This window comes from Ischnura elegans, chromosome 7 (assembly GCF_921293095.1).
Source record: "Ischnura elegans chromosome 7, ioIscEleg1.1, whole genome shotgun sequence".
In the NCBI taxonomy this organism is placed as follows: Eukaryota; Metazoa; Arthropoda; class Insecta; order Odonata; family Coenagrionidae; genus Ischnura; species Ischnura elegans.
The window spans coordinates 21627864-21699952 of NC_060252.1; the positions used below are offsets into that span (position 1 = coordinate 21627864).

At 37.7% G+C, this 72089-nt stretch overlaps 2 protein-coding genes across 3 annotated transcripts; both read right to left on the minus strand.

Annotated features, from left to right (window-relative positions):
* Positions 1 to 8573: 8573 nt before the first annotated feature.
* Positions 8574 to 40870, minus strand: LOC124161984 (protein ABHD18). Of its 2 annotated transcripts, XM_046538277.1 has the most exons (12): positions 40453 to 40870; positions 40168 to 40379; positions 39982 to 40066; positions 39584 to 39763; positions 37265 to 37377; positions 37039 to 37177; positions 35837 to 35926; positions 30185 to 30286; positions 29057 to 29179; positions 18904 to 19625; positions 11775 to 11888; positions 8574 to 8943 (listed from the first exon to the last, which is right to left on the minus strand). In XM_046538277.1, exons 2-12 carry the CDS (start codon positions 40257 to 40259, stop codon positions 8874 to 8876), a joined length of 1830 nt encoding a protein of 609 aa, XP_046394233.1. In that variant the 5' UTR covers positions 40260 to 40379; positions 40453 to 40870; the 3' UTR covers positions 8574 to 8873. The 2 variants fall into 2 exon arrangements, with proteins under 2 accessions (XP_046394233.1, XP_046394234.1); XM_046538278.1 differs by lacking the exon at positions 29057 to 29179 and having other exon boundaries at positions 40453 to 40869.
* Positions 40871 to 43585: 2715 nt separating this feature from the next.
* On the minus strand, positions 43586 to 48945 carry LOC124162135. The gene is made up of 4 exons (XM_046538554.1): positions 48792 to 48945; positions 47620 to 47874; positions 44817 to 45117; positions 43586 to 44183 (listed from the first exon to the last, which is right to left on the minus strand). Exons 1-4 carry the CDS (start codon positions 48940 to 48942, stop codon positions 44087 to 44089), a joined length of 804 nt encoding a protein of 267 aa, XP_046394510.1. The 5' UTR covers positions 48943 to 48945; the 3' UTR covers positions 43586 to 44086.
* Between the last annotated feature and the right edge of the window lie 23144 nt (positions 48946 to 72089).

Below are 72089 nucleotides of genomic sequence, written 5' to 3' on the forward strand. Positions count from 1 at the left end.
AAATAGCATAATATTATTGTCATTGCTCCTTCTGAAGCACGATCTTTCGATTTCTTAAATAAAAAAAATATGGTGAACAACCCTATTGCAATTAGGTACTGTTAGTTCACAATAGCACCGATAGAGGGAGTGATGTCATGTTTACTTTGAAGCTCCACAGATGGCTCTAATGTCGCATCGGGAAGTTTTACCCGGAAAAAGTACGAATTTTACCCGTGTTTTACCATGAAATTACCCGAATTTTACCACTTAAATTTACAGATATTTTATCCGTTACCATGCAGGTTACCCATCTTTTACCACAATTTTACCCGTGTAAAATTTGGGTAATAATGGGGTAAAATATCTTTTGTGCTGACTGGGTAGTTACCATTAATTTTGATTGATTAAATAAAAATAAATTTTACTGAGGTTATCAATGTCTGTTTTTTTATTACAACTGTTTTTTTGTTTTAGATATGTAAACCATTTCTTTGAAAAGTCTTTTTTTCAATATAATCTCATTATCTAAAATTTCGGCGTTGTCAAAATCAAAAACATGGCCATTGCTTATGCTGTTGCTAGCTAGAGCACGCAGTGTTATACCACCTTTTACTGTTGATTTATGTTGTGAAATCCTATTTTTTAAATATTGCGAAGTTTGTCCTATATAGCAAGTGTTACAATCGAGACATGAAATTTTATATATTATATTACTTTTTAGATTTTTAGGGGTTTCAGATTTTAATTTTGTGTATAGGAGCTTGTTTAGAGTATTCTGATTTTTGTGTGCAATTTCATAATTTATTTTTTTGAATACCTTCTTTATTTGTTCAGACAATTTACCAATACAGATGATGCCACGGTATGAGGATGTTGTATTTGATGAATCTTTTTTGTTTAGTGAATTTTGAGCATGTGAAAATAAAGCGTTGTTTCCATGAAGTATAGAATGTATAAGTTTTTTTGGAAAAAAAATTATTTAATATGGAATTAAAAATTGCGAAATGACATGGCAGAACTGCATAATTTAAATATTTATTCCATTTTAAGGGCAAGGAAAAAAAACAAAAAGATAATTCAGAGGTGGGTGTTTTTTAATTACCTTTATTTAAATGCTAATTTAAAAAATATTTATCCCATATTGAGGTACAATTGGAAAAATGCGAAATGATAATTCTTCGGGGAGTATTTTTTGTATTATCTTTATTTTAAAGCTGAAGTATAATTAGCGAAATGATATCGCAGAATAATGTATTTTTTGTATCTTTTCCATTATTGGGGAAAAGTAGAAAAATGCGAAATGATAAAAGAGAAGTGATTTAAAAAATATATGTATTCCATTGCCAGCCTCGGTGGCGGCGGGGTAACGTCCTCGCCTACTAAACAAGAAGTCGCGGGTTCGAGTCCCGCCTGGGTAGATTTTCCTGGTCCAGGGCATGGTTGTTCGTGTACCGTTTGGTACGTTTATTGTTACATTTGTTGAATACCCTGGTATAAAATGGCCAATAACAGCTGTATCCGGTGGTTTGAGAATAAAATAAAATTTTAAAAAAATAAAAATAAAATAAAAATGAGTGGCATTTGGAAAAAAACGAAATGATAATTCAGGTTTGAGTAATTTTAATATTTTTTTATTTTAATGCCGACGTAAAAAAATCCAAATGATATCGTAAAAATTAATATTTTTATATTTATTTCATCATGATGGTTAAGTGGAAAATAGCGAAATGATATTTCCGAGGTGATTTTTACTATTATACATTTTTCTAACGCCGAAGTAAAAAAAATGCGAAATGATATCGCAATAGTGAATACATTTTACATTTCTATCATTTAAAGGATCAAGCGGAAAAACGTGAAATGATAATTCAATGGTGAGTATTTTTATATTTCATTTATTTTAATACCGAAGTAAAAAAAGCGAGATGAAATCGCGGCAGCGAATATTTTTTATATTAATTAAATAAGTGGGAAGTTTAAAAAAGTGAAATGATAATTCTGACGATTGTATTTTTTATATTATCTTTATATTTCAATGCCGAAACAAAAAATGCGAAATGATGTCGTAGAAGTGAGTATGTTTTATATTTATTCCGTTATAAGGGACAAGTGGAAAAAAGCGAAATGATGCTTCTTAGGTTAGTAATATTTTATTTCCTCCATTTTTATGCCGAAGCAAGTGTTTTTGATATGTATTCCATTATAAGGGAAGAGTGGAAAGAAGTCAAATGATAATTCAGAGTTATTTTTGATGTACCTAATTTTAATGCCGAAATAATATATTATCTCGCATTTCTTTGCTTCTAATTAAAAATAATGATTTAATTATTAAAAATATTCACTTCTGCTAAAGGATTTCTCATTTTTTTATTTCGGCATTAAAATAAAGGTACATAGAAATACCTCTGAATTATCATTTGCCTTATTTCCACTCTTCCCATATAATGTTTTATTATAGTATTCTACCGATAAGGTAGGTTTCAATGGAGTACGCAAGAAGTGATCTGGGAGCCTCCCTTTCCTTCCAGCACTGCCTTCTTTAACTCACAGTAAGGCCTACTCTCTTTCAATCTATCTAAAAATCCTATTCTTCTCCTTCCCCTCCCTCGTTTCCCTAACATTCTAGCCTCTAGCACCATTTTCAACATCCCTTCACCACTAAGCACTAACTCCATCCATACCTTCTGTCTCCTCCGTATCTCATCTAAAAGCTGCCTCTCCTCGCCAACCATATCCAGCACTTCGTCATTCCTTTTCCTCTCCGTCCATTTCACCCTCTCCATTCTTCTCCATCTCGAATGCCTCCAATCTTCTCTCGTCTTCTTTCCTCATTGTCCACGTTTCCGCACCGTAGAGAGCTACACTCCAGATCAAACTCTTCACTAACCTTTTCTTTAAACTCTTACATAACGATCCTCTTAGAAGCTCCTTCCTGTTCATGAACGCCTCCTTCGCTAATGCAATTCTCTTCCTGATGTCCTTACTACTGTATCCATTTTCCTCTAACGTACTGCCTAAATAGTTGAATTGCTCAACCTGCTCAAGTTTTTCACCACCCACCTTCATCTTAAGTCTCACATTCCTCGCTCGTGATGCTTTACAAAACCGCATTGCCTTAGTTTTCTTGTGATTAATCCTCATCCCATACTCCTTGCAACGCTCGTATAACGCATCCACTAGAGCCTGAAGCCCCCTTGCTGACTGGCTAATCAGCGCCTGATCATCTGCGAATCTCACTGATTTGAACATCATTCCTCCCACTTTTATCCCAGCTTCTAACTCATCCCACGCTTCCCTTACCATCTCTTCAGCGTACACGTTAAAGAGCAGCGGCGATAGAGGACAGCCTTGCCTCACACCTTGGCCAATGCTTGCCCACCCAGATTCTCCGTCCGCTACCCTCACTTGCGCAGTCTGGGCCATATACAGATTACGAATCAGTCGTCTATCCCTCCAATCTACACCTATTCTCTTGAGAATATCCATTAACTTTACCCAGTTCACCCTATCAAACTCTTTTTCAAAATCCACGAAACACGCATATACGTCCTGGTCGTATTCTAGGTTCCTCTCCACAAGGGACCTCATTATTGCTATTGCATCACGAGTTGATTTCCCCTTTCTGAAACCAAATTGATCTTCGCCCAAATACTCGTTTGCCCTCGCCTCCATTCGTCTGTTCAATATCCTCAGCACCACTTTCGCCGCGTGCGATATTAAGCTGATAGTCCTATAATCTCCGCATTCCACAGCTTTCTTCTTTTTCGGAAGCGGAATTAAAACTGTCTTCAGGAAATCTTCCGGCCAGCATCCCTCCTCATAGATCCTGCGCACTAGTTCGAAAAACCTTTTCTTACCTTCCTTCGCTAGATTCTTCAGAAGCTCACACGGGATATTGTCCACGCCTACTGCTTTCCTAGCCTTCATATCACGAAGTGCTCTCTCTATTTCCGAATCTAATATCCCCGGCCCAAGATTATCCTCCTCCACTGCACTTTCCTCCTCTAGAGTCAATCTCTCTGGTCTGTTCATTCCGTCATACAGGTCCTCCACGTATTCCTTCCATCTACTCTGTACCTCTTCTCGCTCGGTTAGCATCCTCCCATCTTTAGCCTTAATTTTAGACATGGCTTGTCCTCTTTTGCCGCCCGATAGCGACTTAACTTTGGCGTACAACGCGCCTATTTCTCCATCCTTCTGGAACTTTTCCATTTCCTCACACTGTCTTTTCCACCAAGCCTCCCTTGCCCTCTTAGTTTCACGTCGTAATCGATTATTCAGTTCCCTATACATTCTTTTTCCCTGTTCTGTGTCGTTTCACGTTTTTCCACTTCCTCCTCTCCTCCATTTCCCTTATCATTTTCTCCGTTATCCACGGCTTCTTTATCCTTCTACTGTCAACGTAACCAATTGACTTCTCCGCCGCTTTGACTATTCCCGTTTTAATATTATCCCATCTTTCCTCAACAGTCTTAGTACCTTCAATCTCCCGTATACTAATGTCCACTAGTTCCTGATATTCTCTCCTCATACTCCCCTTCAGGGCTTCTATGTTCCATTTCTTCGCCTTCCTAACTTTCATAAGTCTTTTGAATCTTACGTTGCATTTCATGAGCACTAGATTGTGGTCCGAATCCGCATCCGCTGCGGGGAAGCTGGGCGAGTTTTTCACACTATTCCTAAACCTCTGTCTTACCATAATGTAGTCTATTTGATATCTCCCCACATCCCCTGGACTTTTCCACGTGTACCTTCGCCCTTTATGATGATTGAACCACGTGTTTGTGATGAATAATTTGTTTCTCCTACAAAACTCTGCTGCTTTCTGTCCCCTGTCGTTTTGCATTCCTAGACCAAAATCTCCTATTTCGTGCCCATCCCTCCCTTCCCCCACTGAGGCATTCCAGTCCCCCATCACTACCAGATTTTTCTTACCCGGTGTGTCTCTAATTATTTCCTCGAGCTGTTCATACACCTCATCTACTTCTTCTTCCCTATGATTGCTAGTGGGCATGTAAACTTGGACCACCACAAGGTTGGTGGGCCACGCCTCAATTTCTACCACCAGAATCCTATCGCTTACCTGGTCTATACCTACCACACGCTTACCCATCTTCCCGTTTAATACTAAAGCTACCCCTCGCTGACTCTCTTCCCCTCCACTATATATAACCCTATACTCATCACTCCAATAGTCCCCGCCATCCCTCCACCTCACCTCGCATAATCCTAAGATATCTATCCTCCCTTTATCCATTTCCCTTTTGATATTTTCTAACTTCCCCACCCTCATCATAGTCCTCACATTCCACGTCCCTACATTAATAGCCGACTTCTTCTTTTCCATCTTCTTGGTCTTCTTTTCTTCCTTCTTCATTGCTGCTTCAGCTGATGATGATGATGATAAGTCTCTGCAAGGATTTCGCATGTTGGCGACCCCGAGGACCTTGCCGACCTCGCTGCCGTGCCCGACACCCGCCCTTTGCGGACGGGTCCCGGGCGATGAGATTCCGAGGCTCATTTGGTTGTACTCCATGTTTACAGGGAAGAGATAGTTGGTAGGGTTTCCCACTTCCATTCCAACAGTGTTTTTCACGTGACACCATCATGTGGACTACCTTTCGTCTGGCTCCTACCCTTCGACCTATCTGGCATGGGTGGCCCTACCGGGAATAATTTAGAATTAATCCCGCCAGTGCAGCTCTTAGGGTCATAGGAACGCGCAAGCCTTTCCACCACGACAAGGTTGTAGCCCAAGGGAAAGGCCATATAATTTAAATTATGTAAAAAATATTTATTTCTGCGATAATATTTCGTTTTTTTTTTTTTTTTTTACTTCGGCATTGCAATGAAGGTAATATAAAAACTGCACACCTCTGATATATCATTTCGATTTTTTCCGCTTGTCTCTTATAATGGAATAAAAATAAAAATTATTCACTTGGGCCATAAAATTTCTGATTTTTCAGCTTTAACATTAAAATAAAGGTGTTATAAAAAACAATCACCTCTGAATTATCTTTTATCCACTTGTACTTTAAAATGGAACAAATATAAAAAAATATTCAGTTCTGGGATACCATTTCGTATTTTTATTTCGGCATTTAAATATATGGTACATAAAAAATAACTGAAATATCATTTGGCTTATTTTCAATCTTCCCTTAGAGTGGAATACACATCAAAAATACTTGCTTTGGCATAAAAATGAAGGAAATAGAAAATACCAACCTAGTAATAAGTATCATTTCACTTTTTCCTATTTGTCCCTTTTACAACGGAATAAATATAAAAAACTCACTTCTACAATATCATTTCTCATTTTGGCATTAAAATAAAGGTAATATAAAAAATACAATCCTTGGAATTATGATTTCACTTTTTTAAACTTCTCACTTATGTAATTAATATAATAAATATTCGCTTCTGCGATTTCAACATATATTTGCGAAATGAATATTTTTTATATTTATTCAATTAGACAAGATTGAAATAGCAAAATGATAATTCAGAGGTTTGCATTTTTTATATTACCTTTACTTTAATATCAAGTAGAAAAATGCAAAATGATATAATAGAGGTGAAATTAATAGGTATTCATTCTATGTTTAGGGACTAATGGAAACAATAGGGACTAATGGAAACAATAGGGACAAAATTATAATTCAGTTGTGAGTTTTTTTACTACCTTTATTTTAATGTGGTAGTAGTAAAATTTGAAATGATATCGCAGAAGAATATATTTTTGATATCTTTACCATTACAAGGTGCAAGTGTTAAAAAGTGAAATGATAAATCAGAAGTGAATATTCTTTATATATATTCCATTATGAGAAGCATTTGGAAAAAAGCGATATGATAATTCAGAGGTACTTATTATATTACCTTCATTTTAATGCCGTTGTAAAGAAATTCAAATGATAAATCAGAAATTAATATTTTTTATATTTATTGCATTATAAGGGACAAGTGGGAAGAAGGAAATTATAATTCAGAGGTAAGTATTTTTTTCATATTCGCTTTATTTTAATGACGAAGTTGAAAAAAGGAAATCACATTGCAGGAGTGAATATTCTTCATATATATTCCATTAAAAGGGACAAGTCTAAAAAAGGTAAGTGTTAATTCAAAGGTGTGTATTTTTATATTACCTTTATTTTAATGCTGAAGTAAAAAAATTCAAAATGATATCGCACAAGTGATTATTTTTTATATTTATTATTAGGGGCAATATACATATTTTTATTGCCTTCATTTTAATGCTGAATGCTTGAGACTAAATTTTGTCAATAATACATTGTGCGAAAGAAAATATATTTTTAAAGTTTGTTCAATGGTATAGCATTCCGGCTTGCGACTATATTCTTCGCCTGATTATGCAACCTGCAATGGCCACTTCCATGCAGCTACTTCCTTAAGCCTCTGATACTAATAAATCTTGCAGCAAAAGCCTACATTTCAAGTATGATTAATGCTTTCATCATTATACAATGCAATAATTTATTGATAACGGAACTATAGGACGAGGTTCCATGCTTTATTATCCCAAGACGTTAATCATAATTTATTATATCCTACTTTACAGATCAATATAGGGAATGGATTCTGCAAGGCAGCTTCACAAGGAATACATTACCGCTTTCCAAAAAGGCCATGTGACGTCTTGATACAGGACAACTTCATGAAGAAAGTGACGGAGCTGCAGCATGGTTTTGATGTCATCATTTGTTTGTTAAGAAGACTCTTTGATAACTTCTAACGCATAACATGCTCGTCAAAGAATATTGCTGAGCAATCAAAATTTGGATTCAATTTTTTTGACTTAAAATGACTTGAGCAAAATGAAGAATTATTGACTGCTTACCTCTGTCTGCTGGCCCTCCTGACTTTTTCATGTTGTGATGAAACAGAGGGTTTTTCCATTCAAAGGTGGCACAGTGTGTTATTAAATATATATATTCGAATAAAAGATATGAAAAAACACCGTTAAAATGTAAAAAACCAAAGCTTTTCAATTGGTCAGGGTTTCATGTGTTTTTATATTTGAAATGAAATACAGTGAAAAAAAAATTTTATTGATAAACTTTATCACTTTCAAGAGTGGTTAAGATTGTGAGTTAAGATCAATCAATGAAAACACTCCTCGAAATTGAAAACAATTAACTAATGGAATGAGCTTTAAAAGTGCTTACAATATTCAGGAAATAATGTGAAAGACGAAAATCAATGGAAAACTTTAAAAAATTACAAATATCGAAATTTCATTAGTTTGATTAGAGGTTTAGAATGACAGAATATCATTCAATTGAAAAATAACCTTGGAAGTCACAAAATTGGACAGTTTATCTCTTTGAAAAATTGTTTAGAAAGTAATAAAATAATTACAGATAAAAATCTTGGGCAAGTAATTTTGAGATTAGGAAAATGAATTGGTAGGCAAAATATAAACGCTAAAAATTACCTCTAGATAGAAAAAATATACACTGCATGGTAATGTCCTGTGCTTCACACTGTGTGAGGGGAGTTAAATAATCTTACAGATTCACCATTGGACGTTCTAATGATTGTTCTGTTGGAATGAAACACAGATACAATAAAACAACTCACAGAGTTTATATTAAAAGGACTTTACAATTCATTAAACGTAGGTGATCTACATTTCTGGGTGTATATGCTTATATTTAATTACTGCCAATGTATTTACACAGAAAGTGAGATACATTCATTCAATATTAGCAAAAATATATATTTTTTTATTTAAGAGCTGTACATTATTTCACCAGGGCCTGATGCTGTCATGTCATTCATTTCAAATACATCAAGAATCAATACTACCATCAATAAGGGTTCCACATTACATCTCTAGAATGATTCTGAACAGTGCTTTGACATCATGATTTCAAGTTATCAATGCTGTAGTACTTCCTGGCAGCTCTTTCAAATGCATCTTTTATTGCTTCTCTGAAATAAAACAATATAAAACCAGTTATTATGCATCCAACAATTAATATGTATTTATATGTATATTATATGCACAAAGGATGAGCCAGTTTCTAAAACACTCCTCGAAATTGAAAACAATTAACTAATGGAGTGAGCTTAAAAAGTGCTTACAATATTAAGAAAATAATGTGAAAGACGAAAATCAATGGAAAATATTTAAAAATTACAAATATCGAAATTTCATTAGTTTGATTAGAGGTTTAGAATGACAGAATATCTTTCAATTGAAAAATAATGAAAAATAACCTTGGAAGTCACAAAATTGGACAGTCCGTCAGTACAGGTCAGACAGTAATTTTACACGTTCTTGATACACGTCCCATTCTTACCCATTTCTCGCTTTCGTTCCCAGTTCTCGGTTCCAACAATGGACTTTCTATTTTCATTTCCAATAAAAGGAAGGTTACAACAAGTAACCACACGAATTCAATGACAATAATATAATTTAATAAAGTAAATAAATCAAAAACCTCAATGAACAAATCTTCTCTGTAACTTCATTAGTTTTCTTAAATTTTGCTCAAGAAAAATTAACATTTTTACCAGATCTGCAGGGTTATTCCAATAATTCTATGGTCGGGCCATACGTTGAAATTGACTTTAACTACGGTGTCGGGACATACGTATGGCTTCGAGCGATTATCCTCTGAGGGAAAGGCCATAAGTTGAGCAGTAGCTAAGACCTGAAGGACGTTATATTAGAACCTGTCTAGTAGGCGGTAATAACATAGGCCATGGAAAATAACATCGCAAGCCTAAGGAGTTGTAAAAGAAATTTACGAAGTGTTATCGACTAAATAGCGATTGTTCCATGAAAAATATGAAGCGCACAGGTGCAGGAGCACATACGGATTCAACAGTTATTGTCTAGATATATAAAAGAAAGACGTCGATTACATCTGGAAAGGAGGAGGTCAAGGGATATGCATAATTCATTTGCATATGATGATATTTTCATTTAATATTTCTGCGCATCAAAAGAAGTTTATCCTTATCTTGTAAGTAGAGATAGTCGATGGACTTAGCGTTTGCTTACAGTTGAAAAGTTATAAAATACTTTTTAAATGGATGCTCCACTGATGTGAATAATGAATGGGCTTCAATTTGCTGACTGATTTCTTACTTACTTGTTTCGACAAGCTGTAGGTAACTGAAAATATCCGCTCTGAAATGTTTTATACATTAAGGTTCTTGTTGCATTACAGTTCACGAGATGAGAGGATATCAGAGAAATGTAGGGCAAGACATTTTTTTGGCAGTAACACAATTTCAGTAATTTGATGCGTTAAGATTTATCCTTTATAAGGGTACATTTTGGTTAATGACCATTTGACATTGGTCCATAAAATTAATTTTTTATCCAGGTTGGAACAAACCATGCCCTTCATCCTTTTAAAATTTGCAAATTTAGACAAATGGTATACAGTTTTGGCTATGAAAGACAGCATAGCATCCCATCATCATTCCATTTTAGCGCCACTAAATGAAATTCAATACAAAAGTCATCTGGTGTAGGAATCAGTTGAGGGAGAATAATATAACTAATATTATATATTTATAACTATATGTAATAAAACTATACATATTTCCAGGTCTGACAAAAGCAATGAATTAAGAGAGATGTTTTTCCGAACGGACAGACATGCGAATTCCTTTTCCCCCGAACCATAAAGGACTTCAATAAAAGCCAGTCGTAAATTTTTTAGAGCAGTTCCTTTTTATGTGCAAATGGCTGGTGTGTTAACACCCCCTGCCACATGCCTTTTAGGCTGCTTGTGGGGTAGTATAGATGGAAACAGCCAACTGAGTGGAAGGTTCCAGCACAGGCGGAAGAATGCTGATTAAGAAGTCCTATTCATTTGACGCAATTCATTTTATGGGAATACTCTTGCTATTACGTACATCATCATAGACTTCAGAGATAAAGAAGCTACATCTCACCTCAGCAAAACTCACTTCTGTAAAGTAATAGAAGCTCACTTCTTGGTACATGTTAATACTTACAGTTTGAGCTTTGTGCCTGCTCTTGTAGTAAACAATTCCAGATTACAGACCCTCCTAATACCTCAAGAAAGTTGTTATCCCTCTCAAGGGATAATTATGGCAATGGTATTTTAGGACCAGCATTATAAATGCTATTCATGATGGCTCTGATTACCTAGCGATGCTTTGAGTGAATGAAAACGTAAACTTTCTCAAAGATGCAATTAATACCAAACAAGGTTAGAATTTTCATCAGACATAAAACTCTTATAGCACTGAAAATTGAGGTATTTGAGTGATAAATTAAGAACAAGAATCAAGAACTGGAACCAAGGGATGGAGTGGGACCGAAAAAAGGGGAACTGACTGATCCATTAATACCAAAATTGTTTTCTTTTCATTTCATAAAAATAAAAATCAACTGACTCATAACTCTTCCAAGGTTTTCATACCAGATCATATCCAGAACATTGGGGAAAGACTTTAAAAAAATGAATAAAATTAAGTACAAGACATAATAAAAACTCTGAAATCTTGCAAACTTCCTGGCACTCAAAATGGTCTGGCAGTGGAAGGGTGTGGGAAAACATAAGACATGACAATGAGAGAAGGTAAGATATTACTTATACTACACTGATCCCAAGATATTACTTATATATATACTGTATATTAGATCAAACAGATTCAGAATTTACTGAGTTTGTGATAAAAATCTTGTCCCCCAGGATACAAAACACTCCGAAAGAATCGAGTAGCTTAACGCTTAGCTTGGGGAAAGAGTGAGAAAAATACACACAGGTACATACCTAAAAGTGTGCTGGTATAGGACGTAGGCACTAACATGGCCAGCGTCCAAGTTCCTTACTTCAATGCCAGGCCAAATGTCTCGCAGATCGGTGACTCCTTCTTGAGGAACGTAACTACACAATGATAAAGCATACAGAGAAAAGTTTATAACAAATAATAATAAATTCATTCAGTTAATAGCAATAACACCGAACCAATCAATATGTGTCATGGCTGGATCATCATTCACAATATCACGATGATTAAGAACAATGCATATTAGTAAATGCATAAATATATTATTTTTTTGTTATAAAGTTCAAAATTGTTCAATATTAAAAAAATACTAAGCTGATTCAGCTTTACATCAACTTATTAAATTTATTGAGCAGAAACAACTATGCTCATATTCATATTTCCAGAACCAGTAAAAAGATCTAGGTTGCAAATTTTCAAAGAAATAAACTATTGGACAAAATACAGTCACACTTTTCTCACATTCCAGTAGATGGACACATACTGATTTCCAATGACCTAGTAGGTGCAACGAAAGTATTTCAACAAATGAGCTTTTGACCCAGTTCAGAAATGGAGTTTACATATTTTCTGTTATCTAGGTAGGAGGAAAATTCAAATAACACTTAAACCTCCAAAATATTGTAAAAACTGAGTCAATTAAAGGGATCAGAAAAAGATTGAAGTTTACCAACCAACTTCGCCTAAATTACGCAAATACAATTGGTTTCCTGGCTCTTACACACATCTCACATATCTTTTGTTTATAAATAAATATATTCATTTAGGATTTACCACTTAGTTTGAGAATACATGCATAGTCAAAGGTGTCGTCAACAGTTCAGTGTGCAAAGGTTTGTAGCAGTGTTGAAACTAGTCTGTTATGTTGGCAGCCTGCGCGCTGTGAGTAGTGTTATGTTGGCAGCCTGCGCGCTGTGAGTCATGTGGGCAGCCTGCGCGCTGCCGAGTCTTACGTCCGGGCAGAGTGCTGTTCGGGCGGTTGACGAGTTGAGAGAGGTCGCAGTCTTTCGTTACTCATGTCTGTGAGACCCAAAGTGAAATAAAGTCTAAAAGCCAAAGAGTAAGATTGTTCTTCTTGTAGACAGCTTCCTTCGACATAATATCTGGCGACGAGGAAAACTGGCGAACGTGTGCTATCTTTCAACAGTAATATCCATGTTAAGAGAGCGTGATTGTAATTGAGGTTTTTTAGTCATGTCGAAACCTCCTATATTTGAACCCGGAATCGAGGACTTTGATTCCTTCGTGGAAAGACTTGAGTTATTCTTTCTCATAAATGGCACCGAAGACAGACTCAAGAAAGGTCATTTCTGTGTGAATCTGATTCCGGGCGTTTATGCGGATTTAAAAATTTTATTAGCTCCAGTAGATTTCGCTAAGGCTACATATGATCAGTGTGTGCAGGCTTTGAGTACTAGGTATAAAAAGATAAGTAAGGTTATACCTGAGCGTTACAAGTTCAATTCTCGTAAGCAACAATCAGGGGAATCCTTACAAGACTACGTTTCTGAGATCAAGCGTTTATCAACGAAGTGCAACTATGGCTCGTTCCTGGATCAAGCATTGCGTGACAGGCTGGTGTCGGGTCTACGGAACACGTCTATGGTGAGTCGTCTATTATCAGAGAAGGACACAATGTCATTCGACGAGGCTTGCAGTATTATTTTCGAGATGGAAGCGGTAGAGCAGTCAACATTGGTGATGGCCGGTTCGAGTTCTGACTCTTTTATGGTTTCCTCCAAGTCTGAGGGTTCGCCTTCATTTGAACGTGTTGCCGCGAGGAAGAGTTTTCGTTCTCCCGTGAGGTCGACGTCATACCAGTCGAGGAGGGGGTCATCGCCGAGGCGAGGGTCTCCATTCCGGGGGCGTTCGCCATCACCTAGTCAACGCTCGGAAGGAGGTCAGAAGAAGAGGTGCCGGTATTGCTATTCCAGACATACTCCAGATAAGTGTCCAGCTAATAAGTGGTTGTGTTACAATTGTGAATGTCAAGGTCATACAGCTGAATTCTGTGGCAAGCAACAAGTGAATTTTGTTGTTACTGGAGTCAATGTATCTGTGAATGTGTTAAAGTCTCAGTCTGATTCATTATTTGTGAATATTGTTATTAACGGTAAATCTGTGCGGTTCCTTGTTGATACTGGGAGCTCTATTTCGATTTTGAGTTATGATGTTGCAAAGGAATTGCAGTTATTGTCGAAAATTTTGCCCTACTATGGTACTATAAAAGGTGTTGGGAATCACTTATTAGATGTGATTGGAAAGTGTGAGGTTAGTATTTGTTACGGCAAGTTGAGTACAATATTTTCCGCTGTAATTATAAGAAATGTATCATGTCCTGCTATACTGGGTCGCGATTGGCTGTCAGTATTAGCACCAAATTGGGGTATTACGTTATTACCTCATTTGTATAATGAGGGTGAGGTTGGTCTAATAAGTAGACAGGAAACTTGTATGTCTGTTCGGTCTAGCATAGAAGAGTACGTTCAGTCCTTGTCAGTGAAATTTCCTAAACTATTTTCTAAACAGAGTAATGATAAACCAATTGAAAATATTAAGGTTAATCTAAATTTGAAAGAAAATGTTCCTCCTGTTTTTCATAAAGCATATACGGTTCCTTATGCATTGAGAAATGAAGTAGGCCTTGAGTTAGATAGATTAGAGTCTAAAGGCATAATTACTAAGGTGAAAACGTCTGATTGGGCAAGCCCTTTGGTTCTTGTTCCTAAAGGTAATGGAAAGATAAGATTGTGTGCCGATTTCAAGGCAACTTTGAATAAGTTTTTGAAGGTGGATCAACACCCTATGCCTATACCTGAGGATATTTTTAATCAGTTTACTGGCTGTACGGTGTTTTGTAGGCTAGACTTAACTGAGGCTTACTTGCAATTAGAAGTGCATGAAGCTAGTAAGGATTTTCTAGTTGTTAACACAATACGAGGTTTGTACAGATTTAATCGTTTGTGTTTTGGACTGTCTCCTGCATGTGCAATTTTTCAGTCTGTTATTGACTCCATTTTAGTAGGAATTGATCATGTGGCACCATACTTAGATGATATTTTAATTGGTGGTAAAGATCTGGCTACTTGTAAGGAAGTTTTAAATAAGGTCATGATAAGATTAGAGGAATATAATGTCAAACTGAACGTACAGAAATCTGAATTTTTTGTCAACTCTCTATTGTTTTTGGGTTTTGAGCTGTCAGGTAAGGGTAAAGTTCCTTCTGCCACCAAGATTGAGAAAATTTTGTCAATGCCACCACCTGAGAATTTGACACAGTTAAAAGCCTTTGTTTCTATGTTCAATTACTACAGAAATTTTGTTCACATGTGTCCTGATATTTTGGAACCATTCCATAAACTTATGAGGAAAGATGAACCATGGGTATGGTCTTCGGAGTGTATGATTGCCTTTTCCAAATGTAAAACAGCTTTATCTGAAGCTTCTATGCTTGTTCTGTATGATCCAAGCAAAGAGTTAATTTTGTCGGTGGATTCCAGCTCCTTTAGGGTTGGTGCCATCCTAAGTCAAATTGAAAATGGTGAGGAGCGGCCTATTGCTTTTGAATCAGCTACCTTAAATCAGTCCCAGAGGAACTATTCTCAGTTAGATAAGGAAGCATTGGCGATAATTTTTGGTGTAAAAAAATTTCATAAGTATTTGTGGGGGAGGAAATTTACAATTTTCAGTGATCAATTGCCACTGAAAACAATTTTTGGGGAACAAAAAAAAATTCCAGTTATGGCTTCTTCTCGATTAATAAGATGGGCTACCACTTTATCGGCTTATAACTACTCTCTGGTACATAAAAAAGGAACTTTGATTCCTCATGCAGATGTATTGTCGCGCTTACCATCTTCAGATAGCATAAATGATAAGGAAGTGTTGTTTACATACTTGTCCACTCCCATGTTAGATTTAGATGAAGTGAGTGAGCACACTCGCAATGATAAGTTGATGAGCAGAGTCTTGGAGTATGTTTTAAAAGGTTTTCCAAATTCTTGTGCAGATGAATTGAAGGTTTATGAACGAAATAAGTGCGCCTTATCTGTAAGTAACAATTGTTTATTTTTTGGTGACCGAATTATTGTGCCTAAGAGTTTAAGACAGAAAGTATTAGAGATAATGCATTTTAATCATGCGGGTGTTGTACGATCCAAATTATTGGCACGTTCATATGTGTGGTGGCCTGGATTAGATAATGATATTTATAACAAAATAGCAACCTGTGACATTTGTCAGTCAACAAGGAATAGAACAAATAACAAGTACCGTCAATCGTGGCCATTGGCTCATTTTCCTTGGGAAAGGGTTCATGTGGATCTATTTGATTTTTGTGGAAATAAATATTTGATAGTGTGTGATGCATATTCGAAATGGATCGAATGCTTTATTTTGAGGTATAGGTGTGATTTCAATGCGGTATTGTCCAAGTTGGCTGAAGTTTTTTCAAGATTTTCCTTTCCAAAGACTATTGTAGGTGATAATGGACCACCATTCAGTTCTCATTGCATGAAGAATTTTTGCTACAATAAGGGGATTAAACTGATTTTCACTCCTCCATATTCTCCTCAATCAAATGGGCTGGCTGAGCGTAGTGTCCAGACCTTCAAAAATTTGTTATCAAAATTTCATTTACAAAAGAGACACAGAAACGAAAATGTTATCACTGAAGAACTGTTACTTGACTGTCTATTTGCTTATAGGTCTACACCGTCCTCGGTGACGGGAAAATCACCGATGTCGATGTTGTTAACATATGAGCCAAATGTTCCTTTGTCGGGTCTCAAAAAAAAAGTTACATTTAAGAGTGGTTTAATTGATGAAAAGGTCACAGAACACAGGAAATCATTCAAAATATTTGAGGTAGGCCAAGTAGTATGGGTTAACCCTAATAAAAAGCAAGAATTTGGTGTCAAATTCGAATTGGGAAAGGTTATAGAGAAGGTTAGCAATTTTGTTTATATAGTAAAATTGTCCAATGATGTTGTGGTTTAAGTACATGTAAATCAGCTCAGAGAATTTTATGATAATGCCCAGCTACGCAATTCTCTGGCGGCTAAAGTTCGCAATTTGCAAACTAGTAGTGGTGAGAGTGAGCAATGTGAGGTGAATGATTATAAGGAGACACAAAACGAATTGCGGAGGTCTGGACGAGTCATAAGGAAACCGAATAGGTATTCCGACTCGAACTTTGCTTAAATTTGTATTAGCTTGAATCTGGGATATGCCCATTATTATTGTAGTAATGTCTTTTGTTAAGTATTCGGTGTTAAGTCATTTCTTATCTAGTCAGTCTGTTAAAATATAAACCAATCTTGTCATTTGTTTTATTGTATCTTTTGTCAGGTCGACAGTTATCATGTCGATTGTCATTTTGCTATTGTTTTATTATTTGTCAACTAAGAGGGGAGAGTAGTGTTATGTTGGCAGCCTGCGCGCTGTGAGTAGTGTTATGTTGGCAGCCTGCGCGCTGTGAGTCATGTGGGCAGCCTGCGCGCTGCCGAGTCTTACGTCCGGGCAGAGTGCTGTTCGGGCGGTTGACGAGTTGAGAGAGGTCGCAGTCTTTCGTTACTCATGTCTGTGAGACCCAAAGTGAAATAAAGTCTAAAAGCCAAAGAGTAAGATTGTTCTTCTTGTAGACAGCTTCCTTCGACATAATATAGTCAAGTTGACTACTGTAAATACCTTTTAAAAATCATTTTTGACGTTTACATTGTGCTGAGGTGCAAAATTGCCCTCACATTTCATTCCTAATTATGTTTTCTATTGCTTACATTTTATTTTTGGCAACTCTTTTGCGCAAACAATAAGTAGCCCGAGTACATCACTTGCCTTTAGCCGATGCCGCTCTATCAACCTTAAAAGTAACAATTTAGGCATTCCAGTTATCAAAAACACACACTTTGCCAATTAGCCTTCACCCTTGTGCTACCTCGAAGGTCGCCATACCATCAAGAAATCCGCCTGAAATGAATTGCTGGCACAGAGAGTATGGGTTTAGTCAATTCCAATTTGTCTGATGTCAGCAAAATTCACTGAAGATGTAAAATTAATCCATGAGAGTACATTTGTTGATATGTATCTACGTATTACATTGAAAGCGAGAGGATTAATACATACGACAATATAAAGAAAAAAAATTTGTGTGCAAGGGATGTTTTTACTAACCCTAAGTACTATCGTTTTCAAAAGTATGTACACACCCACGAGCCCCACTTAACTGATACTGAACGCGATTTTCCTCAGTGCATTCTATCCACTAGGGCATTTGAGCCTGTAGTTTGACTCCTGTCTCGCTAGCCCAGTAGCCCCCGCGTCCGTCCTTGTCGGCTATTGCTGGCGTACTGGTGAGAAATGCAGGTTACCTCATGTGCCAACCTTCCAAGTTTTTACCGACCCTACCATATCAGTTAAGTGGGGCTCTTGGGTGTCTACATACTTTTGAAAACGATAGTACATATGTATATGAATAAATGAGTAACTTGATGAAGAGATTAAAGAAATAATTTCATTCTATTTAATCGTAACGCAGTCATGTAAAGGAAGTAAAAGTAATTTCCCTTGCGACTTAATGAATGTATCAGTAAATTGTTGGCCTAATCTTCCTGTACTCTCAATAAATCAATGAAAACTTACCTATGCTGATCTAACCTCCAGATGTAAACAAAAGTCACCAAATTTGTTTTGCAAAGGGTTCCTCTGGTATCTCACCGCACTTTATCCAACCAGCATCACTGATTGAATAAATTTTGAAGAACCAAATGATTTACTCTATTAGTTTCCCCTAATAATAGATTATCAATCACACAGTAATATCTACCTACCTATTTGCATTACTTCACAATTGGGTTCAGTTCCATGCTTTACAGGTTGATTATTACCTAGTTCTAATGACTATTGAATTGATTTCCCTTCCTACTAATTTTAATTCCTATGATTCTCAAAACTTCCCATTGATATATTACTTATACTACACTGCATATTAGATCAAATATATTCAGAATTTACTCTGTTTGTGATAAAAATCTTGTCCTCCAGTGTGCTAGTTGCCATCCTGCCGAGTAATGGCATGAATGAGGCTGAATAAAGTAATAAATATAGAAGACTTACCCATCGTCTTTGGCTGTGACTGCAATGATAAGATCAGGGTCCACTGGCACATCGAAATTCTTCAGATGCGTACACTCGTCCATAATTCCCCGCATGAACTGCAAAGCCTCCTTCTTTTCACTGTCATCTTTGGCTGGCGGACTTTGTGCGGCGGCCGATTTACCATTCCTCCTCAGCAAATTCGACTTGGACTCGTGGAAACCAGCCAGAATACTTTTTGTGTTGATGAGCTTGGATGGGGACAGGATGTCCAGAACGTTCCTCGTCGTGCTCTTGACTTTCTCCTCGCTCCCCTCCTGATGTGGCTCCATCTTCTCCCCCTCCATCACCGATTCCCTCTGCACGTTCTCCAATGCCACCGTGCGTCCCCCACCACCGCCAGCTGCTCGCATCAGATTCACTTCCTCTCGCACCTGCTCCTTGTCCAACACTCGATGGGAGCCCACGTCCATCCTCTGCTCCTTCAGGGCGTAGCCCTCGTCCTTCACGTCAAACGTCTCGCTCACCACGTGCGCTTGCCGTTGTTCAACAAAGGGATTCCTCCCAACTCCCATCAACATAGCCTCACTCGCCGCCCTCTCCACACTCAAACCATGACTAGTAATACCACCGCTATTATTCACAGATTTGGTCCTCAAATTCACCTCTGAACTCAGCTCCTCAATGCGGTCCATGCTCTCTGGAAAAGTTTGTGCAAAATGCTGGCCTGCTTTGAAAACTTCCTGAAAAACACAAGTTTTTTATCATTCTCTTAACCTCGTGCAACAAATGACGAGGGAATATTATTTATACTAGAGATGGGTTGACATGATTCTTTGATGCTATGGTTACGCCGAATTCCAAGTACCTATAACACCTTAGGAGATACGCACCATCTACTGATGCAAGTGCTACTACTGGGTATATGTACTCCCACACCATAACACACCTACGTGCAACCAAAGTGCTCATACATCAATGAGGCTGTCCATCAACTGCAGGGCCTCATCAGCATAACCAAATAATGGTAAATAAACAAAAAACAATATAAAATAAATAATTACGTAACATATACCAAGCAGTAAGTACCTAAACCAAATGGATAATGATGGTGATTTAACTTTAGTTGATGCCTTAGTGATTTTTATCATTGCTTAAAAAATCATTGCGCCTATAGGAAGGTAGGAGACATTAATTTGTCAGTAGGATGGACGATGAAAGTGATACTTTTGGTGAACCAATTCATGCAGCATCCATTATTACAGCACTAAAAATTAGGAATACAAAAAGTAATTTAATTTTGAAACACTATTTTCAATTATCATCAGCTGGACGTGAACATAAATGAATGCATGAAAATCAATAAAACATCACATATCTAGTAGAAACTTTTGGAAGTTCATGAACACACCAGGAAAGCATAAATGTAAAAAATAATGTGTTAAGTTTTCTATAAGGTGCTTTTAAACATAGTTATAAACAATTTTTAACCTCAAAGTGATAGGTTGATGAAATAATATTTTAACAATAAATAATACAATCATATGCTTTGCTTTGGTCCATGGTTGCATGTCGCCACAGTTGAGTTGAGTCACCACAATGCACAAATTGTGTGAATATTCGACAGAGAACAAATCATCGCCCTGATACAGGGATTCGAACCTGGATTACTTGATTGCCAGTGGAATGCTTCAGTCGATTTAGCTACAGTATAGTCCATAAATTTCCAGAGAAGCGAATTATGCCTCAGTAGCTTCGACCACAAATCTGAGGATCTGGGTTCGAATATGTACTGGTTACGGCCAATGATTTTTTTCTCTGTGGAATATTTGCATTTTTAGCTCTTATTAACTCTACTGACTAGACTCTCGTCCAAAGGCCTGGGATGGTGAGGAGCATTTTCCTTACCCCATTCAGCAAGCAAACAAATTGGATAAGTAGCAAATGTTGTCACATTCCTTCAGAGAACAATGACTTATCCATTTAATTCCTTTAATAATGGGTGAAAGGGACAATCAAAATGGATGCTTCAAACGTTTCTGTTATTCTGCATTGGAAATACACAGCCACTCCATGACTTAATGACTTGAACTCCAATTTGGAGTTAGGCTGAGTGGTGCTACTAAGGTTTTTCTTGTAATTTTCGAAGAGAAGGTTTGTTTGTGAAAACAAAATTCATTTTTCAAATGTAATTATGTATCTGTATTCCTTTGCTCACATTGCCACACAATTGGCTCTAATGCAATATAACCATTAAAAAAGCAGAATGACAAAAAAAAAGATGTTTACAGCCACATACTACTCTGGCAAGCTGCCTAATAGTAGTATGGTGAAGCATGTTTGCATATCAGCCGTTATGAGAAAAAAAGAAAGTTTTAGCATTGGAGTGATTTGACTTCTCAGTCCCACCTAGCATTCATGTAAGCCCTTAATTGTTTGGGAGAAAAATAATGCCTGCACCTATCAGCTCCAAAAAACACTTTTCTTATTTTTATGTCTTCTGTTGAGCCAAGAAACATATCTCTGACATCAGAAACATATTCTCCAAGTCACACTGTTCTAAAAAGCTCAAGCAATAAGTCCAGCATTTAGCCTACAAGTCTCTGACGACACCTGCCTAATGCGGTATAAAACTCGATGCTATTCTTGTACCACACTATAGTGAAATGCTCAGTTTTCCATGGTATTGTGTAAAATTTAAGGACTTAACCCTCATATGGATTCGCTGCGCCTTAGCGGCGCTCGGGGTTTTAAAAGTGGTGTAAAAATTTTCCATTCCAATGGATCATTTTGAAATTTTCAGTAGTTTATTTTTTCTGCTTTATACGTCTATGTACAAAATTTTGTTTGCATTATGTTGATAGTTTACATTTTATTGGCCTCTATTGAAAAAAGTTACGTCGTTGGATTTTCGGCGCCGCTGCGGCGCTCAGTATTTTCTCGTCGCTACGTCGGGGACAGCACTCTCAATGTTAATGTAAGAGCAATTATGTTTCGTATGAAATGCTATAATCTATTTATAATCATATTATTTAATTTTCTCAACTTTATAAACAAAATTTAATTGTTAAACAAAAGGAAAATATAACTATACTAATTTTGCTTTATATTTTCACTAAGAATTATAGTGTTTGCCTCGATATAATGTTCATTCACAAAACTTCATATTTTTACAAGAATTATTCTTACAAACTCATGGCTAAAGTTGTTTTTTCCTGGGCCTCCGACTTAGTTTTCCTAGGGCCGATTATTTCCTTGTCGCTACGTTAGGGACTGCACTCTGAACGCTAATGTCAAAGCAATTATGTTTCGTATGAAATGCTCTAATCTATTTATAATCCTATTATTAATTATTTATAACTTATCAAACAAGTGAAATTGTTTAACGAAAGGAAAATATTACAATACCAATTGTGCTTTTTCTTTTAGCTAAGAATCATTATGCTTGCCTCGTCATAATATTCATTGACAAAACTTCATCGTTTTTCAAGAATTATTCATAGAAACCCATGGCTAAGTTAGGTTGTTTTTTCCATGGCTTCCGTCTTAGTTTTGCTTGGGCACCTTCTCCGCTCCGTGTCCACATACCTGTAGTGGTGATAGTCACCTTTGAGTAAATCCCAGTGTTACTCTGTTTAGAATTACACCAATCAGCAATTCTAAAAAATGTTTAACACAATGCATTATCCGAAATCATAGAATAATGCTTTCTCACCGTTGTGTGAATATTTCTCGTTGAATGAGCAACTGTACTTGCCAGGATATTCAGAGGTTTCACCGACTACCGTGAAGAACACATCGCACGGCTACTGTTATATGTCTTGTACCTCTCATTCGAAAATATTCCTTTGCGGCTACGATGGTCTATACAAAATTGCTGGCGTTTACATAATTACCGATGATGTGACAGTTTACCATTAGGGTGAAATGAAGATAACTACCCAACTAATTGTGTGATAGAAAATAATTTATTTTTCCTGACCTATAGTTTAGTATTTACATGGTAAAAATCGTTTCATGATGAATAGGAGAATAGACAATTTCCGTGAAGTGAAAATTTGTGAATATAATTCTCGTTTCTTTTTGTACTCAAATGCACAGATACTTTATTCATAGGGGGTTTTACTAAAGTGAAGGGACGAGTTAGTAGGAGTAAGGAGAAGGAATGCCAGGTAAGTTGTTTAGAGGAGAAGGGGTGGTAGTGTGTCGACTGCCAAGGATCAGGGAATACCCAGATCGTTAGGCCAGGTAAGAGTAGAAAACCCTTATCGCGAAAAAGGTTGGGAGTGCAAGGAGACAATTAGATACAATAGCCTTCTTTTTCTTTATCCTTCCATCGCTGCATGAGGGACAGGGAGCAATAGCCTTGTCAAAACGCCTCGCAGTGGCCCTCCCTTCATTCCAAGAAGGTCCAGCTCGGGTGGGTCATTACGGTGGAGAGGAGTTCAATCAAGTTTTGTAGGATGGGGGAAGAAGGCGGTGAATGACGAATAAGGAAGCTTAGTGGGAAGGTATGGATAGTCTCAATGTTTGGGTCAGTGAAACTCTACGGAAAGAAAAGATGAGGGAAGTCCTCCCAACTTGAGGGTATTTTTGTCACCTCGGAACATTCTTCCATCCGTCCCTCACGCAGAGCTGGACGAAAGAAAATAGGCGCCTGTTCCTTCTTCCCTACCATCTATAACCCATACTTCTAAGAAATCATTTTCTTGGATTTCCCACCTATCCAGGAATAAAACCTCAGCTGGTGCACTCCCACATTTACTCGTTCATGTCTAAGGAAACGTCCTCAGTGAGGGAATGGGACTCCGCGGTCGGAAAAAATAACGGCTCTTCTAGCTCCACCTCCGAAGTGGCGTTGGGTTGTTGGACACATCGCTAATTATACCATATTCGTTATATTTCAAAACACATAGGACTTTATTTTTTTAACTGCAGGTTATAAGCTCCCAGAGTATTCGCGAGATTTGCCTTTATCGCCAGAATCCTGTAAAAATCACGAAAGTAACACTCGTTTCTTCTCACTTCACCTACAGCTGTTTCAATATTAACGTTTAGTAACTTATCCTTCTGTATACAATGCAAAGACAAAACATATGGGTGGACACAGGGAAGGAAAATTATGTCATATGGGCATAAACGAATTTTATTCGGTCCTCATTTTTAGTATTTAGATACATAAAAATATAAACAATATAAACATTAAAAAGCGGAGTTTGTCCAGCACAGCGTATCAGAAAAAATATTTCAAACAACCATTACACACGAAATTAAAACTTTCATTCGAAAAAAACAGACAAAGGGAACAGAAATAGAGAGCAATACGGCAACAAATGGAAAAGAATGCAGCGTTCAAGATTTTTTGCTATAACTTCCACAAGAATGGGTCAAATCTAGCAAAACACGGTGAGAAATAAAGCTAATAGATGTATTTACCATTATCAATCAGAAACCTTGTAAATTCATGCTGACTTTGAAAGATAATAACAAAAAATGACGCGGCGCCGCTGCGGCGCCGAAAATCCAACGACGTAACTAAATTTGTAAATCCATATGAGGGTTCACAAGGGCATGATAGAAATGAAGTAATAGGGTGGTTTCCTATTATTTTTTTCTGGATTTTTAAATTACGATATCTATTTCTTGCGATTAAATGAAAAGTGAAAATTTTCAAGCACGCGAAAACGCGACGGCTAAGTATGAATGCTGGGAAAAGTCGGTGTGACGTATTTCTGGTTCCAGTTGTCGCCGTGTTAGGTGACCTTGGGGCGAGGCTTTGAGTGCTGATACGACGCAGGCTGCTATCAGGTAGCAGAGTACCCCGTTCGCAGGTAGCACTTGGCTTAAATAAGGATTAATCATGGTTCCCACCCAAACTGAAATATAAAATTCACAGTTTTTTCCAGGTTTTCACGGTCTAGATGCCTTCAAATTCACGGTCTATAGAAAAACCAATTTAGGCAGAAATATTGATCGCGTAACGATCATCGGCCGCAGGTTAACTAAAACTTTAACAAACGCGACAGACGCCACGAATGCAAATGCAGCAATGAAAGTGCTACCTCTCATGACGTCACTGGCAACATTCAGCTCCGGCTTAAGTTTGTGCTTGACTCTGGCTTAAGACTTGAGCGGGAAAATGGAGGGACCAGGATGCCAGGGAAATTAAGAAGTGTCTGAATTTTCGCCAGGGTTAATGAACACTTTGGTTACCAGTCTTCTGGCTTTGGTACAGGTCGTCATGGCACATGGACCAATAATAGGGTGGTTTCCTATTATTTTTTTATTGCTTTAATCGAAAGATTATTACTCCTGGAGTACGTATTTCACGCTTTTAGATTTTTAAATGACAACATCTATTTTTCGCGATTAAATGAAAAGTGAAAATTTTCAAGCGCGCGAAAACGCGACGCGTAAGTAGGAATGATGGGAAAAAGTCCGTGCGACGCATTTCTGGTTCCCCCTCCCGCCTTGTGAGGTGACCTTGATCGAGGCTCTGAGCGCTGATAGGACGCAGGATGCTAGCGGATAGCTGAGTACCTTGCTGGATGGTAGCGCTTGGCTTAAAAAAGGTTTATTAATACCTTATCAAACGAAGAAAACTTTCCTAACTTAGCCAGTTTTAATAGGTGATTATTAAGACATGTTTCCCTGAGCTCAGTGCCTCATGCATGCATTGGTAACCTCAGACGATGTATAACTCCTATCCTCTCGTGTAGAAACTAGGTCCCTGTGACGTCACGTGGAGTGGAATCGCATGGGTGCCAATCTGGCCCTTTTCAAATGAGGATAAAAATGGACCATTGCCATTCGTCTAAACCGGTATTTCAAAAACCAAATAATTTGTATATTATGAATACACTAATGGTGGGTAACGAATCGCAATCAATGCCTTTCGTTTTCTTTGGTGAAGGAAACTACCCTATTGTGCTTTGAATGTACGTGTGCAGATAAATGCATGGACAGTGTCTGCGAGTGACTGACCTTGAAACATGATCGACATTTCAATTTTTCTTATGCCCTTTCAATGGTAGTTCTAAAATCAAGTTTGAGAGATTTTTAAGGTTTTACGACGAAATTCACGGCTTTTTCCAGGTTTTTTCACGGTAGACTAAATTCACCGCTTATTCGCGGTTTTAAGGTTTTCACGGTTGAGTGGGAACCCTGTTATTATTACCCTATGAAACGAAGGAAACTTTGCGACCTTGGCAAGTTTTAATAGGTGATTATTAAGACATGTTTCCCAGAGCTCTGTGCCTCATGCATGCGTTGGTAATCTCAGACGATGTAAAACTCCTATCTACTCGTATAGAAACTAGGTCCCTGTGACGTCACGTGGAGTGACATCGCATGGGCGCCAATATGGCCTTTTTCAAATGAGGTTTAAAATTGACCATTAACATTCGTCTAAATTGGGATTTATAAAACCAATCTATATGTATATTATGAATACACTAATGGTGGCTAACGAATCGCAATCAATGCCTTTCGTTTTCTTTGGTGAAGGAAACTACCCTATTGAAAAAGTATACTCTCATTAAAAGTAGCTGCATTGATTGGTGCTGAGAAATATACAGTGAAACCTCGATATAACGACACCCCACAGTGCACTAATAAACACTCGCTATAGCGAATTGTCGCTTTACCGGAGGTGGAGCAAATAATAGCCAATATACCTGTTGCGAACAGATATACAGGAACAGGAGTGGTGCGGCAACAGATAAACATCTATCCGATAAACGTAAGCATAAATCCAGACGAAAGGAGTTGTTTTTTTGCATCACTAAATTTCCTTACTCAAATAATGACTAACTATTCAAACAATTTATAAGCGCCGCACAGAATAAAAATCATGCAAAGCATTGTTTCGTCATCATTATATTTATCGAACGACAATTTACCACATAAATTTGAGACTGAGCACTCCATTAACTTCATTTCTAACAGATCGCTAGCAATTACAGAGGTTAAGGAGTCTTCATGAAAGTCTTCCGGCAGTGAAACCATCACTATGGTGAGAGCCAACACCGAAAGGGTCTCGTAAAAACGAATTTTTTAACACGCTTATAATAGGGTCAATTGACGGTGCATCGGCTATCTCTCGTAATAGCGGGGGTGTCGCTATAGCCCGTACTCGCTTTAACAAGGTTCCACTGTACAGTGGAACTTGTTTAGTACGTTTCTGAAGGGACCACAAAAAATGAACATACTAACCAGGAAAACGTGCTAACGAGGAAAGTAAAAAATAGCAGCCGGAGTAATTGCAATCTGTGGACAAGTCGTCATAATTACAATGACTATCGGTAGTTCTCGTAGGATCGCCTTCCTGAACTCTTTTAACCTTTAAAATAAAGAAAATGGGCGCTACATTGAAAAACAATACCATGTGAATAAAAAATCACAATGTTTCATAGATTTCCCGAAGACAATTGCATGAAAACGGCGTCTTTCTCCCGTGATTTATCCTATATGTATTTATAGAAAGAGGACAAGTAAAGCTAAGTCATTTCTTTTTTGTCACAGCATACTCGGAGAATATAACAACAACCCTGAGTATGTCAACGGGTTGTTTTTAAACATCATAAAAATTGGACAAAATTATATTAACCTTAAATTACGGCAACAGCCGTACACATTCGCTTATGGAATAAAGCAATATCGATTGCTATAGCGATCAATATATCGAATAATAACACGCAAGATTATTAGATTACGACGTAATTACAAGAATATTTTATATTATACAGTTGAAATTTACTTTTAAAATTTGTTTAATGTCGTCTGCTTTCGTGCCGAGATCAAGTATTTTTATGCTAAGCTTCGCGTGGAGATCCAGAGCATCGTCTGCTTCCGCAGCAGTAGTCAAATACGCACGTACTCCGTAGCATTGACGTCGTGCAGTACTGCTTTAGATAAAGTGGGGATTGGATAAGACTCATTTCTTCATCATGATAACTCGTGCAATAGCAACAATTGCCCACTCGTGAAATTTGTGCGTAGTGGGCACTCCAGAGGCAACAGAAGGTGAGGAGCTCGGGGTGGGGAAAATTGGGGCTTCTCATTGGCTGCAGTTTTGCATAGTCAGACATTCCTGATAAATGGCCATATTTTATTATTCATCGCGTCATAAGAATTGAGAAATGCATTTGGATAAATCACGGTCGAAGAAAGATATGTGGAATGAACGCAAGAATTTTAATGGCTAGTAATAATAAATTAGATCAAGAATTCGGAGCACTGGAGAACGAATTGCGGGTTGCGTCACGGCTAGCAATTGAGCGTACTAACCAGGAAAGCGCAATTTTTTCAAACGTACTAACCAAATACTTTTGCCTGTATTTTGTTCCGATGGTAAAGGGACCGAGAGAAATCGTCGTACTAAGGAGGAAAACGTACTAAGGAGGAACGTACTAACCAAGTTCCACTGCATATAAATAACTATAAGCTACACATTGAAGTATTACGTAAGTGGTTATTACAAGATTCATGAATTCAAATGGTCTAACTTCCATTACACTTAGGACCATGACTCAAAAATCTTCACTTCACCCCAAGCTATCTTTTACTGTCTGTTTTTGATCATTACACAAAACTTACTATGAAAAAGAGTCATACAAATTTCTTTAAATTCTTTTTAAAATGTCACACTCACTTCCAGAATAAGGCTGTCCATATTTGAGATCCTTTTCCAGTTTAATGCTCTCTGCTTCCACTCTTACGTTTTTGAAAATTCTGCAATCCTTGATCAGAATTGAACACTGCCAGGAATTTATTTTGTTTCCCAGTGTATTTTGTTTGGTCGCATCACGTGATGATGCGACCGCATGCGAGGCAATCATTCATGACCTGATGACGCGACCTGCAATGGCCACGAAAGCTTGCGTGACAAAGCGAAATACACAGCTACTCCCAGAAGTCTCTGATACTAAGTTAAATATAATTTTGCTGCAAGATAATGAATCTTGCAGCAAAAGCCTACATTTCAAGTATGATCAATGCTTTCATCATTACATCAAACAGTAATTTATTGATTAGGGAACAATAGGATGAAATTCTATGCTTTTCTACCATTACATAGATATTCCTTGAGCTTAATCATAAGTTTTAATGTCCTACTTTTTAGATCAATATAGAGAGGGATTGATGCAAGGCAGCCTGACAAGGAATACAATACCGCTTTCCAAAAAGGCCATGTGACGTCTTGATACAGGACAACTCGAGGAAGTCGGTGACGGAGCTCCATCATGGGTCTTGATATTTTAAACATTGGCTGAAGGCTTTTTTCTTTCAATCCTTCCTAAAATGTATGATTTTTGGAAATTCAAAATTTGCTAACAATGACAGAATCCAGGAGAAGGTATACTTATACGCATTACTGTAGAGTCAAGTCCTGCAAGTTAATCATGCAGGATTTGCTTTGGAATTGTGATTAATAGGTTAGTGAGTGATTCATTGTTTCATCTGTTGTTTATGGTTTTATTTTATTCGTTTTCATACTGGAAGATATATTTGGATAATAAAAACTTAACGTTCGAGTATATCGAAACACATAAGCAAGTGTGAAAAAATGCAATGCATGGCTGAGCACAATAGCTGTTATTATTCATTGGATAGGAAGCAAGTCTACCATGCTCGTCCACTAAGTACACCTGAATGTCGGGACGTCAGCACCAGAAACAGCCGCGCTAATAGCCAATGCACGCTACATGCCTCACACTTATCATAGCTGAATCGACAGCAGACACAAATGCAACTACATATAGAGCAGACGAATTACGCTCTGAGGGCACCGAGACAAGGCTCTCTGGAGAATTCAAAATCCTTAGATGAGGAACCTCTACCACAAGAAAACAATCAAAAAAACTAAAACAAATGTTTTAAGCATGGTTTAGAATTCTTGCATAGTTTAGGACAGTAAATAAATTTCAATTTTTCATACTTTTTTTACTTCTATAAAATTTTTCAGAATTTTTATGGACTTTAATTATTATGGAATTGGAATTGTTGAAAATGGAATTATTATGGTATAATTTACTGAGTTTTCCAGTTTTTAAAATAAAACACAAACCCCATTTATATCAAAAACGGTAAAAATATGCTGTCAAATTTGAAAAGGTACGTCACATAAACGTATAAAAAACAGTTTCTTATGAATCACTGAATTTTCCCTGATGCATTGGATGGAATTCCCTACTTTTTCCCCGATTATCCATTTCAAATCCTCAAATGCTGCCCTCTGATTGCCCTCACTTCCCTGACCTCCTACGACCCTGGGTGAGGAAACACTAAAGAACAAACTTACCTCTGGAAAGTAGAGCAGTTTCTTTATCTCTTCCCTGTACTTCCCGTTGGAATAATACTGGTCCATCAGCATATCCCAGTTGATTGCACCGCTCAACACGCCCTGAAGAGAAGAGATTGAGGTTCAACATCATAGATCATGATGCACAGAGTCCATCATTTCCATACATAATGCTTTACTGATAATGCGAGGCAAGTCCATTGAGCTATGCTTTTATTTCGGGCTTGTGTTGCCCCGAATTTAAAATACAGTACACTCCCGACTATCCCGGCTATTGATGGGGAGAGACGGCACGAATAATCGGAAAACACAGATAATTCAAACTTTCTCTTAACCCTTTCGAGACGGCGGAGTTTTCGTCTTAGCATGACTGCTGTACTGAGCCCCAAGAGACTCTTCTTTCTCGTGGTACGGAGCATTTTTGGAGGGCATTCGTTAAGAAGGGTCTCGCTGAACCTTTTTTGACCCCTCCACGCAAGGACTTCGCATTATCTCGGACTCCGAGAGTAGTTGTGCTCCCTCCTTTCCGGGTTTAGGACCATACCTGCGGCATTGGCTCGCGGTCAACTTATGTATTGCTTATATGTATTTTGCAAATGGATAATTGTTTCTTGCACGTAAATTACAGACTTTGAATTGATTTCCTCATTTTTATCTAAGCATTGTCAAATTTTAAACCAAGTTCTAAGGTCATTATTAACGCATTTAACGCAGCAACAATTTCTATGTTGATGTTTATACATAGCTTGAGATATGAGTTAATATTTGTCGTAGAATTTAGTTTAAAAATTGTAAACGCTGCTCAAAAGACAAATAATTCAATTCTTAGTGCATATTTCTTGAGAAATGAACAAATATTTATTTCGAAAATTGACTGTATAAACAATTGAATGACCGCTGTCCCGTACCGCTGAGAGGGGTTATAAAAGACGAAGGGTCCGGGTCCCGGTCCCGGATTCCGAGGGTTAATCCTAAACCCCGAAGAGATGGGTCCAGAGACAAAGACGACCTAAACCCACGACCATCCTAAAAGGGGGGGAGCTAGAAAACGTATATATACGGCTTTCGATCTCCTGGTCAGGAAAATCTCACACGTATGCCCGTCGTCTTCCGGGTCAGGAAACGTCCACACGTATATATACGTGTACAGTAGGGAAAAGGTTAAATGCCTTGCAATCAGGGTTGATTGATTTAAATCACTTTGATTTAAATCACTTGATTTAAATCACTTGATTTTTATTTTAAAAAATCAGGTGATTTTAATCATAATGTGATCTATATGTTTGATTTTTAAAGAGTCAAGAAAAGGAAGCTGTAAGTGTATAATTTTGATTTTTATTTCTTAATTAATACAATGAATCGACAGTTATCAGCACAATGGTGGCTCTTAAATAGAAATGATACTGTAGGAATGCATGTAACATGAAAATTAAAAAAAATGGCTTTGGTTAGAATACTAGTGTATCCGTTGAAAAAAAATTGTTTTCTGATTTAACTTCTAAGCATAGGCACCATACAAAGTTGCAATTACAGAATTTTTCTAAACTTCATATGCTTTAGAACCGCATAATATTGCACATTTGATACTTCCAATGGCAATTTTATATTATGCTGGCGTAATTTTTAATTTGATACCATTGGCATTTCCATAGTTCTCTCCCCTGATTAACTAAATGTTGTATTAAGTTTAGAGTATGTTGCCTCTTATTGTTTCTGCAAACGATCATTCTCCAATATGCTGCCCAAATAGTTAGTTTTGCAAATAATGGAATTTTTGATGAATGGAGAATCATAAAAATCTCATTTAAATCAATAAAATCCGATATACAGGCATCCCCCGAGTTACGTATGTCTCGACTTACGTAAATCCGTACTTACGTAAGTGATAACCGTATTTCAAATGATTACGTTAATTTTCGAATGAGAGCGCGAAGAAGTAGATATTCACTCGTACAACCTGTGGTAGAAAAAATATCGAATAGTTATCGAGTTTTTTACGTGCTAAAAATAACAAAGTGACCCTTTTTGTCATTCCTTGAAGGAATTTTCATTAATTTCTGCAGAAAAATCGCTTATAAATCCCAAGTCAGCAATCAACGTGAAAATTTGCAGTTCTAGCGATGGAAGTGGTTGCGCTCACTCCTATACCATACAGCTTGTTACACAGCATACATACCCGAACTCCGATTTTCGACTATTTAAAAATTGTATCCTTAAGTTTGGACATTTCCATCGGTGGAATTAAAAGAAAATAAAGTTAAAGTTATAAAGTTAAATGAATCCACGCGATCGGTCAACTCTGGGAATAATATTACGCATTTTGATTAGCAATGCTCGAGATGCAATGGGGAACTTGCATGAATTTTTTTTATTTCATAGGCGGACAGAAAATTATTTTCTGAATACAACAAAGAAAACCGCATGCAAATCTGAGTTTTCCTTCGCGAGTTATTTAATGATAAATATAACGAATTTTAAAGCGCGGGAAAAACTCCCTCACCCCCCAAGCCACTGCCGACGAAGCCTCGATGACGTCAAAGGTGCCTAAACATCACGCGAAGCTATTGTTGTGATTGTTTGTAATAGTTGCCAGCAGTTGTGAGAGCTTCGTTTGTTAGACGTGTTGATTATTTTATATTTAAAGATAAATATCCGACGATAGAGGCTTGGAAGCCCTCATATTTTTCATTATTTATAATATTAATATCTGAGTAAGGGCATAAAATATAAAACTGGAGCAGTTAAACCAAATATTTTACAATACCTAAATAACATCGTTGTAGGAGTCTGAGCCACGGCCATTGGAAGGGGGATACGTCAATTGTAAGTTGATGTTATCGACGGCATATCATTCATTTAAGTATGTAATTAGAACGATTTTGATGTTTACTAATGTCCGCTTAGCTTTTATATACAATAACTTCATCCGTTTATTCGTAGGTACCGGAGAATTCGTCGTTTTGGACTGTCTGTGCTTGTATTATGGGGTGACTTCCAGTCAATGCAACTTTTGCTCGCTGATTGGAGACATCTAGGAACATTTTTGTGCCAAAATAGTGTTATTTTTAACGTGACATCTCCCGTTAAGCTACTGCTAATAATCACAGTGCCAGTGGTTGTAATGCACAAAGTTTGACAAGGTTGAAAAATATCGGCCAAGAGTTATCAGTGTTCCATCGTGATTGAATTGTAAAAAGTGCTATTACGCTATCGATAATTGTCTAACAGTAGTGTAAAAATTGTCAGTGGCGTGCTAATCTCCGTTGTTCACCGTAGATATGACATTTCACGATCACGCTATTGAAATAAAAACAGGGTGTGTTAAGTTTGTTATTCCACTATTTCAACGAATAGTAGTGAGAAATGTCACTTGTGTGGGCTAATTTAAGGAATCAGTGAATAAATAGTTCTATTCATCATAACGAGTTCTGTTATTGTAAGTTGTACGTGATGAATATAAGAATGTGATAGTGACATCCAGTTTTTGATAAGAGTATTTGCCTATTTCCCACTATATTTTTATGGTATATGCTAGTATATTGTTTATGGATTTACCTATATCATTGAAATAGGTTGTAGCTTGTGTGTGTGCTGGCAGCGGAACCGATTCGCGATCTCACATGTGGATTGTGTGCAGACTGTTTTGCTGTGAATTCGTACCGTAGGACGGATAGGACTACCTTCTCCGTTAATCCGGCGTTGCCAAATTCAACAGCACAGCTTACGATCGTTATCCTCCAGTATTACAAGTTTCTTTTACAACTCGATTTGCCGCCGACGTATAGCAATAATTTGTCTTAACAAATTCCATGAGGGTCGTAGCATCAATTTTTGGTGTCCTAAAAAAAGGCTGGTGTCCTAACACCCCATGCCACACGCCTTTTAAGCGGCTTGCGGGGTATTATGTTGACGTAGATGAATTTCAGGTGTACTATTCGAACGAGTGGCAACGTTATCATCCATTTTTCTGATAACCAAAACACACGAAGTGAAACGCTTGTACTTCATCATCTCGATGCCGCATTATTAATATCCCAAGTAATAATCTAGGCACAATAGCAATAGGAAAACTTGCCCAAGAGTAACAGAACAAAATAAAGTGACGATGAGCGGCTAAATACTCCCTCAAAACAAATTTTACACCATGCGCTCAGCGTATTTCCCTACTCCCTACGGTTGTTTAGGCACCTATGACGTCACGCCTGGCCTCGGCAACGCTCGGGTGTCTTCGCGCAGTGGTCGGCTCAGAGAAATTTTTCTCGATTTTAAATGCAATTTTTTTTATTTCTTTTGATGTTGAATGGAGAAACAGAAGGTATTTTTGCGACCTAATGTATCCATTTGACTTATTCAAAATAGTTTTTAGAGCAATCTACGACCCATGCAAGTTCCTCATTCTCAGACTATATTAATGTTTATCGATTTTGTATCTAATACCGTAAGAAGACGCGGTATAGTTCATGAATATCGCAGTGAATTGAATGAAACTTCACCGAGAATTTACCGCACATTTCTCCGCTGAGAATTTCACCGCCCCGATCGAAATCTCTGAAGCACTAACGCAAAGGTTCGACTTACGTAAATTTCGCCTTATGCAGAGTCTGCCGGAACGCATCTCTAACGTAACTCGGGGGATGCCTGTAAATCAATATAATCCGATTTAAATCAATAAAATCCGATTTAAATAAAAAAAATCAACAAAAATGATTTTTTTGAAAAAAATCATGATTTTTATCAACCCTGCTTGCAATGTTCTTAATTTACGTAAAACAAACAATATATTTTTATTTATGCAGTTATTGTTATTTTAGAGTGCTCCCCGGACTCAATGAGAGCTTTCTTTGCTAGTTCACGATCTTTTTAGCGGCATTAACATGGTTGTACTTGTATTATTAATGCTCCATGTAAGGCCTGGTTTCAAAAACCACACATCTGTGGCTTTGTGATCACTGATACAGAAAAGTGGTCTCCACTAATGCTTCAAAACCACTGCTCGACGTCAGAAACTACACTGTCAGGCACCACGCCACGTAGTCGCGTCTCGCACAAGCTGCCCGGGTTGCAATTGCTGCGGGACGTGTATCCGTGACCACAGAGGCACGGTCGCGCACTGCGAGGCTTGGAAAACAGGAACAAGGTGAACAACATGCAGCTAGCGTGCAACCGCTTCCGTTTCACACAAGAGGAGATTCTAACGGAAATAATAATCCCGATGTATCCTCGCATTATTGCAGTAATTCCGATGATTTTGCGTCCGCTTTTTTATTTTTCGTAAAAATCGCAGAAAAAATTGTGTGAGAGTGAAAATCATGCACGCATAATCTGCAACCCGGATAAATCACAGCCGGATTATCGGGAGTCTGCTGTATTTAGAATTTTGGATTATCAACCTTCTACTCAAGTGTGGAAAATTGCCAGTAACTTTTCATTCATTAATATGATAGATTTCCACCACGTTAAACCTGAAACAACTCTCTATAAAAGCATATTAAGCATAAAAAAATTTTATGCCAGCAAGGAATCTCTGACAATATTAAGTTTCACTGATCTATCACTGATTGTTCAACTCCAATTCTTCCAAATATTAGATAGCATAAAAGTTGAGAGAAAGAAAGTGGAGGACCCTCCGCAATAGGAATACAAATTACCAACCTGGGTAAAAACTCCCGAAGCTGTTGACCACGACAGACAGGGCACCAAAACAAGAGGCTTGGGCCAGCTTGTAGCAGCTAAGGATGCCATCTGAAACCGATTAAAAAAACATACCTAAAGAAATATATCAACTTAGAAATTAAGACATTATCCCTCCCACACCTTTTTTCGCAAGCTGTATGAAAAGATAATACAACAATTTCTCGCATACAAAATAAAATTAAAAAAGGTTGGCCATTAGTATAAAAGGATAAGTCATTGAACATGAAAACTTTAGGTGGACAAAATTAGCTTCTCGGTTATCTTATTCAATAAAAGGAAAATCCTTACAACACACTTACACATAACATCTTTCACTATGAGAAAAATTAGAGGATTAGAAACCACACAAATTTCTAATATGACAAAACCTCCCAAGAGGAAATTTGATGCGAAAAAAATCATAAGAGGTGACAGAGATTATTTTATGAAATTACATCCTCAACAACACAAGAAGATCCAACAAATAAATATGTACCATGATTTTGGAAAGCTTTTTCAAATGGGACCACTGGAGTACATCCAAGGGAACCAAAGGCCTTTATAATTTAGCCTTAATTAATGTGAACCATCGATGTCAAGTTGTTATGGCAGCCATTTTAATATTATGCACTATCATTTCATTCCTCATCGCAAGGAGATATCTGAACATTACACAGGAGGAACTGCTCTAATTTCAGAGGTATTAAATATGGTTTTCTGTTTTTTGCCGTATGTGATGATATAAGCATCAAGTCGATTAATAACTTTACAATAATAGTAAGTATAGTTTTTTCTACTATTAATGAAATCAATTAAAAAGTCATGTTGGATGTGAAGAAAGAACTATGCCTAAAGAAGGATGATAAACTTTTAAAAGGAGTTTACTTATAGAAAATGGAATTATTCAATGTTTTTCCAATTTGCGTAATGAAAAAAGTTTACCATGGACATAATACTTGTATGATAATCTTCACACAATACTATCATACCTCATTCAAATATTTTATGTCTCCACATGATTATGTAGTAATTAGATATAGCTTCAGGTTTTTAAACAGTCTCATTTTTGATTGATGAGTGTATCGGGTGTATTACAAATAGCCTTTGTACGACATTACACCTAGAATTATAAACTGATGAGAAAATGTATTTTCAGTACATAATTAAATGAAACAACTTACATGCCCACCCATGGATATTCCAGTGATACCAAGAGGCCCAAAACCCAATTTCTCGCACCAGTGAAACAGCACAAGAGATTCCAGGATAAGACAACCACCCATCACAAAGATATCAGACACATTATGCAGATTAGAACGTCTGAAATAACAAAGAAGATCGCCACCATCAGATTTGGTTGCTTCGAAATGTTAATGGGGAAGGAAACAAGAGGCAGGCCGGGCTTACACTTGGTCCTTGGGTTTCCTCAGACCGTAAAATGGATTCTCCACAATTATAGATCCAATCCCTGCTTCTTTCAGGAGAGGTTTTGCCATTAGGTTCCTTCTCCGCCAAAAATACTGCAACAAGAGAACGAAATACCACAGGTGATTAACCTGAAATTTAATTGACTAGTTCACACAACTACAAAAAAGAAAACATGCAGCAAAAAATTGAATTGGTCATGCATTTGTCACAATGAAATAACCCAAGATGCAAAGCTGATTTCCAGTAGAATAATGGGCCAATAACAATTAAGTGACGTTTGCATAGTGGAAGGCTGTGCGGATGGGATGAACAATATTACGTGTAAGTCTAAAACAGATGAAGAAATATGAATGCAGATTCAGCAGACACCCATCTTTCATTTTTTACAACGTTCGTCAATCCCGAAGGAGCATTCAGCATGTAAATAAGGTGGTTTCCTATTTTTTTTATTTGCCTAAATTGAAAGATTATTACTGTTGGAGTATATGTTTCACGCTTTAAGATTTTTAAATCACGATATCTATTTTTCGCGATTAAATGAAAAGTGAAAAGTTTCAAGCACACGAAAATGCGATGGCTAAGTATGAATGCAGGAAAAAGCCCGTGTGACATCATTCTGGATCCAGCTGCCACCGTGTGAGGCCATTTGGTGTGAGGCTATGAGTGCCCCTGTGATGCAGACTGCTGGCAGGTAGCACTTGGCTTAAATAAAGATTATTATTACCCTATCCAATGAAGGAAACTTTCTGACCTTAGGCAATTTTAATAGGTGATTATTAAGAGATGTTTCCCTGAGCTCTGTGCCTCATGCATACATTGGTAATGTCAGACGATGTAAAACGCCTATCAACTCGCATAGCATCTAGATCCCTGTAACATCACGTGGAGTGGTATCGCATGGGTGCCAATCTGGCCTTTTTCAAATGAGGATAAAATTGACCATTAACATTCGTTTAAACTGAGATATATAAAACCAAATAATTTGTATATCATGAATGTACAAATCGCAATCAATGCCTTTCATTTTTTTATGAAGGAAACTACCCTCTTCCACCACTATGAGCACCAGCACACTTAAGGATGAGAAAATCAACATGTCATCATCATCATGCTCCCATCACATCGTAAGAAAGGAAAGACTTTGACAATGACCTCAGGCACTTCCAGAGGATTAATTAGGAGTAGACATTTAAAACAAAAAATAGGTACAAACGTAAAGCTCTAAATAAATTTTAAAACAGCATGGAAATCTTTATAATAAACTCAAATACAATAATACTTCTCAGAAAGTTGCCTTCCTAAAACTAACTATGTATGGTACAAAGACAAATTCTCTCTTAAGTAAACCAATTTTACAATATTTCATATTGCCTGATCACAACAAAAGATACTAGTTTCAAAAGATTTGACTCAAACTTGGTACACTGGATCCAGCGGCAGAATTGGAGAGAGTCCTCTACAGGGTGGTTAACATAAACACAATAAATGTAAGAATAATAAACTAATTCTTTACACTTATCTTTTGGTATCATAATTAATTCAAAAAATCCATTATTTATACACTTATTACATAGATAAATGCACGTGAAAGAGGAAATGTGAGGTATTTCATGAGGACATCAAAAAAGTGAAAGAATAGTAAAATATTGCAAAGTCTCAAGCTAACACTACGAGCAACGACAAAAACATAAAACAATGCCCTCATAAGGAAGAACAAAAACAAGAAAAAATCAAGACAAATCTATCTCCTTTTCGACTTGGTTACATTAAGTTGATAATTATATTCAACTATTACGCTACGCTTTGCCTAAACAGTATTGTCTTTGTTGGCTTGACTGATGTGTTGTGAGGATCTAAGTACAGAGATAAGAATATGGACCAAAAAGTAGTCTCCGTGACCACATAGTATCTAAAAGTAAAAGAACATTCATCTACTAATTATATTGTTTATCCTTTTTCATACAGTGCCCCTTCTTAACTGTATAGGAGAAATATTAAACAGCACAACCAATACTTGGAATCCGAACATGGATTAATGGAATGTTCACTTACTGCCCTTTAAAATGACTGTTTTCTCGAATCTACTGCTGTGCACATGTATAACATGTAATAAGGCCCAAGTATATAATAGGATTGGATTATATCATAAATAGGTAGCGCTTATGAATTGAGCCACTCATATAACCAAGGGATGAAACATGCACTTATATTACTCCAGGCCGACCGAATTTAAACTTTTAATGATAGGAACATAACAGCCAGCAATAGAAATAAATATTAAAAACAATGACAACTCACATGATCCCCAGTACCGGCTAAATGGATACAAACGGGCTTAAGGTCATTACGCCACTTTTTAGGCAACAACATCTGAAAATATACAGTTTCTGCTTCATTTGGAACAAGGCCTGGTAGGTGTTTTGCGAACGGGGAATGAAACTGTCCTTCGAGTAACCGGCAATCTGACCATTCTTCCTTCTGAAAAGTTGATGATCATCGTGCAATCAGCATATTAAAGTACTAATGCCCCAAGCAAAACAAAACACAAACAATTAGCCATTGAAAATATGCCAATGAAAACACCACCATGCAACAAGTCGATCTTAATTATATGAATATAAGAAAGATAGGTTAAATAATCCGAACTAAATCTCAGTATAAATTCCAACCTTGATTGAGAAAAGAGAACTAATTACCTTAACAATATTTACAGGGTAATCCTTAGGAACCAATTCGTAACACGAGTCCCTTTTCGACATAATTTTCCGGAACTCGAAGAGCCTGAGCATAAATAAAAACAAAAATAACATACAATTATTGGTGCTATATTTACCTTCGTCCTTAACCAGTCACCAGCACATTTTAAAAATTTAGAAAATCACCTTTTCAAGTTCTCCGGCTTACCCCAGCCTTTGCTGAAGAATTTCGACATCACCATACTACGATAGACTTGATCTAATCTGCTTACAGGCATCTTGAATGCTTAGAAAATATTCATATAACCTCTTTGGAAATAAATAGAGCGATATTCAGGGGTGCAGCACAATCATCGACATTAAGCTTCACTCCAATGTGATTTCCAAATCAGGGATCCCTTGAAGTGTATAAAACGTTTAGTACACAACTTGTGCCACCAAAGATCAAGGTCTTTGGTAGCAACTACTCACCTGTGATACACCCTGCGGATTGGTAATTCCCTCATTCAATCCGTCAATTTATTGAAAATAATTAACTTTATAAAGCTAACATCTACAGCAGCTTAAAGAACGTCGAACAGAAAAGTTGAAACAAAATATTAATTCAATGAGGAGAAAGCTATTTCACGAATCTGAAGATTTCCAAGCTAGCCGTACTCCCTCCATATCTAACAAGAGATACTGGTACAAGCGATGAGTAACTAAATAGAATGTGTGGGTTACATGGCCTGATGTGTGACGTCAGTCACGTAAACACAATAATATGAACAACCATTTTTGATTCTCGTGCCCATTCGCGGAAATTGCACTGATCATTAAATGAACTCAAAAAGAGTTTGACGCCAATGCACAACTGCGATTCAATGATCGAGACACTACGAAAACTTTTCCAAGGCTTGTTCGTAATTCGCGTTTATTGCAGATTTGACCTATGAAATTTTCATCACAATATTTTGTTTTAATTTAAATAAACCGTGACCATAAAAACATTTAAATTAAGATATAATTAAGGAAAAAATCAGAATTTGATTAAAATTTAACATGTGTTATCCGCATAAATAATTATTTTCGAGAGATAATTACAAAATAGATTTATAAATTTTTCGTATTTTGAACTAGTCGCGGGAGTTTTAAAAGGATACAGAGGTAAGACAAAGCGTTTTTGATAGTTGTGAGATAACAACAAACTTGGGTATCAAGTTCGCTGTTGGAACAAATGCTGGCACTAGTTAGCAGAATTTTGAGCATAAAAATTTTAAACTTTAGTCATTAGAACTCTAAACTTTAGCATATAAACTCCATGATTTTGAGCCAGTGGGAACATAAGTCAGTAAAGCTTGTGGCAAGAAAATCAATACGGAGAAGGTGAAAACAGATAGGTATATGGAAGGAAAGGACGGAAGTATTCTCGGAGCGATGCATATGACGTTGAGTGCATGGATATGAATGAAAACTTTGATTTTTGGATTCGTGTCGTAATTAGACTTGTTGATGTAGTAAAATATGTATGTTTTGGAGAGGTGCTACGATCAATCATATCCTGTTTACAGTATTATGTAGCAGTTTGCGAGGAAAATTATCGTATTTTTCTTGTTATTTTCTCACGAAATAATTTATTACATTGCCAGAAATACACTTGTCCAGATAATAACTCGCTGAGTACACGAAAATTTGCGAAGACACCAATGGTGATGTTATGTGTCAGATGATGTTCACGGAAGTTTAAAAATCCTTAAATAATAATAATTCTTAAAAATCTTTGATTTAGAAACGGTATTAACTTTACAAAATAAATTATTATTAACTAAATAGACGTTCATCATAGTGTGCAAAACCATAGATCAGAGAATAATATATGATGTGCGTTACAAGAATGCATATAATGTGCAAATACATTTATTTAATGTGCATTTTAAGGAAACTAGAGCGAAACATGATTTCGCAAAAGAATTAAAAGAATTGGTCTCATTCAAAAGATAAGTATCTCATCTTTCAAACGGTGCCATAATAATAGCTCCTTATCGTGCTTTCTATCGAGATATTTTTAATATAAGTGATTTAACGCGGCAAATATTAGGCATGGCTGGGCACTTCAGGGTGACAAAATGAATCAAACATGTTAATTTTTTACAAATATTAAAAAAAACTAAAGATGTGCACTTAATTAATGTTTTCAAAGAAAAGTTATACCCCACCCTATTCCTTTTTAAATTAATGCCAAAAACCTTTCGGCAGATACAGAGTTTCTTGCAGACGGCTGAAAGCCATTAATTTTGGCTTGGCCCTGTCGCGTTGAGAAGCGTCGCGTTGAAGTATATTGTACACTACAGAGATATTTTTCGAATAAAATGTAAAAAAAATCATGTCTAAATGCGTCCAGGAAAGGCATCGACTTATGCAGGCACTTTAAATTCAATCATTACATCATGGATAAGTCAACTACAAAGTCAAGAAACAGAGACTTTTACTGACAGGCGAATTAGCAATTCTTCAATGTTATTCCTTCATTTTTGGCCCAACCATGATCTCTGAATTAAACGACCATATGCGAGGATAATGCCCCATAGAAAAAATTTGCATTATTTTACATATTGTACCACAAATGTGGACCCTTGATCGAGGCCAAAGTCGTTGGCCATTTGTTTTTACAGCACATGTATTTGAAAACTGAAATCAAATCACGATTCCAGGAGAACCGTGATTGGATGAGTGAACTCGTCGAGATCACATAAAAGCAATTATTAACACCGAGGTGACCGGACGCTATCGCGATGACTAAACAAAAATGAGAAACTTTAAAAATACTTCATAAGGGGTGTGAGAACGATTTAAAGTAAGTGTGCGACGGCAGTTGTTCCGTTTGTTGCCGAAGAAAGGACGAAAAATATCGAAAACAAGGCACGAGTTCGCTCGCAATGGAAAATCTCTGTTGGCTGCATTTTCGCTCCCCGCGCCTACCCTGGCCAACTTTTCTTCACAGAGCAGGGAAAAATGCCACTTTTATTTTATTTATTTGTTTATATAATATATTTTACAGTTTTGTTTAATTTTCTAAGTATGATGTATAAGCTAATGGAAAAGTAGAGTTTTATATTTAAATAAGCTTAGGTCCAAGTAATCTGAGTCTTTTTTTGTATCACTCCTCTCAGCTTCACGATAGACGCGAGCGTTGTGATGGGTCCCGTAAGCTCGGTGCCCTCGGCGATTGCCGACCAGCCGACCCAGCCAGACCGCCCCTGGTGAGGTGGAATGAATCCAAAATTGTTGTGACTTCTTTTCCCAGATAGAAATCACCTCTTACGGACGGCCAACCACTTAAATTCCATACTATGTATTAGGGAGACCGTGGTTGTCTAGTGTGTAGAGCTGATAGAACGGTCCTGAGTTCAAATCCTAGGCAGGGGCGGTCTGGGGTGGTTGGGGGCCCTCGGCCCCCCTCGGCCTCATGATAGGGCTCATTCGTTGGGGGGGAATCGGGGGTCCTCCCCCTGGAAATTTTAGGAAACTGCATGCCCGGAAATGAATTTGACGCTTTTAAGACTCTTAAAAACTAGATAAAAGTTTAAAAAGATAGCAATTTCGAAAGAAATAATACTACGAAAAGTGATAATTTCACAGCTAATAAAATTTAATAATGCATCATGGTTGTATTATACATTTAATGAATTTGCTCCGTGAAACTGCCCTGAAATAAAAAAAACTCTAAAATATAGCCTTTTTGAATAAATAAATTCAAACAATTTAGCATGAGCACGGTAAACATGATTAAATCACACATCCGATTTACACATTTTTGGCGAATGAAGGAGTGTTTATCTCTGATTTCAAACTGTTTTATTCTCCCTTCCACTCTCATACAAAATCAATGTGGCACACGGAATGTTGCACTCGACTACCTATCCATGAAAAACTAAGGCCCATTTTAAATACAGGCACAGCATCGACTATGTCCTCATCTCGAGATTGTCTTTCTCTAATTGCCTCAGGAATGACCTCCAGCGGAAAATAGAGCAGCACCAGCGACAAACGTTAGTTTTGAGACGAGGAAACAGCAACGGACGATGTACTCCTTGCCATTTTTCGCTGGAATGCTATTGTAAACTCTTCACGTTTCTTTAGTTCCACTTTCTTCCAACTGGGCTCTGCCGTCGCTCTCGGATCTAAGGCTGCCGGGGTTTGCTTGAGAAGAGCTCCTGCCCAACCTGCGAAGAGCACATTTTAAGATATTTTCACCAAGTTGATATGTAATTTAAAATGTAATGAATACTTTGATGCAACATGTGACCCATTTATCGGGGGATGCAAACATTTGGCAGCGCACACTTTGCTGGATAGTTGCTCCAGAGGGTGCTTGATTGGTATATAGATTGCAAAGGTAATAATATTCGTTGTCCATTTGCATGCATTGGAAAACCATACATTTCAATGTGTCAGCTAAATATTTTGTAAGATAAATGGTTCAAAATGATTAGTTTTACCTAGATGTGTACATAGTTGGATGTCTTAATTGTGAGCCATCCGTCCCCCTAACATTAGTCACTTTTGTAACACATTAAAATAATTTTATTTAAAAAAATCTCTGAGCTCTATGGAGGAGGAGGGGTCAATCCCCCAAAACCCTCCCTCGCTGCGCCACTGTCACCTGACGATGTAACCAAGTTACGAAACCCGGGTCGTGCCCATAATTAAATAGCAGTGAACCTAGCAAAGTTTTTATTTCTTTATTTCCAATAAAAATTAAGATTATTTAATAAGACAATCTCTTGTCGCTAAAACGTATTACGCATGGCTAATTGCTAAGAAGGCGCTGCCACCGTCGTCCATTGGATTCGTACCTCGGGGAAAAGATGAGGTTGCGGTCCGGGTTGTTGCCAGCAGAGGGCGACTGCACTTCCTCTCCGGGTGGACCGGACCGGGTTCGACGCCTGCCCAGCCGAGGGGAGAATGGCATGACTCCAGGGGAGGAGCGGCGACCCAGTCGGGGTGCGAACGGGGGCGTCCTACGTCGAACGACCACCATCTCCCCACCGTCGTCCTCTCCGTCCTGCTCTTCGTCCACGCCGTCATCGTCCTCGTCGGAGTCCCTGCCCAGGCGAGGCGTGAAGCTCAGGGAGTGACGCTTGCCGCCAGGATACTCTGAGGAAAAGCAAGAAAGAAGGGGGTTTAACATGCCATACAATAGGGGGGCTAATATATTTATACAGGTTGGAGAAAAAATATGTCACGAAATCTTAGCCCTGGATAGCCGATGCCAGCGGATGAGGACCTAGGATGGGCCTTTAGAAGGATACAGCGCACGAGGGACAGGGACCAAGTACACGACTTATACTCCCAGTTCTCCGGGGGAGGGCTGCGGAGAGGAAGGAACAATAGGAAAGAAGCACAGTGGGCTAAAATAGAAAAAAAGCTGGATAAAACCTAAAAAACGATTTCTTTTAGTGCGGAATTTTAAACTTAACACAATTGTTGTCAATAGAATAGTGCTTTTTTGACGCAAACTGTTTTTCATAGGTTAATTTTTTACTTGGCCACAAAGTTGAACAAATTTCGCAAAAATTGCTCGCATTGATTTTTTTTCAAAATTCAGCATGTTAAAAACTTATGCCACACCTTCTGTAGTAATTTAATAGAAACAAATATTTACAATTTTATTATGCGGTTTATTATTGTTAATTCTAGGCTCTATGTTAACTCAGTAGTATTATTTGTGACCGATATGATACAAAATGGCGGACCCTGTTTTTCGTCGAAATTTTGTGTTCATGTAGGATTATAAAAAAAGGATCACCGAGTTACCTCGAATTATTTACACCACATATAAAAAAAAGCTATAGAGTATGATAACTAAAGGAGAATTGCGACCACCAGCGACGCCGAAATTAAGATCGATTTTTCGAACGTGCGGCACAGTTCGAAGTTTACTAATGGCCCTGTTGCTTCTTTTCCCTGTTGCTAGATGCCTTGGATAAATAGTCATTCTCGGCAGGAAAAGCATGAGTTTTCCCTATCATCCGGAAACAGGGCCAATCGGAGCGCCTGGCTAAAATTTTATTTGGCTTAAAAATACTTCGTTACCGACCAAAATATCATAGGTAATTTTGGTTCCTACTGGCATCAGCTATCCAGGGTTAAAACTTCGTGACACAATTTATGATGCATTACAAGTCTTAACGGAAGGATTAGCATAGAGCAGATAGCTAGCACCCTATTCAGTACCCATCACAAGTATCAAGTGACGTGGGAAAATTACATCTACATAAATCCCTGCGAACAACCTCTAGGGTGTTTGGCAGAGCCAAATCATGACCAATCACCAACATGCACCGTGCAAGAGGACCATCACAAGCACACCATAAGGTCATAAAATATTACGCACAATAAAAAAATATGCGCGCACAGTCACGCAGTGGCGGATACAGATGGGGGGCGTAGGGGGCGGGTCCTTGCGGGTCCGCCCGTAATGCCGGACATTGCAAAACCACAATTGCAACTTTTTTATATCATAAGATGGCCTTGTATTTTACATGTGTATAATCACTTTAAATTAAATTTTCTTATACTCTGCCTGTGACTTGATCATTTTTTATTACGATAAAAGTAAAGACAACTCAAGATATATTTTGCGCCCCCTCCTTGAGTATCTTCTTTATCCGCTACTGCATTCATGAGTACGCAAAATTTGCCAATGGTTATTAATTCGGTCGCGAATAATTGACCAATGACTTCGGTCGCGGACGGACAGAATAAAACATAGAATCGTTCGTCGCACTGATCCCGTTCATCTATCGATCACGAAAGAGATCTAATGTCATCCCCATTCTCAGAGTGCCGTATCCCGCTCGTCTTCGAGCGAGATATTAGCGACAATACTAGCGTCTCTCAAATGGAAGGATCAGGAGCCGGAAATAAAAAGTCTTCTGACAAAAAAAACAATGACTTTATTCCCTTTGAGAAGGAACAAATATGTTTCCAAGCCCCTCGGCTGTGACCACCCCAGGGAGTCGCCACCCAACAACTCAGCCGCGAGCCAAGCTAGGCATGCCCTTTTAATCTTTCCCAAGTGAAGGTGCAAAAAACCCTCTTATCAACCTCTGGAGCGACATCCGCCGATCTCGTGCGGGTCACGTCGTGGACTTGCACTTTGTACTAATATGCCTCCGTGCCAGCTAACGTGTAGCAATGGCTGCTGGATGCTACATGCAGTGGCGCAGCGAGGGGGGTTTTGGGGGTTAGAACTCCCCCCAGAGCTCAGAGAAATTTTTAAGTTCAATCCATTTTACTTAATTGGATTGATATTACTAATAGAATAGTGTAAGGATTAATAAAATATCCCCCAGGAAGCCGTAAAACTCACCATTTTGAACCATTTATCTTAAAATTCCGCAAGTCATTAATCTTATCCGCTCCTTATTTATCCCCGCTAATCTAATCCTTATTTATCTCCGCTTATCCTGGTGGGTATTCCATACCCCCACACACCCCGGTATTAGTATCAACCCTGAGGATGTTTAAAAACTCTCCCAACGAAACGTCGGCCAACATTATGCAAACCCTGTCCCGGTTGGAAACCTTAAAGCAGTTAATTCAAGTTATTCACCAGGAATGGCTTGGATCCTTCAAAGGTGATGATTTACTTACGTCGCACAGCAACAAGGGCCCAAGGTGACCCAGAGAGGAGGTCAGTGATCTCTCCGCGGTCATCGCTCGTCTCCGTCATGGCGACCAATGGCGGAGGGACTATGACGTCACTCCCCTTGCGGAGGAGTCCCTTGGGCACCCATGCGGCGTCGGCAGCGTCCTCGGCGTCTTCCAATCGAGCGGGGCCCTCGATGCGAAGGGCGTGGGCCCACGGGGCGGGACCGCGGGCCATGGCCGAAGTCAGCAACCGGATGCCTGTGAGAACGAGATAGGGTAGAGACGGATACAGCAAAAGCTTACGGCGTTGCGCGGAAGATGATGTCGAACGTATGTAATAGTATCTGGAGAACATATGTGGAAATGCCTAATCTACATGGGACGAGAATAAAAGACATTAGTGGGTAAATTTCCACACTATTTCAATGCTGACAGACCCTTTATCGACAATTTTTGTCAGTAAAAAGCCTCTTAAACCTCTTGGTGTCGCGGTCCGATTTCTCGGTTTTTGCATTTACGCCGAAAAGTGCCCCGAGCCGAAGTATCGGCTTTGAGGTAATCAAATTTTTACATTAATAATTCTGCAGGTACCAAACTCTTGAATAAAAAATCAGCATTACTTTTAAGGTTATAAAATTAATAAATAAGAGTAAAATTAGATAAAAACACCATGTTGATGTACCAAAAAATGTCAAAACAAATATTTTTATCGAAGATTTTTTGCCATTCCTCGGCAGTGCCATTCCAAGCAGGGTTTTAACTTCTATTGAAAGTGAAAACAAACGGTATGAAAAGAGATTTGTCCAATCAGAGCTTAATTTATGTTGTCACTTTGATCAGTTTAATCAGTTTTCAAAAACGTCCGCAGCGAGGCGATACATACATTTGGCGGCGATACAAAAATTGCGATATAGAATTTGCAATCGCGAGGAATAGCTCTGAAAAGATATGAATTTGATAGCTTACACCATCTCTAATTTCAGTGAACAGCCCTGATTATAGCATTTTTCTCCGATAAATTTGGAACGCTGTGTTAGTCAGCGACGCCAATGGCTACTTTGGCATACAATTTAAATACGCGAAGATTGTGCGGCCGACTGCATTGGAAAATTTACGATTTCACCGTGGAAACTGCTCATTCCCGTCCCTTCTCAAATGTTGACCTCCGATCTCACCTGACGCTGGCGACTGCGTCCTCGCACTTCCAACGGAAAGGACGAAGCAGCAACAGCAGTAAGCGAGGATGGACATCTTAACTCCGCGGGTCCAAGACGCGTCCTTGGGGGACGCGTTGCTCCCAGTGTTCCTGGTCCCTGTTGCTGCCATGACTGCATTGGCTTCGGAGCGGCCAAGGGGCTTTATAGGGCCAGGGCCGGCATAAGGGATTTGCGGTCTCCGAGGGGGGTCCAAGGCGGCTTTCGGTGGACGCCGGAAATGGGGCTCGCGGAGACGGACAGCTCCGAACAAATGAAGCGCAAATTGCGTCGTGCCGGTGACAAATTGACTCCTGTGCCTAATCAAGGAGGTTTAGGCGTGGGACGATCACACGTTGTGTGGGTGAATGGGGATTAGGTTTCGTCTATTTCTGTAGGCGTTGTATTATTCCCCACCGACAAAACATCCCGTTTGAGGTATTATAATCCCTCTCCTTCCCTCTTAGAAGTCCAATTATTTTGTGCATTCATTACAACTTGTGTGACCAAAAAGTGGAAGTTTAAAAATTAATCATTGAAATTGAATTTTTCTCAAGGAATATTTTTCGATAGGATAGAGTCAAGTCTGAAGGAAATATTGCGTTAAACAAAGGTATAAAACCTCATGGTATTTTACCGTCCACTAATTTTATTTAAAAAACAATTCAATAGCTTATCCAAAAGTAACCCAACCTGTATTATTATCCTGAGCTTACGAGCAGCGAATGGTCTTTGAAACCTCACTAGTGAAATAATCAATTGACGCTTTTCATAGAGTTAATTGATTTTTTTGTTTTGTTAATTGTGTTTTTGGAATGTTTGGCGACATAATTTGTCGCCATCAGCTTTGAATCAGGCTTGAAGGTCATTCGTGTCGAAATACTCCAGCAAACCATACGAAATATACCTATAAATGCTCAAATTACTGCGCAATCTATTAAGTTCATTTTTGTGACGCCTTATGTTTTGTTTTGCCGCGTAACGTCAAATAATAAATAATGTTGATTATATTCTCCAAACATTTTGAAGGAGGTGGTAGCGTGGCACTTCAGAGTTATGCACGTATGCGTTGATAATACGAATGTGTACGTTGGCAATGCTGACGTGAGGATGGCAGTGAACTGTATCCGGTCAGAGGAATAAAGATGGAAAGCTTCAAAGAAATATGTTAGGTTGACCACCAGGAGAAGTTCAAGTGAATTAGAGCAGAGAGACAAAAATTAATAATGTGTTATGGACTAAAATAGGAAGATTTTCATAGGGAGAGTGATAATTTCGATGACGAAAGAAAATCCGATGTTTAATATACCCCGCAATTTAGGAGCTAAAATTCAGTGATATGTTAAAAAAGAACTCTTTGATAATAGGCATTATTAAAATTTTAATAAATGATTTTCAAAACGAGAGTGAAAAATTATCATGGTGAAACAAAACCCAGTACTGTTCTACAAACTTTTTGTCATTAACTGTCAACTAGTTTGGACTTTTATACCGTCATTATCAAGACTAACAGAGCAATAGCGTACAACGTACATCCTTATTTACCCAACAACAGAGTGAAACAGTTGACGAGTTAACGAGTGATGCTAAATTTGTGAGAACGCATTTCACTCTTGATAATTCGTGCAGAATTTGAGAATGTAACAGGTCAAAAAATTTATTCTATGATACGAACTTTTTGCGAAATCAAAATGGATGATGTATTTTTAATTGGGCCTAAAGGTAACTGAACGCAGCATTGTAAAGAATTCGAGCGGCTGTTATTGTTGAACTCCTATTCAATAATTTGTAGTAAAATATAAGATGTGAGATTTTTAAAAAGAAAAGTGCAAATTATGTCAACGAGAAAAAAATCATATACCGTATTTACTCGTGTAAGCCACGTCCTCATGTATTCCGCGAATCCTATTTCTTGTTTATACAAACGATCTATGTAATTTCAATTTTAGAGGTCATGTGACAGAATTTGCTGATGATGTCACCTTAAATTATTCAGGTTTAAACTGGATTGATATAAAATATGATATGCAGTCAGATCTGATCAATTTGCGACGTTGGTTTGCCTCCAACAAATTGAATATGAGTGTAGCTAAAACGAAGTATATATGTTATAATTTATGTAACGGGTACAAATTTGATTGGGTTTTACATTATCATGAAGAAAATTGTCCTATAACTTTATGCAAAAGCTGTTTACCCATTGAACGGGTTTCCAGTATTAAGCACTTGGGAGTAACAATTGACGATTTCCGCATCCGGAATCCGCATATCAATAGTCTCACAAATGCTATGCGTCACACACTGGCAAATTTTTATTTCATTTGAAAAAATGTCCAGAAAGCTTTCTAAAGATACTTTATAACGCCTTAGTACATACCAGACTGAGCTATGGCATTTTTTGTTGGGATGGCACATATTTAAACTCCTTGAAACCTGCCGTTTTTTTTACAAAAATGAATAGAAGGGATTACACTACCAAATATTTTGTCTGATTTATAAAGCTATGGGTGTAAGAAAGGCTCTCACCAAATTTTACCATTGAGCGCAGTATAATTTCGCCCCTAGAGCAGTTTGAAGTTTCAACTTGAATTCCGCGCCAAAAACGTATTTCTCGGTCGACGCCATGTTGATGACGTGTGAACCTCATGATGTCCGCATCGCTTGCATAAGGAGTGCATTGTCGTATACGTTATTTCGAGTATAAGTAAATACTAGATAAAACGGAGAATTTTCAATGAGTGGTAGGAAACCTTATGCATATTGTTGTGTGCCGAGATGTGAATTTACCTCTCGTTAAACGCCAGAAAAGTATTTTTTGTGGTGCCAAACGACCCAGACCGGGGAAGGCGGTGGTGCGACGCTGCACGGAGACTGCATATTCCTTCAGAAATAGGCTGTTATAAAATGTGTGAGAGCCATTTCAATGTAAATCTCTTCTGCTTCTCAAAGAGATTTAGTTTCCATTACTCCTTTTGTTGTCTTTGACCACACACGCAAAAATTTCGTAGGTGCTTAAATATATACGCACTCAACGGGAAATTTTACTTTTTAATTGCAAATATATCATTCTGCTTCAATTTATGTTGGATATAATGATTATTTCGTGTGCATTTACTGCATATTTCCCCTGGTGTGTTCACTCTTTGTTTCTATCTTGCGCATTAAAAGCCAACCACTGCAACGGAAAGGGTCTTCGACGCTAAGCTGATTATGTGTCAAATGGTAAAACTAATTCTTGATAATCTCAAATTTGTACTACAGGAACATTATGATATCGAATTACTCACAATAAACAGAAATAAGCACATTTGACTCCCGGTGCCGCCAGGTCTATCAAATACAGCGAAATTACTGTTATAAAAAACCTGTTAATAAGTAGGAAAGGGAGCTGAAGAAATTATGAGAGACAGTCCCGACCACTCACTCTTTACTACCCGAGCTCAAAGCGTTGCTCACTAGGAAGCCGCCGAGGCTACCCGTCACATGACAAATATCATATAATAATTACTTTAACCACTAAGGGTAAAAACCGGTGCAAGTATGCAGTAGATGCTCACGAAATAATCATTACACCCTACATAAATAGAAGCGGAATGATAAATTTGCAGTATAAAATAATGTGTCCCTTTGTGTGCATGTATATAATCACAAGCGGAATGTCAGCGGAGTGCAGCAGATAACTACGAAAGGAGTATAGGATACTAAATTTCCTTGAGAAGCAGAAGTGGTGCAACAAACTGTCCTAAAACTTTTGAAAGCGACTGTACGTGGAACTCTGATGTAAATATAAGTGAACTTATGGATATATTCATGTAAAAATCCCCATCTCTCAGTTACTCTTTCATTTTGATGACAATTGTTTACCATTTTTCATAGTACAAAACTGACTTGAACATTTATCAGGAACATAGGTGGACCAAAGCGAGACCTCTGCTTTAAAAAAATGCTGTTCCAACGAAATCTGAATGCTAATCATAAAAGAAACGGAGAGAACCCCGAATTTCCTCCCTTCAGAGGGCAAGAAAACAGCTATAACTATGGCACATTTGTTCATTTATTTCACAATTTACATCCAGAAACTAAAAACCAGTAATAAGTTAAGGATTTTATGATGGTGAGTCCACAAATTAAAACATCCACGATAATTGCCGTGATTACTGTCTCTCTCAAAAGTGTAAACATTTCATCTTAAGAAGTTTCATTTCAATGAAATGATAATTTTTGAGACAAAAAATTGTTCTGAGTCCGTGTTAATAATGTCAGTATACTTCTGGTATCTTCCAGAACAAAATTAACATTGTGTTTCGCCATGACGATAAACTTTTGGCCACTATTTCCACGAACGCAGTGTGTTTACGGCTTCTTCAAGCATTACTCTCGCGACACTCATGAGGTTCACACGTCACGCGGCGTCAGCCAATGGAAATACGTTTCGCGCCGTGGGCGTGGCCGAAGCTCCTAGCGGACTTTCAAAGCTACTTATCTCGGTTAAAAATCGAATTTGAGCTCTAAAATTTGGCGTGTGTGTTTTTCATTCATATCTTTTCGGTTTTAAATAACGAAAACCAATTTTTAATTTTGAGTGTTCCCTCCTATTGTACGTATTATTTTGAAAAAGGACAGATTTGAAAGATCCTTCCCACTTTTTCTTCATTTGCGTTTGCTTCCGTTGAGGCATCTTTATATTTATAAGGTCCTACGATGTTTTTATGCTAGCTCTAAAATATTTCAGTCCCTGCCTTCTCCCTTTACCCTGCGTAAAATAAGTGTGCCCTTACCACAACCAAATTTGACTTTATTTAAAACATGTTTTTTGTACATAGGACCAAATGCTTTTAATTTGTTACCCCAGTCATGCTTTATTTCAAAGTCTTTAAAAAAGTTTTTGCAAAATGCACATTCTTGGCTTCTCGCTAAATAAAATGTAGAACAAATATTGTTATAAAATATTGATGTAAATGAATTATAAATACTACTTTAGTTGTTTTTTTCATGTACGCACTTAAGCTTTGTTAGTATAGATTATCAAGGTAACACAAAATGAGCTACACTATATGTAAAGCATAATGTATTATTATTTTGGACGGTAGCCTCAAACAGGTTATCCTTCGCGGCTACCTAAAATTACTCAATTTTGCTATTATCATGTAATTTGTGTGTGGAGTAATAAAATTATTTATTATTATTATTATAACTCCCATTTTTGGGCCGGCTCGTGAGGAAAAAAAACTCCTTACGCTTTTAGGATGCGGTCTAATATAGGTACTCGTGATTCGTTGCTAAATCTATAAAGTTACGTTACCACTATTAATAAGGTCAAATAATGTTAGAAATGTTATTCTTGCAAAGGTTTCCTAATTCAATGCTACATGGGCGTACCAAGCGACAGCAGCAGCCCCCCTGCCCCTCGCTTGGTACGCCCATGAAGCAAAAGATAGAAGCAAAAATCCCCCCCCAGAGACAAAAAGTCTTTAAGCAAAATCAGAACTGAATTGAAACGAAAGCATTCAACAAATTTTCTTTAATCCCACGAAAAATAATATGTATTAGTACAACATATGTAACTAAAATAAAATAAAATAGTTTTCAAGGAAATAATCTCATAAACTAATGTCACAACTTGGTTTGCCCCCTCCTAGACGATGGCTTGCCTCCCCCCCCCCCCTAATTATGATCCTGGGTACGCCCTTGCAATGCCTAACTCTGAAGAAATAAACGAAAAGAATTTGAGGGAAAATGGTACGCGGCTTACATTAAAATTAGGAGGATTCGTATGAGCCGCGCGCGCCCTCTTTTTTTCACCGGCATTTCCGGATAGAAGGGAGAATACGTAATTCAGTAAATCCGCACGCAACATTTCGAGCGAAAAAATAAGTGCTTCCTGTGAAGAGGTCAACTAAATTTTAAGTAGAGATTTTCAAAAGGAGAGTGAAAATTGTTGACACGCGCCAAAATCTGGTGTCAAAAATGTGACAAAAGTGAAATGTTTAGAGAGACAGAAGCTTTATGAAAAGAGCGAAGTTTAATTTATAATTTCGCACAGATGAGAATTTCGAAAGGAAACAATAAGCTCCAGGATCCATTAATTATGAAATATTTTAGAATGAGAACGAAAATGTTGTAAAGAGCAAACAAATAATACTAAATTTGTTGATATTACACACAGTTGGCAGAATTAATGTCCCGGAAAAATATAGACCTTAATATTAATGTGAATTTTAATTAATGTGAAATATTTCCAGAAGGACAAAGAATTGTTGCTTCCAGCGAAAATCTGATATTTAAATAAGTATCGCGCATTAAAATGTGAAGAAGACGTGTGACGGGATAAACATAAAATCCTTGTGATGAATGCGTAATTAGATAAAAATTGAAGGTAAAACATTTACGACGGTCTTACGGTAAAATGGTAAATTCAAATATAGTTGAAAGAATTCGTAGGAACAATAAAAAATTCCTCCTCGTGAAGTTTGTGCATCAAAAAATATTGAATGATATTAAGAAGGGTAGTGAAAATTACGAAAAAAAGCGAAAATCTAATAATAAATTTGTTGCTTCGATGCAGTTGTAAGAAATCGAGCCGCAGAATTGAAATTTTCTGGAAGAATGTGTATTAAAGTAATATGAGAATTTCAGAACGTGTGTTTAAATTGAAAAAAAAATCTTGCAGCTAGCGAGAATTTGGTGATGAGATTGCCATTTCACATAGGGATGAAAGAATACGTGCCTCAGAATGATAGTTTAACTCCAATGAATAATTTGTTATGAAGTGAAAATGAAAGATTTTCAAAACGAGATTGAAAAGTGTCGAGACTATATTTGATGAAAAATTTAATATTTCATATGCAGCTGCAAGAATGTGAACAGCAGGATAAAAGTTTAATTACTTGTGAATTATAATTGAAATTAAAATTAAAGATTTTCATAAGGAGCAAAGAGTTTGTTTTACAACGAGCGAAAATCCAATGTTAAACTCCTAATTTCATTCATTTGAAGGTATTCGATCATCAGAAGAAAAATTAAATTCCTGGTGAAAATGAAAGAAGTAACAGCAAAAGAAGATTTTAATTTAAAATATTTTAACTTCATATTGACGCGAAAGAAATCGAGTTGCCGGAAAAATTGAACACCTTGTGAAGACTGTGTAATACAATTAAAACGAAACATTTTCAGATGGAGGGTTGAAATTGATGCACCGAGACACAAAGGGAATTCCTCCACACGAAGTTGAAATACATATTAATTAGCAGGAAAAATTTCCGTGAAATGTTTCTGCAACTCAAAAGGTTAATATCAAATATTAATTTCGAATAAACGAAGAAAGTTTCATGAAATTAACATAAAAAAATCTTGAGAAAATCGAATTTTAAAATAGTTACTTCACTCATTATTGGATGAAATCGAGAGGCATAAAAATTGAACACCCTGTAAATGATGTATAATGAATTTAATAACAAAGATTGACACGATCTAGAGTGAAACGAGCGAAAATCTGATTTTAAATTCGTTGCTTTGCATAAAATTGAAGGAATTTGAGAGTAAAAATTGAACTACTTGTCAATACTGTGAAGCATAAATAAATTTTAAGATTTAGGAATGAGTGTGAGAATTTGTTCGACGAGTGAAAAGCTGATGTTTAAATGTTTAATTTGCGTTAACTGGAATAAATTCGAACCGCAGAATAAAATTTGAATACCTTGCGGAGTGTGTGAGATAAAATAAAAATGAAAGATAACGAAAATTGCTGTAACGTGGAAAAATCTGATGTGAAATTTGTATCTTCAAATACAATTGAAAGAATTCGAGCCTCGGGACAAAAATTGAAGTAATAGTGAAGAAAGTGTTATTGAATTAATATGAAATGTTTTCAGATCGACTGTGATTCTGCACCTCGATTATGTAAATGTGGCAGCGACGACGGCGATAGATGATCATCACGTTCTCCTATCACGTTCCGCTGTATCACGCGATCATGTAAGCCACCGTCATCGCGCGTATCATACAGGTACGAGCGCGTGAGGTTGGTATCATTGAGAAATCTGAAGAGCCAATGAAATCCTTCGACACATCTCTGTCCGAGAATGCGTCGTCTGCGGAGAGTTTGAAATAACAGTAACAAACAACTAAAACATAAAATGGAGGCAGTTCAAAGCTAAGTACTTCGCTTCGCCAATAGATAATATTATAATTACGTACCCGTATTATGGTAAAGTTATGGGGAAAGTGTAGTATTACTTTTCGATGTGTGATAACGTAATCTATTATGCTAATGCTCGCCGGGAGATGCTGCAAATTATTTGCTATATCGTAGAGAATGGTCGAAAAGTCGTGACCTTGGATAGAAACTAATTAATGTTGAAATGATAATGGAAGTGTAATCGCGCTAGCGATTTCAATGTAAGTAATTAATAGTTGATTTATGATGATTAAAAATCGAAAAGGAGTTTAACGATGTTGATATGTTGGAGAACGTACTTGGCAAATGTTGATAATTTAACTTCGATATATAGTATTTGACGTTTGAATCACGGATGTACTTCAATTAGCAGTACTTTCCAATTTGCTGTGTGAAAACAAAGCTGCTCAATCGAATTCACCAACATGCGCATATAACAATTGAACAACGTGGACAACTATAAAGTCAACAGAGCACTCAAGTTGAAATAATTAAGAATTATATTGGTTTTTAAATCGATTATAGGGCATTTTTAAATTAAATAAACAATATTTGTTTGCTAATATATGCATTTAGTGCTCGTCAGCATATGCTTGTCACCATGGGTTTCGAGCGTGATAGGCCGATGACGCTCGCAGCGTGATAAAGAGAGCGATCACGGTTTCATAATCGCTGCTATCACCTTCCGTCGTGGGAATCGCGTTGTCCCTGGCAACGACATCGCTCTCACCCTTCTCACAGTTACATAATGAGGGTGCTGGTTGAGACGAGCGAAAATTGTATGTTAAAGTTATTCTTGACCCTTGGTTTAAAGGAATATCGTGGTAGAAATGATTGAACACCTTGCAAAAAATACGACAAAAAATTACGACAGCGAGCAATAATCCGATGCAAAATTTATTTATTTGCTTAGAATTTTAGGTCTTCGTGCCGAAAAATTAAAATTGTAGCTCCTTGTTAAGAAAGAATGACAAAATTAAAAAGAAGAGTGAAAATTAATAGAACGAATGAAAATTCGATATAAAACTTTTAACTTGATTTTAAATAAAATTTTCGCTTGCTTCACTTCATCCAAATTCATCGAAACGCAATGGTAGAAATTATTGAACACCATATAATACATTTAATATAACATATTCCAATTTAATATAACATATTCCAATGCGATGGTGAAAATTGTTGCCACAAGCAAAAATATAATGTAAAATGTGATATTTCACAGACAACTGAGAGAATTCGAGACGCAAGAGAAGAGATTAATTTGAACGAAATCGAGTTGTAGAAAAAAATGAACACCTTGTGAAGAAAGTCTCACGGAATTAAAATGAAAGATTCTCAGAAGGAGGGTGATAGTTTTTGGATCGACGGAAAATCGAACGCTAAAATTTTTATGAGTGAGAGTGTACTTATGGTTGAAAGAGATAGATGGGCATAAAAAAATCACATTGTTATCACGGGTTGCTACTCCGCAAACCTTTCCTCGAGTCGCTCACCTTCGCTGGCCTATTTCCTCGACCCTCCCAGCTCCACGCCGAAAACTGACCGCAATTTTTACTGTCGCCACTAATAAATGCAAAACAATTATATAAGAAATATTGTTTTCATCGAATTCCCGCGTGTGACGGATTAGTACCGACGAAATTTTCATTTGTTCTTAACGGACGTCTTGAAAGTGAGGTGCCAGGCTTCACGAAATGCCGACACCTGAGAGTGGCCTGGGAGCGGGAGTGGAGTGAATATACCACCAAGCCAGAGTATCCCCCTTAAATCCATACTGCTCCCTCTACGTGGGGAGGGGAGTAACAGAGGAAAGTCAATACCATTTAATTGATACTGTGTAGCAATTATTTATATCGGCAAACTCTGGTTACATGCGATTTTCCTCTGGCGAAAGCAGTGTGGTACCCAAGTGTAATATTGAATGATGTGCATGTTCTTTGTACTTGGAAAATCTATGGTGACCGAATTTTATCCAATGCTTTGGTCGAGTGATCATGTTCTGTTTATAACGTTTTCCTTGTGTATTTTTCGTTCCTTCGCTTGATATGCGTTTGAGGATAACATTGCCGATTTCATTATATTTTTTGTTGCTTTTATAATACTGATTTACTGTGCCTTAGTGTGCTTTATGTATTCCAACAAATCAAGTTTTGGCATTAAAGTTGTTTGTTTCAAATATATTTTTGAAATTACTATCATGATGTGAATGTTACTGCCGTGTTATTAAATTCAATCTATTGTCATCTTGAAGATGTTGAAAAAATTGAAATGTATCAGTAACTATTTATTTTCCAGTATAGAGAATTGTAATATCATAGATGATTTCAGACGTAACCTTCTGTTCTTAATAAGTGACTATAATATTTATGACAGCGAGTTTATATGCCACACTTTCAGTTCAAAGTGGTTTCTTTTTCATGATGAATGGTGGTATTATATTGGAATATAGATTTTTTTGTCCTTCATATTTCCTAATATATCACATAGTACCTTGCAACATAAGCTCATATCATTAAAGATTTGAAATACTGTGTTTTCTAATGATTTTTACAGATATATTTATTCCAATGTAGTTATTAGACCATTCTGTGTTTTCCCAAAAAATATGCCCGCATTCCCGATACTTGTATCTGGTCAACGCTGCTGCCTTTTGTTGCATGAAATAGCTCTACAGATATCCTTTCCGCTGAATTGATGTTTGAGCCATTTTTATCGGTGAAATTTCGTATATCTATTTATGATGTGTGATCAATGATTACGAGACGATAATTATAATTATTAGTTGTGTATTATATTTATGCTGACGCGAAAAAACTCAATTTTTGGCATCTAATGTTAAAAAATATTGATTTTTATCATACATCAAAATTACCTGAATCGGAAAAATTGAGGAAATCAATCGCTACGTATCTAGACCAGACTACGTTTCATTCAACATACGTTGCGTTCCCGTCTCGGTAAAGACATCATGTGCGAAGATTGCTGATGGGCAACTCGAAAAAAAACAAGGTTTAATGCGTCATCAACGCTTGGTAAAAAACTTATTTTTTTCATTTTCTTGTTGCCTCTGTACTTTCATAAGCCCCTCGCGCACTCCATTCATTTCGTAATGTGGATATTTTGTGTGTCCTTTTTTGGATGTACATGTTACCACCTGACCAGTTGCCAAATTGTAACTGATTACGATAATAATAATATTTAGTAATCAATATTACATCCTCCCAGACAGACTTGTGAAAGACTGCGATTCGACAACGCAATAGTGGAATCGTAAGTCCTTCGCGATTTAAACTGCAGCAGCAGCCTATCTCGAAGCAACCTGTGAAAGTGTTTCGAAAGTTAGCCTAACGAGTACAATAGAATTATAGATGAGTGCCTATAAAAATCATAAATACAACATACAACGAGATGCAGCCAACCTGTACGAGGTAATAACATTTAATAAGAAAACGGAAAAGTTACGTATTTCGTAACCAGTCCTTCCTAAGGATTTACAGAGTCAAATCCAAAAATTACGTGTTGATAAACTACATTAATTTTGACTACACCTTATTGCCGAAGTTTATATTGTAAGTTTGGGCCTAACGTGGTAAACATAAGCGGCCGTATTCATAGTTTCCTTAGTAAGTTACTAACGCCTAAGTAGCGTTCTAAGTAGTAGCATACTAGCAAAATGGTATTCATAGATCGTTAGTAAGGGCTACAAAGCCTAGTATGCTACTATCTTAGTAGCTGGTTCTTAGTCGCCCTCCGGCCTTGTTTAAGGGAGCTACTAAATATGGCGGACCGTTGTGGATGATCGAACTCCGGTTTTATTTGTATACTGTTATAGAGTTTTTATGCATTTGTGCCAAAATGGAATACGAGAATCCATTCTTCAAGTAAGGCAGGCAACGTATGTAGTGTAATTGTTGACAGGAATTGAAAGTTTTTCGTAGCTGCGAGGAAGCTACGACTTGCAGTGAACTTGTGCCTCTAGTGTAAGTGAACACAATTTGTACATTCAATGCGCCCCTAAGTGAATTGATTGCATATAGACGATGAAGTAAAGAGTGAAGCGACAAGTGAAGTGATTTGTGAGTGTATGAGCTTCGACAAAATGATTTATTTCTTTCATACTGGTTTAACCATTTCGATCAAAGGTATCTACTAGCTGTTGCGAAGGGGATATGTTTTATGTTTGAAGCAGTTGTTCTTTAGGGAATCAGGAAATGCTTATAAATTTTCATTCGTTTGAACGCTTATAATTTGTGTTTGATTATATTACTTATTCTAGTCACTTTATCGTGAGCTTTCGGCAGTATTTACATTTCGCGTATTTCGTTGCGCTGTTGTTTTTGTTTTGGTTACGGTACGAGTGATAGTGGAGAGCACGGTCTTAGAATATGAGAGTGGAGAGTGAGATTGGAAGTATGTTGATGTTACAATTTCTGGTTTAAAAATTTGTTTCAGCATATTTATTTCATTGTCCACGTAATGGTAATGTGAAATAACATCAACTGATTCTAAATCATTAGTGATGAGTGGGAAGTGAGATGTAAAGAATTCTTTCGAAAGTCAACGAGTGCAAATTCTTTTGGTGTGTGCAGAGTGATTGGAAAACTGATTATTATTGTTTACTAGAGTCACGTTAAAGTGTTTTAAATTAAGTGTGAGTCAAGCTTTTCATTGAACCAGTTGATTCAGAATGTACGGATTATAAGTGTCATAAAGACAGCTCGTGAAATGTGAAGTGAAATGTTGTGTGCGTTGTAGTCCTATTTGTGATATGATCAGCAATAAATAAGTGAAACAAGTTACATTAATTATGCTTTGTTTTTTACATTAACCACATCTAGTAAACTATATGCCGTATATTTCCACACGCTGTCAATATTTGAAATATTTAAATGTAGCGAAGCAGATTGTTGTTTCCTTGACTAACACTTTAGGAGTTGCAAACATATGTTAGTAATTGCTCGCACGTAGGTGTTTGTAACGTAATAAATGTGTGTTATTCACACATTTATCTCAACGTTATTTTCTTAACGTTTCATTTCTGCATTGCAAAAGTTTTCGTTTCTACTCCGACATTGAGGTGTATTTCTGCTTTCCGAATACAGATATGTATAAAACTGGCGTTGCTAGTTATGTTTTTCCATACTAATCACGCATACACTAATGGAAACAAATATCGGAAGTGCAAGAAATACGCAATTTATATGATCAATAAATATACGGCCGTTTGTAAAGCAATAACTGCATCTCAAACATACTAATGCTTCGGTATTACTCATAAATCTACCCTTTCCCAAAGGTATTGCATAATTTTTGTGTACAGCAATAAAAAAATATGTCTGAGATGCAATATCACATCGAATTATCCATTATGAAGTAAAAATTTCAATGCACTTTGCTGAATCAATTTCTTTTGTTTGATAGTGTTACGAATTTTCCGCGCCGCGGAGGAGTCAGATGCAGTGTTGTCAAACGTAGCCTAGCGGGTTGAACCCAAATCGCTACCGAGTATCGGCTGCCGAGCTGGCTAGTAGCATACTAAGTTAGTAGCTCTTAGTAGCTCACGTAATACAATCCATGAATACCATATCTTAGTAGGCGACTAAAAGGTCTTAGTAGCCGACTAAGTTAGTCGCCCTACTAGCGTGTTTTAGCGGAAATCTATGAATACGGCCGAAGGAGTTTATATGCAGAAACGGTATTTTACAATAGGTATGAGTAAAAGACATACCTTCACTTTTCAGCAATAGACCATAAATCTCTCGCCACCAATCGAAGCACTGTGAGACTCTGACTCCATTATAACTGAATGAGGACTAAGAGGAAAAACCGAAAGCAGTGCACTGCTTCTTACATACCTGTAAACCTATTGGAGAATGGGGAATCGATAAGGAATGTCGGGGGTGTTGCCTGGGACGGATAGCCCATGGCAGAGTCAAAAAGTGTGAAAACTGAATTCAGTCTCCGTGCATCACGAGGTTTGACGGGTGAGTTTCGGCTCACTGTAGCCCTTGTGCGAACAATGCATGGAGTTGGTGGCTAGGGGGAGGTAGCGAAATAGCATTGGCGAGGACGAGGGTGAGGAAAATGGCTCAAAGCGTTACCCTCTTAACATTAACGCCATTAATTCAGTTTTAAGCTTGCGCTATTTCTGCATAAATTACCCACTTAACGTTCTATTACATGTACTCTGGCTACTGTTAATTCGAGTCGAATCTTCAGAACAGGGTAACAAAAATTGATCGATAAAATTACAACGAGAAATTTATTTCATGTCCCTCCCATCAAATTAAAACATATCAAATTGTATTTTTTATTAGTCTTGTTTAGGAATCACAATGCTACGGTTGATTACCATCAGAGATCTTGAATTTACCTGGTTTTGTATGGAAGGCCAGTTTCTATGGCACAAAGGTGTCGTTTAGATTGCAAAAGTTTTCATTGGGAAGGGAAAGCAAATTTTCATTGCTGCTCCTAGTACAAAACCAATGTTGATCCGCGGAACCAGAGTAAGGGCGAGAACTGAATCTCAGCATATTCGCAGCACTAATTGTTTTGCATAGGGCGTCTCACTATCCTAATGAATACGTCTACCGGCACATTATGGTGTTCGACGAAGTCAAATATCTGAGAGTTAGAACAAATTTAAGCCAATTGTGAGCGACGTGCATGATACATATTTGTGGCCAGTGGCGGATCTACGTAGGGGGGGGGGGGCTATAGCCCGCCCCCATTGGGTCGAAACACACACTAGGTAAAATTGAAATACTTGGAGTTACCACTTTGCACTAAAGTGTTTAGTTATATTTTCCAACATATTTACATTTTTTAACGAATTGAAATGCAATTTAGCTTTAAAATAATTGCCTATTTCACATAATTTTGGTAAATTACAATCCAGAGAGGGGCTATAGCCCCCTCCCCTTTGGGTATTCAATTTACACTAGATAGAATCGTTATCTTCCCCCCCCCTCCTTGTCCCTATCCTGGATTCGCCACTGCTTGTGGCATTTGGGTTTCCCATGTTCGGAATGACTCACTTTAATCATTAAGCAGCTCACACTTCATGATTCTTCCCTTTCTCAGGACCACTATCCAAGTTGCTGGTACCAATGAGGATCTACTTCGGCTCAGTCTCGGCCTACATTTACGTCAATGAGGGGGACACCGGTGGCAAAATGCCTGTGGAGCGCGGCTCGCGACGATCCGGAGTATTTCACTTAGTCGAAGTTCTTCAGGAACCACCAGAGAATTGTGAAGACCAACAGATGAGAAAACAATTCTTATCCGTAAAATTCAATCTCCAATAGTATTTTTTGACATCCATATATAGGACACACGTTATTATTATCTTCAAATTCAAAGTAATTTATTCACTAAAGATTTTAGCGATCTTTCATTTTGTATTCTTAAATATAATGCATTCAAATTTTCCATTCTGGCAAAAATTCATTGAATTTTAAGAATGAAATGCATGGAGATGCAACCAACCTCTGCAAGGTAATAAGAACATATATAAGAAAAACAGAAAATAATAAACTTGCATGAGGAGAGGATACTCAGGGTTAGGCTTACGTTCATAGTATCGCAAGTCATTCCCATAGGTTAGGATTTATTGAAGCCTAGCACCTAACTTTCAAGACGTCAGCTAAAAAACAACGAATATTTTATCGGCACTAATCCATCACTCAGCGAAGCCAATAGGGTTCATTATAAATCTGCGCTTGTTCACACTCACGCTCAGCTTCTCGCATGAAGTGAATAAAGCCTTGTCGGGTAAATTATCAGAGCGAGACGACCAAATCATAAACAATAAATAGTTATGATACTTTTTCCCACGATTTATTCAAGACGACCGGTTTCATCGCAGAGGCGACATCATCAGGTACAGAAATCTTTACTTTTACAGTTATTTTGTTGTTGTTTATCTGGTTGCTATTACGCGTTGGCAGGGGATGGTCCTCTTGGGAATTCCCCAGAAGCTGAGTAACGCTCCAACCCCAACGCAACCCTCCCCTACCAACGCGTAATAGCAACCACATAAACAACAACAAAATAACTGTTATTATAACGATTTCTGTACCTGATGATGTCGCCTCTGCGACGAAATCGGTCGTCTTGAGTAAATCGTGTGAAAAAGTACCATAACTTTTCATTGTTTACAATGGATTTTCACAAATTACAGCCTGAAACAATCGAGTTTATCGGCCAAATCATGCTCGAAACTCACTCAAATAGCCCGATAACTTACCCCTTCCAAAGCGCTGTCGCCATTTTCCGGAGTTCCACAGTCATATTATTCGCAGGGGTAAAAAATCGTTCATTTTTATCGTAGAAACACGGTTCAATTACATAATTTATCGTACGACTGGCTGGAATGCGATGCAAACAATAATATGTGGTTGTCGGTCAAAGCGGTCAGATATCGTGATGCAGCCCCCCGCTCGGAGGGTCGTTAATGCAGGCCAGCGAGGGTGAGCGACTCGAAGAAAGGGCTATGGATTAACGACCTTACAGAGGGTGAACCACACCCAACTCCGGACTACCAGCGATATGGCCGCAGAAAACGCATCTTAGACATTGATATTTCTACAATAGGGTGGTTTCCATCTATTTTTTTTTTGCCTAAATCGAAAGATTATTACTTCTGGAGTACGCATTTCACCCTTATAGATTTTTAAATGACGATATCTATTTTTCGAGATTAAATGAAAAGTGAAAATTTTCAAGCGCGCGAAAACGCGACGCTAAGTATGAATGCTGGGTAAACCTCGTGTGACGTCGTTCTGGTTCCCGCTGCCGCAAGTGAGGTGACCTTGGGGCGAGGCTTTGAGCGCTGATACGACTCAGGATGCTTGCAGGTAGTCGAGTACCCTGCTAGCTGGTAGCGCTTGGCTTAAACAAGGATTATTAATACCTTATTAAACGAAGAAAAATTTCCGACCTTAGCCAGTTTTAATAGATGATTATTAAGACATGTTTCCCCGAGCTCTGTGCCTCATGCATGCATTGGTAACCTCAGACGATGTAAAACTCCTATCTACTCGTATAGAAATTAGGTCCCTGAGACGTCACGTAGAGTGGCAGCGCATGGGCGCCAATCTGGCCTTTTTCAAATGCGGTTAAAACTGACCATTGCCATTCGTCTAAACCGGTATTTCTGAAACCAAATAATTTGTATATTATGAATACGCTAATGGTGGGTAACGAATCGCAATCAATGCCTTTCGTTTTATTTGATGAAGGAAACTACCCTATTCAAGATCAAGTTGATATTTTAAAATTCTCTGAGGTATAGGATGCACACTCGATCCACCCGCTCGCTCTCCCTAATCCATCTGGCTCTTCCCAGGAATCTCCATTACCAAGCGATCACATTTATATCGCCTCTCCTCCCTTCTAAACTGAATCCCTTCCACCAACAATCCCTTCTACTTATCATGCATCACAATTTCACCATACAACTTATGTCTCATATCAGCTCAACCAATGTTTACCTATCTCTCCTGGTTTATTCGTTTTTAGTTTCAAAATTGATATTGCATTTCGCCTAATTTATGTAATTATTATATTTTTCTAATACATACATTCATTTTGAATTGGCTTCACGGCTGCATGCGAAATATAATTTAAATGTGCGATGAAATACACAAAACGAGAATAAATATGGCACGCCAAAGAGGGGAAGAGTAAAAAATTTGACCGATATCTGAATAAAACCCTTTCGTGCCACCTCCAGGGTGTTTGGCAGAGGGTGATCAGTCACCAGCACGCAATTGGATTTCCACATGCACACTGCATTTCACCGCGTTTCAAACAAGTGGAATTGCTATGATGCGAATATTTTTTTAAAACATTTTAGGTTTCTTGGTGGGGTTTTCTATCCCGCTAATCCCCCTGCCCACAGCAATTATACCACTGCCCTAAAGGAAATACGAGGGAGAGATGTCCGGGGTTGAGTCTCTTCAGCCAGAGCACGTGGGGGGAGGGGAGAGGTCAAAGGGGCCCACGGAGGGAGGGGTCCGTTCGCTGACAGAATAATGTGGCGGAACGTGGTGGGAAATTAGGGGGGGTAAAGGGGTTTTGGGTCGGCAGCAGAAAGAATGACGTGAGGAATTATAGCCGAGTGTACTCCAAGGGGGAAGGGAGGAGGGTATAAGATGGAAGCGTGCATTATGCCAGTCATTATTTGCTCGTGATTTGGAAAAGTTATGCTTTCAAAGTCTAAAAAAAATTACCAAAATTATGTTTCTGAGATAAAATTTTAGATCATTTCTCATTTTTAGATCCATTTAGCAGCCTTACTCGGTGCCCATCCCGAGAAGATTTATCAATAGTATTCGCCGGCAAATCCTACGATCTTGTATTTAACCCATTTCTTCCCAGCATTGGGTGAACACAACTTAAATTTTGCACTAATTTTCTCCATATCAGTTGACCATACGTTGTTCAAAGTTTTTACATAAGTACGCAATTCAATGCTGTTTAAGACTATGAATTTTTTATTGTAGGTACTTCATATTTGTAATTAGGCTCACGTCCCGGAAAACGGTTTCATGTCCATTGTGTCATTGTTTTTGCTTCGAGCAACGAATGACTCATCGAAAGATTCAACACCTCGTCATATATGATCATTTGCGTTCCTAAATACAGAAAAACCCCACTGAAATATACACCTTCATCTAACTTGCTCTTCTTGCTCTCAAGGCACTTTTTGTCCACAACTACGAGCGTGTGGGCCTTGGCTGATTGACAGAGTGAAGCAGAGAGACAGAGAAACAGGGGTGAGCGAGAAGGGTTTTTCCAGGGGTGGCGTCTGTTGCTGATTAGCGCGGGCCCTTGTCCGTTGAAATCTTCGTCTCGCACGCCCATTATGGCGTCCCGGAGAGAGAGAGAGAGAGAGAGAGAGAGAAAAAAAATATGGTCGTGAACATGTCAGTTGCTAATTGTGGACCACGCGTCGCAACGCAGATGACAGAGTCTCAATGGATTTATGACACTCCGATTCAATCCATAAGTTTCCTAACTTGGTCAACTACACTACATAAATATACATACTACCCCGCAAAATCAATAAGCGTATGGCGTGGGTGTTGGGACACCAGCCGTTTACAAATAAACAGGAAATGCACTAATGAATTTCCACCTAGCATTTATTAAAGTCAGTTTTATTTATTTATAATTTCCTTTATTATTCGGGAGGAAAAACAAATTCCCAAACCTAAAAATATATCTTATTTATCGTATCATTTTCATATACATTAATTATCATTTCAGTAGGACCTGAAAATAAAGTGGAGTTCTAATATTATGTTCTCCGTGTCGCCCTTAAAGACATCCATTCTCAATTGTTCAAGCAATCTAAGTCTAGCGCGCAGCCTACAAATCGCTAGCGGCTCCTACCCTAATTCGCTTATCTTCTGTGTGACGCTTTTCGTGTGCCAATGGCAGTGTTTGACGAATCGTGCACCTTTCCTTTGTGTTTTAATATATTGTGGCTGGTGTCCTAACAAGCCAATTAACGCAGCTTGCGGGAAAGTATATAGATGTGGAGATGAATATATGTCAAAATATTATGCCAACCTAAATAGGGTGGTTTCCTATTATTTTTTTATTGCCTAAATCGAAAGATTATTACTCCTGGAGTGCGAATTTCACACTTTTAGATTTTTAAATGTGGATATCTATTTTTTGCGATTAAATGAAAAGCGAAAAATTTCAAGCGCGCGAAAACGCGACGGCTAAGTATGAATGCTGGGTAAACCTCGTGTGACGTCGTTCTGGTTCCCGCTGCCACAAGTAAGGTGACCTAGGGGCGAGGCTTTGAGCGCTGATACGACGCAGGATGCTAGCAGGTAGCCGAGTACCCAGCTAGCAGGCAGCGCTTGGCTTAAATAAGGATTATTAATACCTTATCAAACGAAGGAAACTTTCCGACCATAGGCAATTTTAATAGGTGATTATTAAGAGATGTTTCCCTGAGCTCTGTGCCTCATGCATGCATTGGTAACCTCAGACGATGTAAAACTCCTATCTACTCGTATAGAAACTAGGTCCCTGAGACGTCACGTGGAGTGGCATCGCATGGGCGCTAATCTGGCCTTTTTCAAATGCGGTTAAAACAATGAGCATTGCCATTCGTCTAAACTGGGATTTCTAAAACCGAATAATTTGTATGTTATGAATACACTAATGGTGGGTAACGAATCGCAATCAATGCCTTTCGTTTTATTTGATGAAGAAAACTACCCTATTGGTAACCTTTCTCTCTTTCCCCACTCTTCTGCATTCGTAATGTTGCCCTCCTCTATGATCTGCCAAACCCCATTAAAGACTTTCATACGTATTATCCCAGTTTGACTCTACTTTACTTCATATTCCCCAAGCCAATACAACCACAACTACATTTTCAAAATGTCGTTGCCACAACGTTATGCGTCGCGTGAAAATAAATTCAGTGGAAATATTTCAATGTCTAATTTAACAATATTGATTACTTCTACCACAAAGTTCTACATATAATACAAGGCATTCTGATGTGCCTTTTCTAGGATGAGTGCAGCATGCCTGGTTTGGAATCACCCCATGCCACACACCGTGGTGGTAGTTTCACGTCAACTCGTAGAAGTAGAAGTAGATGAATGTCTCACACAAAACTAGAAGACTAGTTTTATGATTTGATGTAGTCATTCGAAGTGTATCTCATGTCAATTTACTCTCCTATTTGGATTACTGACTTACCTGTTGGGGCGGAGCTTGTTATAGCACTATTAAATCAGCCTACTTCGTGCAGAAAAAAGTATTAACACTAAGACAACTTAAACAACGTAATGACCACTCCCGTCCTTTATTCATAAAAGTATACTCCCGTTGAGATATAGAATCCCTGAATATGCATATTATAAAGTGTTTAGAATGTTCTTTTTGCATAGTGGACAGGGCCCAAAATTATATGGGAGCAGAAAGTTGATTAAAATTCGTAGGGGTCTCTGGATCCCTTTGCCAAAACCTAATTTAACCAAGTACAAAAGGAGTGGTACGTGGGACCAAAATTGTATAATATCCTACCTAATACAATTAAATAAATTATTTGTTTTGAATAAGGTCGATAAAAATTGTAAATAACTTTTGATGAAATTTATACGTTATTGTAAAGGGTCTGTATATTTATTTTGTATTATATGCTTAACTTCATATTTCTTGTACATATTGTATCGTGATTCATTTTATAGTCACTACAGTTTTGAAATTTTTACGCTCAAAATTCCTTCAATGTTTTTCTTTATGTAATGAGCATTTTTGGCTCTGTTTTTGTTATGTGTTCTTTTGTTGTTTCAGTTTTTTTTCATTTCTACATCTAAGAATTTTGATGTTAGCCTAATTACAGGCGTATTTCTTTTCAGGCTACTTTATTTTTTTGACTGAAAAAAATTACTTGTAAGCTCATATGTATGGAAGAAAAAAATATACGTAAGTATATTATGTTGGGGGGAGGGAGGTTTATTACTCATCGCGATGACTTGGTGGTGTGAAATAACTCTCAGCAGTAATGGGACGGCTGGTAAACAAGTGGCTATCGTAAATTCCATAAGTAAGTAAGATAGTAGCGAGTCAGTCTGCCTAAATTGAAGGTAAACTTCGTGGCCCCCTGCCTCGCCCCCTCAATGACGGGTGTCGAGAGCTGCAGGAAGTGGTAGGTAGGTAGGAAGGTATTGTTCAATGCTATATGCCTCGCAGTGGCAGAAATTTTACTGCAAAATATTGGAAAAAAATTGGATCGCATTGCACTCATCACCGCGCCTCGTGGATTAGAGTGGTCCGCTAGCATTGAATGCGAGAATAAAATGCATTCCGCCGACGGAAGATTGAGCGACGCTTGGGCGACGGCTGTTCACCACATCGCATCGGCATTCGTTGATTGGAGTTGAAGTGGTCCGGTGGCATTGAATGGAATTCTCGCCCGTAGGTACACGGCGTGAGGCGAGAATTACATTTTTTGAGGGTGCAATGAGAAATCACGGATTCATGCAGGCAAAAATGGGTTACCAATGATTAATAGGAGCCCATACAGCATTAACTAGCAAAAATCTGAAATGGTCATGATAGAATATGCATAAGCAATGCTCATATGCATAAGCAATGAAACTATGCTGGCCAGGGAAAATGGGAAGATTTCCTGATATGCTAAATTACTGACTATCGGTAACGTCCTGATCCTAATGCCTGCTTAATAGGATACTTTTAGGCAAGAGATATCCAAGCAACACAAGGTGAATTTCTATCACAGCAAAGGGAGTGTTTATATTAGAGAACATGAAGAAGGTGAAAATAAATAACCACCAATCATTGATGCAACACAACGATGAACTCAATTTCAAAGAGAGCTTATGAAGGACCTCAAGTATCTAGATAGTCATGAATTGAGAAATATTTCCATAAAGGTAAACCAAATTCATCCTAAATTCAATTCAACTTGCAAATATGCACCAATCTAATTATTATTTTCAACTTTCATCATTCCATTGAATGAGGAAAGTGAATTCCAGTGAATAAGAGAAATATGATGGAGGACTAGATACTCTAGCACACAATGTAAAGCTCAATTCACTTCAAGGTTCAATCAATAAAAATAAGTGAGGCGAGTTTATTTTTATGCTCGCATGACTCGGCAGCATCTGTGCACCCACAGTTCGGTCTTAGACCCAGAAATGTGGCTTCACATTGCGTTAAAGTTGCTCGAAAAAAAACGTACAAAAACGGACGTATAAAATTGTTTCAGGCTTGATTTTGTGGAATATTGTTATATCCATGATAAAAAACACAAGTGGCAATATCCACACTATTTTATTTAACACTAAACGACCGACCATGGTTTCGACACTTTGTGTCATTACCAAGGTCCTTGATAATGGCAAGTGTCGAAACCATGGTCGGTTCGTAAGTGCTGAATTAAATAGTGTAGAAATTACCATTTGTGTTTTTATCATGGATGTACAAAAACGGACTAAAAACAGCCTACCCAAAATTCGGGAGACAAAGAAGCAAGCCACAATTAATTCATATCACCCCACTGAAGTATTTTCTCCTTTGCAAAATAGAGCCTTGTA

What these genes read in the sequence shown, in the direction of transcription:
- LOC124162135 (XM_046538554.1), bottom strand. Translation starts at nt 48,942, where the DNA reads ATGGCAGCAACAGGGACCAGGAACACTGGGAGCAACGCGTCCCCCAAG. An exon ending in GACGCAGTCGCCAGCGTCAG is followed by an intron (nt 47,875 to 48,791) that starts GTGAGATCGGAG and finishes TCGTTCTCACAG; the next exon opens with GCATCCGGTTGCTGACTTCG. An exon ending in GGCCCTTGTTGCTGTGCGAC is followed by an intron (nt 45,118 to 47,619) that starts GTAAGTAAATCA and finishes GCTTTTCCTCAG; the next exon opens with AGTATCCTGGCGGCAAGCGT.
- LOC124161984 (XM_046538277.1), bottom strand. Translation starts at nt 40,259, where the DNA reads ATGCCTGTAAGCAGATTAGATCAAGTCTATCGTAGTATGGTGATGTCG. An exon ending in AAGCCGGAGAACTTGAAAAG is followed by an intron (nt 40,067 to 40,167) that starts GTGATTTTCTAA and finishes ATTTATGCTCAG; the next exon opens with GCTCTTCGAGTTCCGGAAAA. An exon ending in GAATATCCATGGGTGGGCAT is followed by an intron (nt 35,927 to 37,038) that starts GTAAGTTGTTTC and finishes AATCGGTTTCAG; the next exon opens with ATGGCATCCTTAGCTGCTAC.